Source organism: Eucalyptus grandis, chromosome 1, assembly GCF_016545825.1.
Source record: "Eucalyptus grandis isolate ANBG69807.140 chromosome 1, ASM1654582v1, whole genome shotgun sequence".
NCBI lineage: Eukaryota > Viridiplantae > Streptophyta > Magnoliopsida > Myrtales > Myrtaceae > Eucalyptus > Eucalyptus grandis.
Genome location: NC_052612.1, coordinates 25,154,359 through 25,226,447, shown reverse-complemented (window position 1 = coordinate 25,226,447; position 72,089 = coordinate 25,154,359). Strand labels below are relative to the sequence as shown.

Below are 72,089 nucleotides of genomic sequence, written 5' to 3'. Positions count from 1 at the left end.
CCAAAAATGGTTTTCGGACTGATAGATGCAGAGAACAGAGTATGGAAACAACAGCTAATTCTTCAATTGTATGATGAATCAATTGCAAATGAAATATTAGCAATCCCTATATGTCAGCAAGCAAAGCCAGATATGCTGATATGGACAGGCAACAAAACAGGGCAATACTCTGTCAAGAGCGGATATAATCGAGCTCGGGAAACAACAGATAAACCAGAACAGAACAGACCCTCTTGCTCTTATCAACCACCGCGTACCTTATGGACTCAAATTTGGAGTCTGCATGTGCCACCGAAAGTTCGATCTTTCCTCCGGAGTCTCTCGTCGAATGCCCTTCCTACGAGGGAAAACCTACATAAAAGAAAAATGGTTACTGATCCATTATGCCCCTTCTGTTGGTCGAATATTGAAACGACAGAACACATGTTATTCCTATGCAAGTGGACGAAGAGAGTATGGGAAGAACAAATTTTTGAGAAGATAAAACCAGATGGAAGTCTCAGGAGAACAGATCAGTGGATTGCCAACGCCTTCCATCGAAATCAGAGCTTACCCGACCGAGAACTCACGGGAATGGTTTTGTGGCACATCTGGAAGGCGCGAAACAACTGGATATTCCGATCCAAAGAACCTAGACCCGCATATCTGGTGAGCACAGCCCGGGAACAAAACGAGTTCTTCATCGAGGAAAAACAGAGAAAGCAAAAAATCAACGGATCTAGCAAAACCTGACCGATGGAGGCCTCCGGAAGGGGATGGGCTGAAAATAAATGTCGACGCGGCATGGTGCTCCGGTGAATTTCTCGGATCTGCGGCGGGTATTGTTCGTGATCGAGAAGGAAGACTGCTCGAGGGTTTCGCTGCAACGATTAGGGTTTCCTCGGCAAGTGAAGCGGAAGCCCAAGCAATCCTACATGGGATCTCCTATACACATGAACTCAAGTCGTCTCACGTGCAAGTCTTCGGAACAGGAACAAGAAAGTGGATTATTGAAACTGACAGTTCATCCATCCTGGACATGATCATGGGCCGGGCTCAACCAGCTTGGAATCTTAAGGAGATAGTGCAGAGGTGCCGAAATGGGCTCAGTAGAAATAAAGATATTTCGGTGACCTATTGCCCCCGCCAAATGAATGAAGCTGCGGACTGGATAGCAAGGAAACACCGCCATCGGTCTCTTCCACGTAATTGGCTGTTTTCCCCACCTTTACCGCTATGGAACATTTTATGTGCAGATCTTTCCACATCTGCTTTTTGTAAGTCTCCTCTATAATTAAGCAACATAATGCTATCTTTTGACCAAAAAAAAAAACTTGTCATGGGTCCTATTCGACGGCTTTATCCACACGCCGTGACAGCTTACTCGAAGAACGTCGTCTTACCGAATACCGCAATGGTCAGGTCTCCGATACATCATAAACTGGTCAGTTTTTACCTTTGAGTGCACGGCGCACACTCTCACCACGCCTCACCGGTCTGAAGATAGGCTCCTCTTGCGTTATACTTGGGTAATTTTGATGCGACATATTGATTGCATTTTGACTTTAAGAAAAAGAATCGATTAAGAGTCCTAAATGGACGAGATTTTACATATTGTTGCAGGAATTTGACCGGTGATTTGATCATATTGTCCCATGGGAAGTCGTTCAATCGCTTTAGAAAGATTGGTGCGTAAATGGTGAAGCAGTTTTCTCCGTCCTCGTGATTTTGGTGCGAAACCTTATTGGAAGCAATTCAGGAGTGGAATCGCTCAATGTATCAGTCGATGTGGAGTGCCACTAATCGAGGTCCACGAAAGCTAGTTCAAACACCACATGACTGCTTATGTTAAAAAAAAAAAAAAAAAAAAGTAAAGTTCAACAATAATAAGTAGTCAATATTAGTTATTTTCTTAGCATCGTGGATACATAATATCTATTCGTCTCGTCTTGCATAACAAGAAATACCTCTTTTCTAAAAAATGAACCAATCTCATAGATCATCAAGTAAAAATTAAGTCAAAGATTGGAAGCATGAGAAAATATGGAAATTTTTTGCACTTATGGTGTGAACAATCTAATCCATGCCGAACACCTAACTCCTCACACACACTTGTTCGTGTCTTAACTGTTGAAATAGTTTGTTATTATAAAAGAAGTATCTCTTGATTAAGAGAAAACGTGATTTTAGGTTAAGAGAATATGTGACTCCTGGTTATGAAAAGTGGTAACTCTTCATCCTAAAAGAGATTATCGATAGTCATGAAAGGAAATTATTCTTAACATGAAAAGTGGTGAGAGTTGGGGATAAAGTACTTATTCCCAATAGATGTGTTGATTGGTTGTCTGTGAATAAAGACAAATTCACATATTATTTTTAACAACCACAACTGTTCATAAATACTTTTTCTTCAAAACTCTCTCTTCCTCTCTTTTCATACACATAACTTTATCACATTCAAGATAAAATTCTAAGAGAGAATTGATTCTCTGTGACTTTGGTGTATATCTTGAGGCATATTTGTTCTAAACCCAGCAGTAACAATAATTGGGGCAAATAATACCTTAAGGACAGTAATCGTCATCATGCATCAAAGCATCAAAGATCAACTATTACTTCTCGATTTTCTTCACCAATCAAAATTCCCCAACAGTAACTTGTAACCTAGCCCAAATGGGTTTTCACATCTTCTAGAGATAATACGACACCTATATTATATAGGTTCTCTCATAAAATTGAGACGGTCCAAAAATCCTTTAAGAAGAAGTCGGTGAGGATGCACAGAACAAAACATATCACTAAGACCAATCAAAATGTCGGAGATCGCTCTCTCGAGGCGACTTTGCATCTTGGGGCAAATCTTCGTTTTCACAATGTGGACATGGGCATGTGTTGGTTGTCTTTCGTAGAACACCTTAAGGCCGACTGACGAGCATCACAACGAGGACTTACAGATTTGGACCATAATGAGACTCTTAGCAGATATATCCGTCGAGGCGTATCCTCTTCCTCTTGCAGCGAAAGACATGCATATTAGTAAGCGTTCAATAACATATCCGATCATGAAGGCTTCTGTTTAATAATGGATAATGGACCCTCCTAGGTCGGCTGGTCTGTGCACCTTTCTTCACAAAAATAAGATGACCTTATTTTGAAAATGGAGGTTTTATGTATACCTCACACGGCTGGTTATAAAAATTAGCTGGACAGGTTGGGTGAGGGAAACTATAAAAAAAACCCTTAAATCAGTATATGTGTTAGAAATTACTAACGGGATGTGTTACGTGACATAGCGGCACTGGCATAGATAGTATTTTCTTTTTTGAATTTTTTTTATTCTTCCTTGCTTTTTTCTTTTAATTGTGCTGGCAAGGACTGCCGACAACCTGTAGCTAAGGGCACGAAAGAGCTCTCACCATATCAAATAAAGAAAATTCCCAATTTTTTTTTTTTTTTCTTTTGTGACTCAAGAACCTCATAGAGCTGGCAACCGGTGAGTATACCTGGAGGGACACGTAAGCAGGAGGATCCACCACTCCCGGCGTCCCACTTAAGACCCCAAGTGACCGTGAGGAGATTTGAACTCCTCCCCTTTGTAAGGGGAAGAGAGCCCAAACCATAAAAAAAATTCCCAATTTCTTTGTAGTCTCTTTTGTTGAGAAAATAATTAATACAACGAAAAACTCCAAATCAATATATTTGTAAAAAATTTATCCCAAATTAATATTTTCACTACCAAAAAACCTCAAACTAGTACATTTGTGATAAATTTACTTTAGCTTCTAATATATTGGATTAATATCACAAAAAATCACAAATTAATATACTTTGTGAAACTCTAAATTGATATACTCGTCAACTATCACATATTATCTAATCAACAATTTGATGATAAAATTTAACGAAAATGAACAAATGCTAAATTTTTCATAGATGTACAATTTATAATTTTTTATTGTTAAAAAATTAATTCAAGGTAAATCTGTTATGGGTAAACAAATTTGAAATTTTTCGTCAAATTAACCCGCAAGAAAAACCCAGGTTTCAAACTCGATTGACGAATGGGGCGAAGTGGGCAGTCTAACTTGTCGTACCAATACCACGTGGACCAGCTCGTGGTTTGCCAAATCAACAAAAGAAACTTCGGAAGTCCCCAATTGTGCAACGAGTCATTTTTGCTTGACCGTGTCGTGTGCCTACCAATTTGAATTGACTATTGGACTTGGCATGCCTCACGTTAACAAAAAATGTACGACCTGTATTTATCGGATATAAACCCGATTCACATATATCAATAAGTTAGGTGAATCTAATATATAACTTATATTATTTTGTGTCCCACATTAATAAGATTGAGGTAAATTATCCAATCAATTATAAACTTATCATACATATATCAATTTAATTTTGAAATTTCTAATTTTATCCTAAAACCATTGTATGAAGAAAATTGACGAAAATAATTACATTGAAATTGTGGTGTAAATGTTTATGACTTAAATTGGTAAAATTGAAAAAAAAAATTGAATTAACATTCATATAATAGATTTAATATTAATTGGATAATTTTCCCAGTTAGTCTCACATGCGCTGGTTTGATATACAATTTTTTTTTCCCAATTTAACTTCCATTTACGCATGTAAAGTTTTTTTTTTTGATCAGAAAAGTAAATATTATTTACGTAATCGCAAAATTACAACCCAAATCTATTGCATCAGCAGCGACAATATCCTGTAACAGAGAAGGGGTAAAAATATTCCAGTTGCGGGCTAGGTCAGATCGTCCATGGGCCTTTGCGGCCCAATCAGCTGCTCCATTGGCCTCCCTTCGACAAAATTTCAATCGCAAGCTAGGGTAAAGAGGAAGCAGAGCCGTGATTTCGTGAACAGCATTCGTTCCTCCCATGGCGGCTTCTTCTGTCCGTTGATGATATCGATCAAGATCTTGCAATCAGACTCAATCACTATTTTTTTTGTATGGAGATCTTGGTGTCGCAGGTGATGCAGCGTAAAGGTTAGTGCTTGAACCTCCGATTGAAAAGCTGAAGCTGCAGGGAAGTGATCTGTGTAGATATCAGTAAGTATTCCCTGATGGTTACGAGTAATACACGCCATCGTTCCTTCTTGTTGACCAGGGAAATAAGAGCCATCGATATTGCATTTCAGAGAGTCGCAATCAGGAGGTTTCCATTGAGTTCCGGCTTCACCATCATCAGTACCTATGCTGTGGCGAGGCTTTGCAGAAGATGACTGGAGTCGATTATGTGCTAAGGCATCTGCTACCGCCCGATTGGGGTCTGGAAACTGGCAGCGAAAGATCCAGTTGTTGCGCAGTCGCCATATTTGCCACAAGAGTTGTGCTATTATCTCCAAACCAGGTACGAGCCGCTGATCTGTTACCCATTCTGTGATCCAATCATCTAGACGTTGTATTGTAGAAGGTGAAACAGAGATGTTGATCTTAGGGTGCTTCCATACACCTGTAGTCCAGGGACAAAAAAAGAACAAATGTTCAATAGTTTCCGGAGTTCGTTGAGTACAGAGATTGCATATAGGAGTAGGGGAAATATGTCAATGAAACAAATTAGCTTTAGTCGCAAGGGCATTGTGACAGACTGTCCAGAGGAAAGTACGGATCTTGGGCTCTGTTTGCATAGACCAGATTTTACGCCACAATTGTTTGGGGTGCTGATGTGATGTAGATGCTTGCTGATCATTCTCTTTCCATGCATTGCGAACTAGTGATCTGTAATTGCTCTTTACTGTATGATTGCCATCCTTGGTAGGTGTCCATACTAACTTATCAGTAGCATAGGTAGGTCGTATAGGGATTTTGACAATTTCAGTACTAATGGGAGTATCAAAAAGCTGATGAATTAGAGGGAATTTCCAGGTTAGGGTGAGAGGATCAATAAGATCAGCCACCCGCTCTGGCTCCTCTCGTGCTGGTGGGCCGGTTATAGGTCCCGTAGATAACCAACTATCTTCCCGAATCTTAATCTCCTTACCATTCCCTACCGACCATCGTACATTAGGTAGGATGGCCTCCCTGCCAAGAAGAAGACTCTGCCATCCCCATGAAGGGCGTGTACCTCTAGATGCCGTTTGGAAGTTAGCTGAATTGAAATACAACCCCTTAAAGATTCGACCCCATAAGGAGCAGGGTTTTTGAAGTAAGCGCCAAGCCTGTTTCCCAAGCATTGCTTTGTTGAATGCCATCAAATCTCGAAAGCCAAGTCCTCCGCTATCCTTGTCAGCTTTAAGTAACTCCCATTTCTGCCAATGCACTCCAACCCTACTAGAGTCATTCGTCCACCAAAATCTAGAAATTTTTTGTTCAATAAGTCTACACAAAGATGATGGGATCTTAAAAATGGACATCGCATATTGAGGGATTGCTTGTACAACAGATTTGATTAGGATCTCCTTTCCGCCTTTAGACAGAAATCTTTCTTTCCAACCGTCAAGCTTTGAATTGATTCTCCCTAATATCCACGCAAACATCTCCTTTTTAGATCTGCCCCACTCTGAAGGAATACCTAAATATTTTCCATACCGGCTTAACACTGGCATTCTAAATATTCCTGCTAAGTTTTCCTGTAAACTCAACGGACAATTCTTACTAAAAAAGAGGCCTGATTTGTTCCTATTTATAACCTGTCCCGTTGCCATACAGTATTGATTTAGAATATTAGCAAGATTCTGACATTCCATCATTGTGCCTTTGAGAAAGAAAACTGAATCATCAGCGAAAAAAAGATGCGATAGTGTTGGGCATGACCTGTTTAGCTTGATACCTGTGAGATGGCCAATGTTTATTGCTTGATTGATGAGGGTGGATAAAAGATTGGCCAGTAATATGAAAATGTAAGGGGAAATAGGATCGCCTTGTCGTATTCCTCTGGATGGCCGAAAATATGAAAGCTGTTCTCCATTAAAGCGAACACTTAAAGAGGTTGTTGAAATACATTGCATTATCAGCTGAACCCATCGTGGATCAAAACCCAATTGCAGTAGATAATCCTTTAGGAAATCCCATTCAACTTTGTCATAAGCTTTTTGCATATCTGTCTTGAGGAGTACATTGAAGTGTCTCTTCCTTTCCTTAATGCGAAATTGATGTAAAGCTTCCTGGACGATAAACACATTATCCTGTATTTGTCTCCCTTGCACGAAAGCAGCCTACTCTTCTGATATAATCTCACAAAGCCATGGTTTGAGGCGATTTGCCAATAGCTTAGATATAACCTTGTATGCAAAGTTACAGAGGCTGATGGGTCTAAATTGATCAAGAGTTTCAGGGTGGCTGGTTTTGGGTATTAGAGCAATGATCGTCTTGTTGAGGTCACGTGGCAACACCCCGGTATTAAAAAAGTTCCTCACTAAGTTTGTCAAATCATCCTGAATGATATCCCAGTGGCATTGATAAAACAGGCCATTTAAACCGTCTGGACCCGGCGATTTAATTTTCCCTAGCTGAAAAGCTGCTTGTTTCACCTCTAAAACAGTGATTGGACTCATTAACTGATCATTCATTTTAGCTGTTATAACCTGAGGGCATTGATCCAGAATTGGAGCATAATTGCGTGGACCACCTGTTGTATATAACTGTGAAAAATAGGCAGTAGTTAGATCCTTCAAAGCCTGAGTGTCCCGCACCCAGTTATGATTCTCATCTTGTAACATACCTATCCTGTTGCGCTACCGTCTCTGAATAGTAGTTGCATGAAAAAATTTTGTGTTCTTATCGCCCCATTGCAACCAATTAATTCGAGATCGCATAGCCCAGTACTTTTCCTCTTGCTGCCATATATTTCTGATCTCATCCCGAAGAGAATAAACTTGCTCTACTTCAGTTCCAGAACTAGATTGCTGGTTTATAATGATTTGAAGCTGTTGTTGTAACGCTTGCACCTTCAGGTGGCCATTAGAAAATTTGGAGCGGCTCCAACATTGTAAAGCTCGAGAAACCATTCTTATTTTATGTACAAGGTCTGAATGGCTTACCTTAACTGAGTTCCATGCTGTATATATGACGTCGCGACACTCGTGATCGTGGAGCCAATAAGCTTCAAAGAGGAAAGGCCGTCGACCCTTTTTATGTGTAGCTGAAGTGGATAAGAGGAGCGGGCAATGATCTGATCCCAAAGATGGCAAAGCAAATACCTCTGCAGCAGGATATTGAAGTCGCCAATCAACAGTAGACAAAACACGGTCCAGTCGTTCCTTAACTAATTTGTCGCCGGTGCGATTGTTCATCCAGGTAAAGGCACAGCCCTTACTCTCTAATTCCATCAAAGCACAGTCATTTATAACAGTCCGGAAAGAGTTTAAACGATACCATTCTGACTGGCGTTTACCTACTTTTTCCCAGGGATAGAGGATCTCATTGAAGTCCCCAGCACAAAGCCAAGGTAGAGTATTCGTGTTGCTAATACTTCTGAGTTCATCCCAAAATAACTGGCGATTGTGGTAGGAAGAGGGAGCATGAAGACAAGTCAACCGCGTCAGCCTATCATCCATGGAATCACGACAGAGCATATCAAAAAGGTACTCCGAATGCTGTTCAATCTCTAAAGAAATAGATTCATTCCAAAAAACTGCCAAACCCCCTGCTAGACCTGTTGGGTTGCGTACAAAAGATCTACTGAAATGTAATTTGCGCTGCAATCTATTAAGAACCAGTTCATGATTCTTGGTTTCCATCAAAAACAGTAAGTCAGGCTTTTCCTTGGCCGTCATGGCCTTGAGTGCTTGAACTGTTAGGGGATTGCCCAAACCCTAACAGTTCCAACATATTAACTTCATTTGTACGGCGGTGGCTGTTTAGGGCCAGCCACCTTCGCCCATTGTGACGCCTCATTCGCGTCCATAACTAGTGTATCCAAAAATGGAGAATCATCAAAATCAGTAAATGCTGAGTGTTTCATATCATATGGGGAGTACCTCTTCGGTTTTTTAGCTGAAACCAATTTTGGAATAGCCATAGGGCCTTTCTGTTTTTTCAAATTCTGGTTTCCCATTGATGGATTGAGGATGGTCTTCTGTTTTGCACTTGCAGGGATCATAGCTGTGGTGAGACTTTTCTCAATTAACAGCTGCTGCTGGGGAAAATGCTGATCAGTTACTACTATGTCAGATGTGGGTGGATCTTTCCTTAAAGGTAGAGTGATAACTAAATTTTGCTGAGTCAATACTGGCTCAGTCGGCTGTAACGTTGGAGGTGTCTCAGGAACGGATTCTTCATTCGAGTCAGCACTCTCCGGGGGATTATAAAAAGCTTGCCAGTAAGGACTATGCACGCCAACCTCTGCTTTTAGCCACGGACCGTAAGCTAGTTTATCTCTACCATCCATTTTCGCCTCTTCAAATGGATATACTGGACAATATGATGCAAAATGGCCTATCTTCCCGCAGGAATAGCAGAAATGAGACAGCCGTTCATAGCGGAAGTCAAGCCATAGTGTCCTCCCGTCCAGGCGAATCAGTGTGCCAGATTGTAGAGGCTCGGCCAGGTTAACGTCTACTCTGACCCGTCCAGCTTTTAAGGTAGAACCATCATGAAAAGATGCTTTAAACTCGGTAACTTCACCAACCTGTTTCAAAGCTTTCCGAATCACCTGCTCTGTGCTCCATTCTAAAGGGAGGCCGAAGACTTGAACCCAGAAGGCGCAATGGGTAAAGTCATAGAGATGGAAAGGTGTGTTAGGGATCCATGCTTTGAAAATTACTAAGTGGCTTGAAAATAGCCATGGGCCACCTTCCAATATCCGCTGTTTCGCAGTCTCTGACTGGAATTTTGCTGTATATAGGCCTTCCTCCTGCTGGGAAATTTCAACCTGGGTCATCCGCCAAATCCGCTTCAAGGTACTCTGGAATGCTTGAAAGTTTATAGCTGAATTAGAGAGTACTTTACCCACTAGTAATAAACGACATTCCTCTAATTGTACTGGTTGGGGTTCCTCTTCCAAAATTTCTACTTCCAGTGTAGGGCCAAGCCGCCCCAACCGTTTACACAATGCAGCCATTCGCAAGGAATCATCTTGATTATCCGAAGCCATAAGATGCAACACAAGCAGTACAAAGTTCAGCAAAGCCGTATGAACATGGAGATTAAAAGAAAGCAGACGTTGTGACCCAATCCGTGAAACAGAGGTAATCCGATTGAAAAAAAGGATTCCCGAAAATCCATTGCTTACAAAGGCGAATCGGACTTCCTGACCTTATACAAGTACAGAAGGTGTGACCACAAAGAAATAGTTCTTAAAATGAAAGCACATCTGAGTGAATCCACTGTCCAAGTTCAGAAACCAAAGACAGGTAGTTCAAGAGGGGTTACCGACGCAGGTCCAAAAACAAACCCACCGAGAGAAGCAGCGAAGTGAAGACGCCATTGTCGAAGACTTCAAAAGGGGAAGATCAAACAAAGAAAACCGAGCAGATCGGGTGAATGAGAAGGAGATTAGGGTTGCAATAGAGCAGTAAAACTACCATCGGTGGGTAGGCGGAGCTCTGCATGTCGAGAGAAACCCGAAGATGTTATTATTTGATTACGCATGTAAAGTTTGATCAGACTATTATGTAGTAAGGCTAGTTGTCAGTAATTGCCTCACAAGACCTTCTACTTTTACTTTTCTCAATAATTTCCTATTGGACTGTTTACATTGATCACGGAATTGAACGGCAAAAATATATAAATCAATATGTAAGGATGACAAGTTAGCTAGTAAAGTTAGATGTTAGTTTTTTTTTTTTTTAACCAAGTTAATAAAGTCAATAAGAAACACCCGTTCTCATACTCGGTGCTAAAATTGTACAAAGGTCCTATTGACACCAAAATTTGACATGGCTCCCATGAAGAAAGGCTAACATCTAAAAGAGTTACATGAGATTGGCGTGATAACGAAAGGATTAACGGTATGCCAATCTTAGTTTTGATTAGTATTAGGTTTGGTTACAAAAAACACATCACACTGTTTTAGTCTCAATGTGAATGTCTTTTAATTCACGTGATGTTGAGTTGACAAAAGTATATGTAATTCGATGTGTAAAAGCAATAAGTATAGGGAAACACTTGACCTGACCAAAGAAGAACGAAATATCAAACATGTAAAAAACGTAAGTGTATAAGAACGCATGAACGTTGACTTTCAGAAGAACACGATAAAGAGAGTAACCTTTCAATCATCCTATAATGATTTGAAGTAATCCATTTTATCAATTCCAGTCCAATGATCTAACCAGTCCAATTTTGTTCCTTTATAATTCAATCAAATAGAGATTTTAACTTTTGGAAGGCTAAAATAAACAAATTTTAATTGCATCCACGTTAAAAAAATGTATTACTATGTTCTAAACTTAACTTCTTTAAAATGCAGGCATGTGGATGTGGAAATTCCCATCATAGTAATAGATATATAGTCAGTTTCACCACGAAATTGACTCCACTGGGAAAATCATCGTATAATGGGAAAATGATAATGTTCAAATTTAACTTGTATATTCTGAATTGACTGTGTCCAGCTAAGATCTCTTTTGAATACATATTACGTAATATATGAATTGTGCATTCACATCATACTCTATATATGTTAATTTAACCTCATGCATGTTTGTTAACGTACGTGATACTTTCTGCTTTCATGGAGAATTGCAATATCAATGCTAAATCGATTGCACAGAGTTAAATAGTTCTCGATCTTTCAATCGAATCTAAGCTCGTCGAAGACTGGAATATAGCTGAATCTAAGCTTCAGGAGCTCACCTACCTATCCTTTACCCGTCCGTGGCGGCGGTGTGTTTGTGTTGTCACTTGCGATTTTAGAGCTGTGGGATGCATAGGAGTTGTTGGGGATAATTGTAAAATCACGTTGCACTGCCAAACCCTTGCCACCTCTCATTTGTTCGTCTCCCTCTCTTTATCTCTCTCCCTGAGATCTATTTTTTCAGATCGACCCTGAAGGAGGTACACAACCTTGGATCTGAGGTCACGAACCTCATTTTTGCCGATTTTGAGGTCTGCAACCTAGAATCCGAGGTTATGAACCTTCGTCGGCATAAGATTTCCAAGGTCGTAGACCTGAATTCAATGCTAAGTGACTACAATGGGGTTTTCCTGAAGTCCAAAGTTGGCGGAAGGATTTGATTGCACTTCTTTTCAAGAATTCATGACTATATTAGTTCAATTATAATGTTTATGATTGAATCTAAATCCGAATAATATATTTAACATTGATTTTGCAAGTCTACCCATATTTCATGGGAAGGCATTAAATTGATCTTAAAATGTGGATTCTTGTTATATCTAATATTCCATTTGATAATAATAAAACTGATCTTCCTTTTATGTTGAGTAAGTTTGCATCCTTGGTTTTAGGAAACACTATTTCAAGGTAGCACTCTTTCAAGGTATTAAAAACAGAGCGAAAGACGATTTGATTAATGCAATTTCCACTCTTTGATTGAACGGAAAAATACATCGCGATGGTCCATTCTCACTAACTAATAGAAGCCTAGGTGGAAAAAGGGTATGGATAGGAACTCTGAAATCCTATAGCTCCTCTTCGCCCTTGTTGAAAAATTATATTGGTACAAATAAATTTATAAGCCAAGAACTTTTCCCGTCTTGTCAAAGGCACGGGCCAATGACTAAGTATTCACGAAGCTGCTTCTGTTCAAGATGAATGCTAGAAATATATTCTAAGTTTCTAACATCAAAGCCCACATTTTCTGACTTTGTTTGTTGATTTGGTTTTCTTTAGATTCGTCATAATTTAGTAATTATTTGACTAGAAGACATAACTTGTTCAACCGACTAACGGTCAGGTTTTGTAGGTTTTGGTGTGCACACGACATGGTTGTCTCCGTTACAAAACACGCCAAGGATTATTGAGGACTACTAAGATCCAGAACGTTAAAGCACGTGCATCACATTTTCCAAAATCTTGAAGCATTCCTTTTTTTCTATATAACGTGTGATGTAATTCAAAGATCCCAGGACGTCGAAGACTCCAAAGAACGAAAAGATAGAGGGGAAATTATCTAATCAATTCCGAATCTATTGTACATATGTTAATTTAATCATAAATTTTCCAATTTTGTCAATTTAATTGGAGTGCCGGACATCTGGAGTGCCAAAACTTGATACATTTAAGTGCCAAAAGTTAGGAAAGTAACACTTAAGTGGTTGACTCAGAGCAAAATGGATCACTAAGTGCGGAGAAAATCCGATTAAAGTGCTAACGTGGCGATTTTCCAACAAGGTAAGTGCAAAACAACATCGTTTTGCACGCTGACATGACTAGACAAATGCAAAAATAACGTCATTTTGCCTCTAACGTGGTAAATAATTAATAGACAAATTAATTAAACTAAATTTAAAACTAAATTTATTTAAAACATTTAAAATTTAGAAAAAAAAAAAGTGGGGAGGGAGGAGGCACGCAGCTGAGGACTGAGCCCTCGTTGTTGCCCCCTCTTCCCTCTTTTTATTTTTAAAATTATTTATTTATTTTTAATTAATTTTTTTAATTTAATTTAATTAATTTTTATATTAAAATTCAAATCCCCACCAAAACAACGTCGTTTTTGTGTTTTTTTAATGAGTCAGCTTTCCGGCAAACCACGTAGGCAAGAAAAATAATAAAAAATTGTCACGTAGGATTTCTGATGAGATTTGCTTTGGAAATGGCACTTAAGTGTCACTTTCACTTAAGTGTCCATTCGTATCAAGTTTTGGCACTTTTAGTATACTTTTTCCAATTTAATCGTGTTAAATTTTATGCAAAATTCTAATGTAGTTCTTCTGACCAATTTTCTTTAGAGGTCATTAACGTAGTGGTGTGCTATAAAGGATTGCCGGCAATTACTAAACCGCCACATCAACATTTTCCAATGAAGATTGATTGCAATGACTACATTATAATTTCATGCAAAGATTTAGGACTAAATTAGCAAAATTGAAAAATTTAGAACCAAATTGATATCTATATAATAAATTTGTACATATTAGGTAATTATTTCAAAAGGTATATTATGCATGGTAAGGCGACATGTCATTATCGGCATAATATGAGTTTGATCATGTCAAGAGTCCCAGATGCCAACAATTAACAAAACTCCCTCCACAATTATTCTTAGATTTTCATCAAAATCATTTTAGATGGATCGCGTATTTTATCTATTAGAATGAGGTGTAACGGGTTAATAACAATATCAATGTGACTATATGTCGTCACCTTTCACAGCGACTGCCTCTTTTATCGATTATATTTTGTTATGTTTCACGAATTACTTGCGATATATGATGTCATGCAGATTAGTATTCAAACATGAGAGTTTGAAAACGCAAATCAAGGGAATGATGATGCCATGCAAATAAGAATTCAAACACGCGAGCTGAAAATGCAAAGTAGGGAAGCAATGTTATGCAAATATGAATTCGAGCAAGCGAGCTGAAGACGCAAAGTAAGCGAATGATACGGTGAGAGTAGGAGTTCAAACATGGGTGTAGAAAACGCAAAAGCAATCAAAGGATGCCATGCAATTACGAACCAAAACATGTGAGTTGAAGAGGCAAAGCAAGAGAAACATCTGGTGCAGAATTTGAACATGCGAATTGAAAACACAAACCAAGCGAATGATGCTACGCATATCAGAATTCAAACATGTGACGATGTCATGGTATAGTCGCTCCCACGATATAATTAACAAAGTAGGTACGTATGCATAGAGTTTTAAATGAGGAATCTCACTTTTATATGGTAAAAATTCCAAACTCGAAGAAAAAAAATTACGAACCGAGAAAGTCAACAGTGGCTTCTGCCCCCTAGGTCCAGAATTCTAAATTATAGTTTAAAATATTTGCCCAGAACATTACGTGGGATTAAAAAATAATGCCTTGCCCCTCCTAGCCTCGTTAACCACATCCGTGTGAAATATCCCATTATATATGTCAAGGTATATTTCAAATGAAAATCGGGATATATGACCTAACATTAGATTTGTTCGCACTTGGTGATATGAAGAATCGAATATGTGACATCCCAATAATCCACATATTAAGTACGCTCTTCAACTATTAAGCCAACTCCATATGATTTGCAATCATAGAGTTTTGAGTCGTCTATTGTTTATAATTTTGCAAAGTGGTCATTGGGGTAATGTTGGTTAATTGATATGGGACCATTTCATCTTTATTCCAATGAACAGTCATCATCTCACACACTAAATCCTAAATTTTGTGTCAACTTTAATTTACAAACTTTCACTCTCTTACGCGCTTTAGGCCTTAAATTTTACTTACCTAAGTTCTTCCCCTCTTACAAATTAAGTTCTAAACTTTAATTTCTTTACTCCCACTTCGGGGACTTAGATTGTTTTATTCATTAGCACTATCAACATTTTTCATTAAAACGTGAATGCCTAACCTAAAATTGTCAACTGCCATTTTGTTGAGATTTTAGCGTATAGAACCCCTCTTTGATTTAGTTCGCTCAAAATTCCTTGATTTAAATTTTTTAGTAAATATAGATTCAATTAAGTTGCGGATGGGCTCAAGTTATGCTCTCCCTCTTAAATTTCTAATATGGGCTCTTTACTTAAATGCATACATACATATGCTCTTTGTAATGAAAACTAAATTAAAGGAAAATTTATACTTGTCATTCTAATACTTTCATGCTTTTTCTTTTTTTCTTTTTATCAAGTCCATGTACTTTAGTTTGTCTAATTAGATTCTACTTTCTTAAAATTTTTAATCAATGTTTGCCTAGCAGTGGATGTGTCGAAACATCTTTACCATAAAAAATAAACCCCCTAAGTTTAGAGTGTCTTTATCGACTTCCTCTCTGTGTCCACTGATCATAAATATTGAAGGTGACAAATGAATTTGATCTCCATCTTTGTACACGCAATCATGCAAGTCTTGATTTTCTCCTAATAATGTAGATAATGACCTTTGTTAGGACATCGATGTCCAACTGCTTAGGACCACATAAGCTTAATTCAAAGTTCCACTTGGAGGGACCGTGTCATTTACACTAGTTGATGTACTTGGACTATTGCAATTGAAATGTCATGTCATGTGACATGACAACGATATTGAAGGTGACAAAGATAGTCTAATGTCCATCTACATCTCCTAGCAATTGCTTGTTCATGCAAATGTTGATCTTGTACAAATAATAAAGACATCGACCTTTTCTAGGACCTAAATGTCTAAGTACTTAGGACCACAAAGCTTAATCCGAAGTTTTACTGAGAGAGACCCAATTAGTTACACTAGTCGATTTGCTTGTCCCATCGCAAATAAAACATTCTGACATGACTAACATTAATGATTAATGATGTGATGACATTTCTTAGTTGAATAGTTGTGGCCATACTTGAATTTTAGACTATTTCAAGGACAAGATAAATATTGTTTCGTCTTTAGGGATAGTGTGGAAAGGCCTAGAACCTTAATTTAAATCTCAATTTCAGTGGCTAGAGTAATTGGAGATTTTATTCCAACGAATGACAAAGCGCATTCTTATTTAGATCTTACACACAATTTCCTTGTATATTTCACTAAACAAGTTTGATATTCAAAGGTTTGGTTATATATTACGAGAAAAGCCCATGCATCGAGAAAAGTCAGTTTCTTTATTTGATTGCATAAAAACATTTTGCACATACTCTTTAACAAAATACTTATTTTAGTTGCGGGACTTCTTAATATGCTTAAAATCAACTCATATACGACAGAAACAGTAGTCCTGTAATATATCCAGATCATGTCTTATGGCAACGGAGAAAAAAATGGCCACCGAATTAAATTCTACATTAGGATATGGATTCATTCATCCCTTATATGCATCCCTTATTTATGAATTTTATCCCTATATACTTTTCTTTCTCTTTTTTGGGATACGTAAGTTTTTTTAGGAAACTTTTTAAAAAAATGCAAGTAGGAAAAGGAAAATAATAGAAAATGCCATGTCATCATTTTTCATTAGCCATATTAATGAAAGAACTTAATTGTATCTAGGGAAAATTATAAATAAAGACTTGAAATATCTTCATTTTTTAAAAAGATGATCCAGAGTGAATCTTATTTTAAACAAGGGCTTCAAGTGATCATGACAATTTTAAATAAGGGTCTAATCTCGACGGTCGGTCAAATATCATTACTAGTCAAGGAAAGTTTCATCGAAAAACTTTTTTTTTTTTCTCTTTCTCGTCTTCCCTGCTCATCTTCTTCTTTGTCTAATAAGATGAATAGGGAAGAGTGCCCAAATACCAGCATCAAATTGGACCACTTCACCTGGGGACACATTTACAAAAGCCAAAAAAGAAAAGAACTCTCACGCCAAGGAACAAATAAACCCAAACGCAAAACCATGACATCAACAAAATCTCCCCCTTCGCCATGGAAAGTGAGCTCAAAGACCTCTCACCCATTGCCCCTCCCCAGAGCTGGAGGGCGACGAGGAGAAGGCACAGGACTGGAATAAGGAGGAGAAGGGTAATAGGTTATCACAAATTCATGGCAAGAACTTGTAACTGAGTTGTGTGGCTCGGGGGCTTTGTTAGTGGAAATATCGGCTAGTGATTTAGAAGCTATTTCCTCTATAGGAGGTAGGGGACGTTTATCCAAATCGATCCCTTTCTCTTTATCCATGTTCAAGTTTCCTCTGTTGAGAACAAGATGAAGATGAATAGAGAAGAAAAGAGAGAAATATAATTAAAAAAAAATTGGTTAAAAATGCCTTTGATCAACAAGAATATTTGACCGGACGAGGTTAGATTATTATTTCTGACTAACATAACCATTTCAAGCTTTTATTTAAAATAAAGTCTATTGTGAGCTCTTTCTAAGAAAATGAAGGCATTTTAGACTTTTAATTTTCCATTGTAATTTTAAGATTTGATTATAATTTTTGAAAGTTTCATAACTCAATCGCGCTTTTGAAATAAGTTTTAAAATTTATAATGCACTTATTATTTCCTGTTCATGAGTCAAATCACATAATGGGCAACAATTTATTTTTTATTGGTCATAAAATTTTTGTATCCACTTACTACTCAAAACCAAAATAGCCCATAAGAGGGGCACCATTACAAAGTAGAGCCCATAGGGCTTGAGGCGGGTAAGCAAGCCAATTCCGTGGGAGACGTTTTTTCGTTTGGGCTCGAGCTAGGCAGTCGGCCACACATAATAGGCAAGACTTAAGGAGTTCATGTTTGGGCAGGAGCAAAATTATTCAATTCGGTCACTCATTTTAGGCTTATGGGCCTAAACTATTAAACAGATTGACCAATTGATGAATTTGCGACTAGGCCCAGTTTATGATCCTCTTATTTTGCGCCCGTCTCTCTGTCGTCAGTTTTTCTTTTTCCCAATTATTCTATGAATCTGGATGATTGAAAATGCTGAGGACCGCTGTAATTCCCATCAAAATTATTTAAATTTACTCACAAAATTTTGATTTTCTCTTTTGTATAGCAGTTAGGTGCTATCTAAATCAGCTTTGGCCCATCGGATTAAATCCATCATGTCGATCCTATCAGAGGCAGGCCATCTTTGTAATTAAGAGAAATACACCAGTCTTGGCCTTATATACTCTTTCTTTCCTCCCTTTTCAGTGCATGTAATGTTAATACTTGTGTACAGACCCAAAAAAAAAAAAATGTTTATGTTTGCGTAAGTTCTGCTGTGAAGCAAATTGTGGAAAACATGAGTAAGAAAGATATGTAGATACAATCGGAATAAAATAAAGAAATTCAATAGTACAACGCAATCAAAATATTGAACTAGCAATAAAATTCTAATTGATAAACAATCAAATAATGGAAAATCATCTGCTATGCCAAAAAAAAAGGCATTGAAGACTTTTTCATCTCTGATAGGATCTTTTATATGGACCACATAAATGCAAATCAAACAAAGATAGTTAGCAAGTATACTTTAAATTTAAAATGAACCGGCAGAACTTCAAATTGTTCGACAATGATAGGATCTTGTATTTGGAGCTCAGTGGATTAGCGCGTTTGACTTCGGATCAAAAGGTCGTGGGTTCGACTCCCACTGTGGTCGGCTGTTTTAGTTTTTTCATATTTGCCTGTTGTGTTTTTTCTTTTTCATTTTTAATTATATGTCCCGATTAGCCTCTTTTTTTTTTAACGCACCGATCAAAACATGAATGGATTATGCATTGGTCCATTATCTAAATTAAAGTAAACCTTTACAAAATTACATATTTTTCTTTATACAAATGTTGAAGATAAGTGCTTGCACAATTTAAGAAAAACATTTAGAATATTATATCACCAACATTGCACATAGTTGGTATTAACATACAATAAATCTGAGGAAAATAAATAAACGATAATGTATGTGTGAGCTTAGTCGGCTTTGGGATTCTCTAATGTAGCGGGTCTGTTTTGTTTATGTTCTAATTTTACTGTTCTGAGCCTTTTTAGCCTTTACGTTTTGGCTTTGATGCCCTCGAGTCTTTAGCTTGATGGGTGCTGTTGGCTGGTGGGTGCTCTGTAGCTCTATGCGCTTGGGCCTCGATTAGCACATCAAGGCAACCATGCCGAGCTGGCCCGGCCCGCCATGGTGATGGGCTAAATCCAACTGCATCAGTAATTGTGAATTACTTGATAAAAAAGACCCGCTTCTACATTTCACTCCTGTTCCTAAAGAGGGAAAGTGACCAGGAGTGCTTTTGAGATCAAGTAATATGTTATGCAAATATGTTATGTTAGTGCCGTTTTCTTATAATACAAATATCCAAAGCTCTTGTACCTAAATAATTGTTATAAATATAAACAAATTGCCTTATTCACATGTATTGAATAAGGCTTTACTCACAAAGCAATATGGTTTGATTATTGCTTAGAACATGAGATAATGTATTTAGATAGAGAATCTACCGTGCATCCCAATTAAACGTATAACCCTTCGGTCAAGCCCTTGAATTTAATTTCATACAACGTTTCCAGACTATACCGATAATAATGTAAGATCCTTGAAACTCAATAAATACAAAAACTTATTTACAATTGTGGCACCATGAGCAAGGAAAATCCAAAAGTAGAGCTACGGGTAAGGCCAGCAACGTGACGAACACTGAACCCATGAAGGAGGACATGCAAGAACAAGCAAAAAAATGTCTTTAACGAAGAGAATTCCTCAAGAGTATCCAAGGAAAATAGTAACATTTTCACCACAAGCGTTGGCAAAATAGAACAAAATCGGGAACGGTTTCCCAGGATAAATGTAGATTGGTGATTGGGTGCGTTGAATGATGATTTACACAAAGCAATAAAAATTCAGACACGTCATAGATAATGGAGAAACACTCAGTAGAATCAAAAGCAACCCTCGGAAGCCACATTACACTTAGCAACACTATTGAAGTTCTCTTTTATGTTTCCTTCTAGAAACTCTTGTACTGGTTATCAAATGTGTATAATTTTCCTTCCAATAATTTCGCCGTTCCTCTAAGGTATTAATAATTACCTTGTAAGAGCATTTCATCATCGTTTAAGTATGTTTGAAGTTCTACTTGAGGGCAATGATGTTCAAGATATTGCATATAAAGGTCATGATTTCTGTCGTAACTAGAATGGCTCCTAATGTACTATTATATATAATAGGTATTCCATACATCCCTTAATTACAGTATAGTAATTAGAAATTGTATCGAATGGTCAAACTGATACACCTATGATAAATTGATGACAAAACTTTAAACTTGTACATCTATTAATTACTACTTATTATCCAATTCAATAATTTAATTAAAACTAATAGAAAGTAAATTTCTCATATATTTACAAGTTTTGGATAAATTTATCATAAATCTATTAATTTGAAGTTTTTGTGATATTGACTTCTAAATGAATTCTTCTTAGGGACTAGATTGAAAGGATTGAACAAAAATCTGGCTCTTCGTAAAAATGAAGCTGATGAGAAAAAGTTAAAAATGTATCTTCACTCACCAACCTCCTCCCCCAGGCAAAACAGCTTCACCAACTTCGTCTTCTTCTTCTTCTTCACTACGAAAATTCAATTCCACGCAATTCAACCCTCCGCACGCCCTTAATGCCTCCGCGATCCATCCCGACGTCCTCTTTCCGCCGGAGCTCCGATCGCTCCCGACCACCATGAAACAGCTGCACAAGCAATCGAGCATGAACGTCCGCCGCGACGAGGAGATCGCCGCCCCCAAGCCGTCCTCGTACTCCCCCAAGGCCCTGAAGCACCCCCGCTCCCTCCCGCGATCCATCCACTACCTCCTCCGGGAGCAGCGCCTCCTCTTCGTCCTCGTCGGCATCCTCATCGGCTCCACCTTCTTCATCCTCCAGCCCACGCTCTCCCGCCTCGGCCCCGGGGAGGCCCGCGCCTCGATCCCCCGCCTGTTCCGGGTCGCCCCGGGCTTGCCGGAGCGAGATCAGGTCTCGACCGCCACCGCCGTCCCCAAGCTCGTGCACGGGTACGGCCGCGTCCCCGCCTCGGTCGCGCGGCGGCGGCTGAGGATCGTCGTGACGGGCGGGGCGGGATTCGTGGGGAGCCACCTCGTGGATAAGCTCATCGCCAGGGGCGATGATGTGATCGTGATCGATAACTTCTTCACGGGGAGAAAGGAGAACGTCGTCCACCATTTCGCGAACCCGAGGTTTGAGCTCATTCGGCACGATGTCGTGGAGCCGATTCTGCTGGAGGTCGATCAGATCTACCACTTGGCTTGCCCTGCCTCTCCCGTTCACTACAAGTATAATCCCATCAAGACTATCATATCCTTGCCGACTTCTTGTTTTGGTGCATTTGGGGCTCTGTTACTTATGTGCTTTCCTTTTATCTTGAACTTTCATTTCTCTGTCTTCTTTTTAATTGTCATTCTCTTAGTTTGACCCTGCAGCTTGTGATTAGTTTGCTAAATTGGCAAGATTTATAGAGTTTAATATCCTTAACTGAGATCATACAAGACGAATGTGATGGGAACTCTCAATATGTTGGGTTTGGCCAAGAGAATTGGAGCGAGGTTCTTGCTGACTAGTACAAGTGAGGTCTATGGTGATCCTCTCGAGCATCCTCAGAAGGAAACCTACTGGGGAAATGTCAATCCAATCGGTACTGTGCTAGTTTGTATTTTCCTTCTTATTGTTCTGGTGCACTGCCCTTCCATGTCTATCTTATCCGCAAACCATTTTCAGGTGTTCGGAGCTGCTATGATGAAGGAAAAAGAACTGCTGAAACATTGGCGATGGATTATCATCGAGGTGCTGAAGTGGAGGTGACTGATTCTAACTCTGAATCTTATGTTAAAGACGCTATTACTTTCTTTAGTTTCAAATTTATTGGGCATGAAGTAGCTGTTGACTTTCACTAGTACAGGCAAGAATTTGTTCCCATACAAAGCCCCATATGGATTTAGCTAAGTTACCTTTACATGCTTTTTTTATAAACGGACCACATATCATTCTAATTCAAACAAGGCGATCTCTTGTTCTGAGCTGCTTCAAGTTCAAGTTACGCTTCCCTGTGAACTTTCTGGGAATGTCCTGAATTAGTGGGTTGCTTTTCCCGGTCATTGTCATAAATATAGTTACCTATCTCGCATGAACACATGAAGATAGTTTCTTCAATTTATCTGATTAAGTACCAACTGAGTGCAGACCCATTAAGGCTGTTACTGTATTATACTCAGGTGCATATCATTATAGCTGTACTGGAGTTTAGAGTAATTTCAGAACTCTGTAGATTTTCTGCATATCTGATCAGTGGCAGCGTGTTCCACCTGGATCTCCATGTTGTCTTACCCAAGTCCCGTTATCCACTACTTAATAAAAAATAATGAAAAAGTTCCTCTCTCATAGATTATTTGTGTTTGTATGGTGATTATTAGTAATATTTAATGTAGTTAATTTTTTTTCTGACATGCATAGCGGCAATAAATAAATACACGAAAAGGATAATTGAATGGAAAAATGCATGAACATTCAATAACTAGTGGGAGAAGTTAATGTGACTAGCCAAAGAAGCTAGAGGTATAACCCTCTCGTGGTCAAGCCCGAATAATTTCACTTTCCTTCATCTTGCAGATACACAGAGTATAAGCAAATAATGGAGAAATCCTTAAACTTGTCAACTACGCGCAAGAAAGTTTTAACTAAATTCCACTTGATGGCTCACTTCTATAATAAGAAAGACATGTCATGTCAACTTGTGCGGTGCAATTGAGATACACAGAAGCAACATGCCAAAGAAATTTTGCAAAGTCTCAAAGACAATAAATTAATGCAAAAGGTAAAGCCAAGGCAGGAGAAGATAATACTTGACTGACCACATAGAACAACCATGTGAGTGCATATCCATCGTTATATTTATTAATGTGATAAATTTTTGGACTTTCTTAGAAATATAACTCATTTTGAATGAGGATTATACTTTAGATGTCATTAATAGGAGAAACAGAATGGTCTGAACATTCAAGTAGAGAGTGTGAGAAGTTGAAATTGAATCTATGATCCAGATTCATGATATCTTCAGCATAGATAAAAGCATTATATTTTTTTTATTCTCATAAGTGGCTCTAATCATGTATTTCATCAATTTGCTTTCTATGTCACGTGCCTATGGGGAGATCCTCATCTTGTACATATAATTAGGCTAAAGGGCTAATGTGCATGCTTTGGTGACTGAATGCAAATAGACCGGTTTAGAACTTTTCTAGCAAATATTGTAGCTGGGAGGTTAATGCTTATATTTTGACCACGTTGGTTTCTCATGATAACTAGGCAGACCATTGTGCATTCAATGTATATCTTCAAGGTCAAATATGTAGAGCAGTTGTACCTCAATGCCACTTGGGCTTTTCACAGTGATGAGTTGCCTTTCATAAGAAGGATTTAATCTCTCCTGGCTGTGTCCCTCTACAACTTTTGGTATCATGGTAAGAAAGATATCTTTCAAAGGGAAGAGATTACCTTAAATACCATTGGGTATTCAAGATTGATATGTCTAGAATGAAACTTATTTTCATGAAAATCGGTTGAGCTCTAACTAATGGATCTTGAGCTCTTTCAATATCTAGAATGCTCTTTGTTCCCTCTGGTGGAATTTTTTTTTTTTCGCTCAAAGTTTGCTTAATTATCTAGTTAGAAGAATAATGGTGGACATAATATGCTACTGTAAAGGAAATAAGAGGTTTGGATCTTTGGGGTGTTCTGTTCTACACCTTAGAGACTTAAGGCTGATTACTCTACAGGGAGTCATCCACAAAGTTTTAGCTCAGGTGTTGGCCAGAAGACTTAATTATGGAGAATCACGTCAACAATCTTTGAGGACATATAAAAGGTGCCAAATAAAGATCTACTGATAGATGACAGTTACAATTATTTTCCTTATTAGATTAAGAATCTCAAATTACGTGTCACTTATGAAGTGAATACTATGTGTCAATTATGAAGTGAATACTATGTTTCCTATTTATTTTTATTTTTATTTTTATTTTTTTAAATTAGGACATCAGGTTTCCTAATCATGAGTTTTCCATTCAATTTGGAATAGGGTTTAGTGGAGTCCTTGAATAAAATGCGCATCCTATGGACTGTTTAAAAATGATTGAATTAATGAAATTTCAGTTTTCAGCAAGTGTTTGCTATTCAGTTGTATGGTGTGATTTTAATTGCAGATGTAATGCTTTGGTGGGTTCATTTGATAATACCTAATTCAATCTCATTACTTCCAATCAAACCTTTTCCTACAAATATTGATTCCTCCAGTACTAATGTCAAATTTCAGCCTAACCCCAATCCACTGTTCATATCTACTGTTCCCAAGACTGTTCATGAGCATTGTTCCTAGAACAGTATTTGGAGACTTGGTTAGCATCTGATCAGGTCCTACATCACTAAAGGGTGCAATGTTTGGGCCTTTTCAGTTTGCTTTTATAGAAATGAGACAAATCTTTAGTGCTACCTTGATTGCAAATGGAGTAGTTGATCCTATAATCAAGGATGGCTCCTATCCCGTAAGTGATCACAAATTCTTAATGTCACCATAAGTTGTGTATTTGTTGGCAAAAGATATGGAATGGGAGTGATCTGCAGATTCTAGAGGATCAATGCGTTCGTTTATGCAACTTTGATTGGAGTGTTGTAACAAATAGGAACAATTTTATGCTTTGATGGCTGTGTTTCGCTGGAAGTAGTCACGTGATTGAAGTAAATTTGATGTTCCATAAAAGAGGAAAGGCATATGATGGAAGGTCCAAGTCTTCTAGTGGTTGGAGCCAAGATGAAATTTTGTAGCCATGATGGCAGAAAACTTGGATAAGCTACTTTACAAGCTGATTCCATGGTGCTATGGGCTGTGTAAGATTCAGCTTCTTCAACCTTAGCAGGATTGATTTGGTTCGATTCTGCAGTGAGACCTGCATTCTTGGTTTTGCTTTCTTTTTTATAGAGTTCCTATGTTTAGGAGGACAGGCTGAGTTCAAATTGCTGCTCGCCGCCTCCAGATCACTATTTTGCTTCAATTTTCCTCATTTTCTGAGATCTATTGATGAAGATGTGATACAATAATAAGTGCAGATGCCCTTAGAGATGAGCTATCCAAATAAATGACAATGCTTTGACCTTGTTAAGCCTAAGTTATATTGATTCTTAAATCACTAGAACTGAGGCCAACATCTTGAGACCCGTTTTTACTGCAGATTGTTAAACAAATGGATTAAAATAGACTGATTGCGATTTAAGATTGACAGACCGTTTGTGTTCCAAGCTCAACTCTATGTCAATTTCCACATTGAGTGTGGTGCATTTGCTTTTTAGTAATAATCATAGAGCGGGTATATTTAGTCTTTCTTATCTCTTGACTGTCACATGCAATGTTCTGCTATTTATTAGATTCTTTCTTGCAGGTGCGCATTGCTCGAATTTTTAACACATATGGCCCTCGTATGTGTTTGGATGATGGGCGTGTTGTCAGCAATTTTGTTGCTCAGGTATCTGGTTCTGTTTTTCTCATACAAAATGTTTCTGATGATTAGAGGATTATATTTGGGATGTTCTGAGTTTTCTCATTTATTAAACCATGTAACTATGGTTCTTAGGCAATCCGCAAACAACCATTGACAGTTTATGGGGATGGAAAGCAAACACGGAGCTTCCAATATGTCTCTGATTTGGTATGGCCACTTAATTTTGTGCTTATTTATGCTTGGGTATGCACACTTCACATTCGAAATACTTTGGACACTATACAGTGTCTTCAAAATGTTATCGTGAGCAAATATGCATACTCTGATGAACTCATGGTCTAGAAGCTAGATTTGTGAAGTTTTGAGAGATTACATCATAGATGGGCGAAAGTGGATTGTTATAAGATCTCCATTGTAGAATAACCTTCCATGTTTTGGCTGTTTATGGTGAATTACGGAGTCCTGATGTCAGGTCGATGGACTGGTGGCATTAATGGAGGGTGAGCATGTGGGGCCCTTCAATCTTGGCAACCCTGGGGAGTTCACCATGCTTGAACTTGCTGAGGTTTGATTTCTTCAAGTTTTCATCTATATGTTTCAATCCTCATAGCTTGGAAAAAGCTCAACGTTGAATCACCTTGTGGGCACAAGCATGCATGTGCATGAACAGTTCTTTCAATCATGCTTATGTCTTCTACCACACTTTGGGCACAGGTGGTCAAAGAAACGATTGACCCTAGTGCCACAATAGAATTCAAACCAAATACTGCTGATGATCCGCACAAGAGGAAACCAGATATCGGCAGGGCAAAAGAGCTTCTCAACTGGGAACCAAAGATATCACTGAGAGATGGACTGCCTCGTATGGTGTCTGATTTCCGGAATCGCATCTTGAACGAGGATGAAGGGAAAGGTTTCTAATCAACATGTATCACCGAACAAGCTTGTATAGCGTTAAGAGCATTTTTGTATCGTGATGATTTTTTATATCGAATCATGCTTGTCATTTGCCAGTTTTGTAGCCATTTTTTTATTTTTATTTTTGTATCTGCGGTGTGCCTAGGCGTGCTCTATTATGCAAATCCTTACTCAGAATTCCCAGTTACAATTACTAATTAAATGTTCCATTCTTTTTGGGGGGTATACAATGTCCAAGACAAGTAGTAAATTGGCATTTTGTTTAGCTTAGCCTATATGCATTTCTTTTGTTTCTCTGCCTAATTTCCGTGGATGCTTAGGCGATTGTTGCTTTTTACGAATGCTTCCCTTATGTTCTTGAGAGGCTGTGGTTTTTATCCGAGGTTGTGATACTGTTTTCTTTCTATCTCTAACATTCTTACATTTCATGAGGGTTGCCTTAGCTCCCGGTCCTCTAAAGTAGAGCCCTCTCTCGAATGGCTAAAGAACTGTGGCACATGCCTTCTACAAGTTTTATCATGCCAGTCATCACCCATTTTTTATTCGAATGACTTTGTTTGTTTTGTAGTAAACGAATGGTTTGAAAAATATTTTTCTAAAAACGATTGCTTGGATTTCTTATAAATGTGATAGAATAAAAAATGTTTTCATCATTTATAAAAATGCTAAGATATAAATTGTTATCGATAATGAAAATATTTTCAATTGACTAATTATTTTAAACAATATAAGTGATTATTTTGAAAAGAAGTATTTTTTAAATTATTTATTTTCTATGAAATAAACGGAACTGATGTGATCATTAGCCTTGGGGGTACATATGATATGAAAAAAGAGAAAGACTTGATCTACTTTGATGCTCTGGTCCCAACTGGGTTCGCCATTAACAAAAGAAGTACAGGGGCACCTCTTCCAGATACTTTCATCTATGTACATATTATCTGACCAAGAATTTAATTACATGCTATGTGAAGGTTAAATTGGGAAGTATTGAATATGCGTTGGGGCTGTATGATGCGAATCAAATGGAGTTGGTATTGCTAAAGGATTTGATAAGGAGGACAAAATATCCAAAAAAAATAGAGTTTATGTATGCAATGTGAAAAGATAGGAAGAGAAATATTGAAAAAAGGGACCAGTGCATAAAAAGTCTTAAAATCTATTGTGAAAGTGTAATCAAATTCTAAAACTTTCACATAGTATAATTAATTTTAAAGTTGTCAATTTTTTTCAATTAAGTCCCTTCATTAATTCCATCTAATTTGATTAATGAAAAAAACTATTGTGATTTTTATTTAATTACTTTCTTAAAACACACGGCATTAACCAATTGCCACGTCAAGAAAATACTTGGAAATTTAAAGACGAAAAAAAAGGAAGCTTCGTGTGAATGGTTAGGTGTTTCAGCTTCACGGTCATGGCTGCTCCAGCTTTGTGCTTTGTCGAGCTTGGCCATGGCCATTCGAGTTTCTTCAAGGTTGTGGTCATGGCTGCTCTAGTTTTGTCAAATCCGATAATGGCAGCTCCAGCTTTTAGGCTTCTTCAAGCCCGCAGCCATAGCCACTTGGGCTTCATCGAGCTCAGACATACTCGAGTTTTCGAATTCACGGACGTCGCCCTTGAGGATGGCAACAAGGAGGATGCAGTGTTGGGCGAATCGGAGCTGGGGGAAGTCGAAGCATAGCCATCTTCACACTCGCAACGGTGGGCATAGCGGAGTTGGGGGATGCAGTGGTTGGTAGAGTAGTGCAAAATCGAGCGACGACGGTAGTGGACAGATTGGCGTGACAAAGGGCCAAGAAGAGGAAGATGCTTGAGTTGCGGATGCCGCACCGGCGCCTCTTTCTCCAAAAAGATGATAAAAAGTATCAAATCAACATTTTTCATTGGTTATCTTTACAGGATTAATGGATGTATTCGATTTTATCAATTTGACAAGTTTTAGGATATAGTTATATTATTTGAAAGTTTTAAGATTTGACTGTATTTTTGTAATAAATGTTGGAATTTTTAATGTAGTATCTTAGAGAAAAATGGAGAAAGACGAAGAAAGCTATAAAATCATATGATTTGATTAACAAGGATGGAGATTTCTAATTAGGAAACTGGAGATCACTTATTAAAGTCCCACAAACTGAAAATTAATTAACATTGCCTCGCTGTTTTTTCCAAACTAGTAAACTTTTGGCTGGCATTCTCCCTCTCTTTTTTCACTGTTCATTGTCCTTTTCAACCTTCAACCATGGGGAGAGTTTGAGTTAGTTTTACCCTATCCTCCCTCTTTTATCGATTTTATTTGTGTTTTCTTGTTATTCTTGTTTTTTTTTCTTCTCTTTCAATTTAGATATGAGAGCTTTCTTCTTCCAGTCTAGTTCTAGATTTGAAAATTTAAACTCTCCCAATCTAGTTCTAGTTTTAGGAGCTATCCTCTCCCCATTTAGATTTGGAAGTTTAATGGATTCAATACCCTCTGCTCTATCAGTGTACAAGTCCTCTGCCAACAACTTCAATGGTGATCGCATGAGATATGGCATTTCACCGAACCACAAAAATTTGCTCTTCCAAATATTAGATGTGTATTTGTTCAACTGTTATGATTGTCTCTATAAGACGATGGTGTAGAAGACGTTGAATCTAGGTGCGGACCGCCAGTTGACAACACCATTGTTATTGGAGAAGGAATTTCTGAAATGTGCTTGTTATTGACAATAATACGAGACCCAGTAATCAGTTTGATTATTTGCTTGACAGATTTATTATTATGGAATGAGTGTGTGTTTAACCTGCCAGTGCTCTGTTGATCATCTTTATTTTTTGGGTTTTGCTTTGTTTTTGTAATATTATGGGTTTTGCTCTATTTTGATTTATCTTGCTTTGAAACCTATGCATTTTTCATATATTCTTTTAAGCAATGAATATAATTTTTTTTGACAAAAAAAAGTCGCACTAATTACGTGCAGGTTAAGGCCACCTGCACGGACCTGAGCAGGTCCTTAAACTGCTCCTCCCTGAATAAACCATCCCGGGGGGACTCCTCCTTGCAAGCCATTTATAGGCAAGTGAGGGGAGAGTAGTATGGGATAACGGTCCCATTGGGTATCCCGGCCAAGCCCGAAAGGGTTAGGGACCCACCCTTGATCCCCGTGAAGCCCTTCTCTTAGCATACTAGGTTGGGTTCAGGGAAATGACAGGGCCTGGACAGTGGCAAGCTGCCCGGTCAAGGTGATATGTACAGGTCAAAAACTTGGATTTACTTAGTTGATGATCCTTAAACGATCTTTTATGTGCCTTCAAGTAATCGGCTTTCTCTCGTGCCTCTAGATTATCTAAATAAATAAATAAAAAAGGCTCATGTGTCTCATCAAATGCATCGGCAGTACAAAGTTTGGGTGGCCAGTGTATGTTCCGCAAGGAGTCAAAAATAATTGTCCTGAAAATCTCAAATCATGGGTGTCCCCTTGCCAGACTTTAAAGAGTAGGGCTCTGCAACTGCATGCACATGCAGCCTGTATCATTTTCTCTGTACGTTCATGTAGAGGTGGGGTCTGTGACTGCTATTTACTTCTGTGTAACGTTCATAAAGTGTGACACTGAACGGGGAATTCAGACAACAGTGGTCCCAATGCCCTCGGGCTCAGGTTAACGTCTCTACAACCACATCTTCCGCTAGCTGGGTTCTCATCTCATGTTCAGGTTCATAGGAAAGATGAAGCAGCAAGTCATCCTTAGCCATCGTAGACCGACACCATTGTAGCCATCGAACGTGAGCCTCGCATAGACCGAGTCGATATAATATTTTTCCCTCTACCCAAGTCGAACGTGATGGTGAACAACTCTAGCATTATTCCATGTCTCGGGTATCGTTAAACGTGACCTCTCTGAGCTGCTTGCCGCTGTCATCTCTTTTCTTTCCTTTGAAAATTTTCTTTTTAACGTTGCTCTCTGTCCCAGATTTAACAATATTTCTGCTGACAATCTTGTTTTTTTGGTTGAATCTTCGACAGCATCCTCTCAGTCTGTGCGAGGACAATTAGGAAACGCATTTATTCATGGCCCATGCCTGGCGTCTAAATAATAAAAAAAGGGTAAGTTCATTAGACTCCTAAAATTTATTATAAAAGTAAAATTGAGTTCTAAAATTTGTAACAAGTGCAATCAAGTCATAAACTTGTCAACTTGATCTAATTGAATCATTCCGTTAACTCCATCCAATTTAGCTTACAAAAAATATTGATGTGTCTTATTATTTTACTTTCTTAAGACATGTGGAGATAACTGGCGCCCATCAAGCACCACGTCAAAAAAATATTTAAAAAAAAAGAATACAATCAAAATTAGATTAAAAAAATAAAAGGCTCAAATTTATTTAAAAAAACAAAGAAGAACATATTCTCACCCATGGCTTAGCCAAGCTTGTGACATCCATGGTTCTGGGTCATGAGAAATGGCCATGGAATTGGTGTGCCAATAGTGGAGATCGGCCATGGATCTATCTAAGAATCAGCCATGGATCGATTGGCCCGATCAAAAGATCCATCTAAGAATCAGTTATGGATTGATTGGCCCAATCGGAAGGATGACTGAGGGATTAGCCATGGTCCGATCGAAGGATTGGCCGTGGATCGATCATGGGATTGGTAGTGAATTGGTCCTCTAATCACGCAAGTCGACCCCAGCTATTCGGCCATGGATTGACTGCTTGACCATAAGGGTTGGTCGTGGGGTGATCACGTACCGTCATGGATCAATCCCTCGCAATCATGCACTAGTTGCGGGTGTTTTTGCTTGGCCATGCATTGACCACGGGGGACCATGAATCGATCGCATGCGACTATGTGTCGGTTGTGAATCGATTGATTCCATGCAATCACATGACAACGAGGTCGATCACGAGTTGATTATGCTTGACTATGGATTATTCATGAATTGGTCATGGATCAAAAGTGATGGATCATATATTGGTCACAGATCGATAGTGGATTAGCTCAGCAACCCCGCCGCTTGGCCATGCGCCAGGCCATGAGCCCGGCCATGCACCAATTAGTCTAGTCATGCGCCAAGCCATAAGATTGGCCTTGTGCTAGGCTATGAGTCAACTTTGAGCTTGAGTAGCTCAGCCTTACACCTAGCCAATCCTAGCCATGCGTCAGCCAAGATAGGCCTTCGACCTCGCCATGTTGGTTAGGCTTGGCTATGAGTAGTCTCGCTCGGTTGTGAATTGGCCACAAACCTTGGCCTAAATGGTGTAGTCAATTGTGTATGAACATGAAAAACTCTCACTGATAATGTTCGCGCTTCCATCAGCTTCTTTCTCACGTTTGCAAAATGTTCTTTGGAAAGTAGTCCATCAATGAAGAAAATGACTTATCAACTTAGGTAGCAAAGAACTTAGGTGGCAATGAGAAGGATTTGGTCATGATTACATGTGACAACTTAAGCAAGATAGTTGAGTAGTAAGAAACATGTGACCAAAATCCAAAGCCAATGATGACCAAATCTTAGGTAACTTATTTATGAAGGATTCATCCTAGGTGGCAGGGAGGAGATCTGGCAATGATTGCTAGAAGATTTGAATTGGTGAACAAGAAAAGCCAAATCATGATTATAGGATGAGTCATAAGCTTAAAGGGACCAATGAGGAGGATGCCATATGTGTCTCTAGAACCTTCACTACCTTATGTGGCAAGGGGAAGATTTGGAAATGATTAAAAAAGATTTGGCTTGGAAAACAAGTAGGTCAAGTATGATTATGTGATAGCTCATGAGCTTAAGGGAACCAATGAGGAGCCTGATAAGTGTTCTTCATTATTTCCTCTAGAACTTAGGGTGCCATGCCATCAAGATAGGGTTGCCACTCAAAAGGAGCTCATTAGGCTTGTGAGGATCATTTAATGAGGTTTGACCTATAAATAGAGGACCGCCCCCTTTATTCTCAATACCTTTGGCTCATCTCTTCACTTCTTTCTCTATTGTGCCCTCTCTCTTTCTCTCGGCCTTACTTGCCACTCGCCCTCACCATTTAGCCATTCTTGGCCAACTGCCATTGCTTCGTCGACTGTAAGTAGAATTCTTAACGTTCAACTAGGGAGAAGTGCTACATTGTTGAATTTGGATGTGTGCTCACCCGTGCTTAGTTGTGCGCATGATGACAAGTGTTTTGTATGGTTTGCTCATATTTTTGCCTGCATAAGTATGTACATGCCCAGAGTCACAAACGGGTCTCGTGCAACCTTGTATCGACATTGAGGTGTGTTGGTTTGAAATTTGGGTGGCTTAGTCGTGTTCTCATTCAGGCTTGGTTATGTACATGTTAATTATTTTTGTATGGTTTGTACATGTCTTTGCATGCATAAGTATGTTCATGCCTTGAGTCACGAATGAGTCTTGCTTGGTTTTCGATTGATGTTAAGGCGTGACAGATCTGAACCTTACTTGGTCTTGGATCAACATTGAGATATGTCAATTTAAGTCTCGCTTGGCTTTGTATCACTATCTAGGCATGTCGATTCAAGCCACGAGTCACGAGCTGTGCTTGGCATATTAGTATAGTTATGATGTTATAGGTCATGGCATACCCACACTTATGTGAGTATGCCTTTAGGCCTTATTTGTGTAGGTTGATATGAAAGATAATGAACCAGTTTGTGTGATACATGATGTGTAGTTACATAAATGAAAGATAAAAAAGTCATCGATGCGTCTTGGTAGTAGTTTCCACTACACCAAGGACAAATCCTTGAGGGGGATGGTTTAAGAGCACGTCCTAAAGAGGATAATACCAATTTAAGATGAGGGATGGTTCAAGAGCATGCCTCTACCCCAAACGACGCATGACGTTGTCTTGTTCATGAGAACAAGATGTGCCCTTGTCAACACGATGCCTCAAGGAGAGTTTTTGCAATGCCGCTAGGAGTTGGGCGATGCCTCGCAAGGGAAATGAGAGGTTCCCTACGGAAGGGTTGTCAAGTGGGATGTCTCTCGGTGGCGATGCTTGGCTTGAGGAGGGATGCCTTGGCTAATGACAGGAAGCTTCTGAAAGTATGGGAAGAACTGTTTGAGACTGTTAATGAACCTTTTGTGCATGTTGATATGCATTGTTTGCTATGTTTGTTAATAAGCTAAAGGTAGGGCATACTTTGATTGTGAGTTAGAATTGATCACATGGATATAGTCTAGATGTAGTAATAGATTCGCTATTGATTTGCCATTGATGCATTAGAATGAATAATGTTCACATGTTAGGTTTGATGAGGATGACGAGTCATCCTTCTACTTGAGCATTAATGATTTTACTTATTGAATTTTTGACTCACCTTGTTGTTTTTCCTCAGATTCATAGATATGAAAGTCTCACCCCTTTGGAGCCGAGGCCATGTTAGAGGAGATAGGAATCCCCTAGCCTACAGCTAATAGAAGATTAATTTAAATAAGAAAGTGTATGTAGAAAATGACTTGTAAATATACTGACGTTGATTAGAAGTAGTGTGTTTCGTGCTGTGTTTTCCCGGTGGCTTGATTACTTCTTTGTCTGAGAGATGGTTGTTGTACATGCTTTTGCATGCTCATAAGAACAAGATAAAATCAAAAAGCAAGAAACGGGTCAGCAACGTGACTGGAATGTCACAATAATAACCCTTGTCAAGTCGTTACGAAGCCCTTATCAGTGGCCGCTGCCACAATTGCCAAAGAGGGCCAATGGAGGTCGCTTGGGCCTTCCCAAAGCCCGACAACCCTTGTTAGCCTGAATCTGGGGGAGGGCATAGGATTGGTGACAGTTGGTGGGCTTCGAAAAGGCCTGGACAACCTTTGCTAGCCCTTCTCGACGGCTGTGGTGATGGCCACCAGTGAGGGCTTGGCCAAGCCGTGGGCTAAGAAGCACCAACACTCTTCGGAAGCCTTCGTATCATGTCCGACACTTCGACACGTGTCTGACATGCTTCGACACGTGTCTGACATGCTTCTACACACTTTGACACATTCCAACACGCGGTCAACAAGTGTCGGAAAATCCGACACGTGGTCAACTCTTTTCGACATGCTCCGACATGCGAGTTCGAAATTTCAAGACGTGATTCCAACATGCACGGGGTCAATTTTAAAAATTTTCAATACTTGATGAGTCAAAATGTAAATATATGAAAAAAATAATGAAAATAACAAAAATAAAAGGGAAAGAAGAAAATTCTTACTCTCAAGCTTCTCACTTAAAAGTCCTGATCTTCCCATGAGTGATGATAGAACGACCCTCTTCTCGTCGGCATCGTTCCGTTGCCCCTGCATACTTAAAGTTATAATTCTTTTTGCTTCTTTCCGATGCTTGAGAGTTATTTCTTTTGATCTATGTTATTGGCTTGTGAGTTATCTCTCACATTTTCCGTGGCGAATTTAGTGATTTCCTTTTCTTTTGGTCATACTTTGAGAGTTCTTGTTTTGGATTTTGATTTTTCTCAAAACTTGTTTTGTAGAGGAGATCCAAGCTAGTCTATATCATAAACTCTGAATTCTGTCTAAGACTATAAGAAATCTCACTAATCTCCGACAAGTATAAGAAAACAGGACATGTTCATTCAAGTTTACTCTTTCATGTTTGCAATTTTTGAATTTCTCTTTCAATCTTTGTCAAATTAAAACAATGAATGATATTAACAAATGTTTGATTAATATTTTTAGTATAAATTAATTCTATGCTCTTTTTATTATTATTTATTTATTTTTGCATATATATAAATATATATTTAATATATAACGTGTTGGAATGTATCGGAAATCTCTATTTTTGAGAAATAACGTGTTGACGTGTCGTGTCGTGTCATGTCGCTTGTCGCGTGTCCGTGTCGGTGCTACATAAGCCATGGGTGAGTTTGTGTGTGTGTGTTTTCACTTTTAGTTTTTTTATTTATTTTTAATCTAATTTTATTTGTATTTTTAATATTTTTCTAACATGGCACTTGGCATGTGTCACATCATTGCCACGTGTATTAAGAAAGTAATAAAATAAGATACGTCAACATTTTCCGTTAATTAAATTGGACGGAGTTAACGGAAAGACTTGATTAAACCAATTTGACAAATTTTAGGAGTTGATTGCACTTATTATAAGTTTTAGAATTCAATTGCACTTTCATGATAAATTTTAGGATGTCTAGTGCACATATCAAAAAAAGAAAAAAGAAAAGAAAAGAAGCAATTCAATATTATGTGCGAAGTAGCACTAGTTGCTCTTTACCAAAAAAAAAAAAAAAAAAAGTAGCACTAGCCGGAAATCACCCTTCGGGGATCACACGACCCTCTAGTGCGTGGTGACAGCGTCGAGCCTTGCTGCAAGCTGTTATTTAGACGTAAACCTCAGGGGAGGCTAGCTCAGGACCCCACCACTAGGACCTCCCACTTAAGACACTTTAGTAACGAGAGGGTTCTCGCCCTTGATCTCGGCAATGAGGAAGATAATGCACTAGTTGCTATATATATATATTTGGTAAAAGTAAGTAAAACACTAGTTGCTATATTCATAACCCACAAGTCGGTAAACAGGAAATATGTCAATACTGGCATGACGACAAGAATGCTCCAGAAAATCTTGAGTACTTACATCATTATGATGAGAATAGGGACTTCACTGAGATGTGCTTATAAGCAGAAAATGCAACTCGTTTTTATTTATTTATTTATGTAAAACGACTCTAGGTTAATATTCATGATAAAAAGTAAGGTTGGCGAGATCGACGATGGGTCAGATGACCATACAAGAATTTTTCCTCTAAAACTTAACATAAGGCTTTCTAATTTTAGTCGCACAAGGGAAAACGTGCGTTGTATAACTTGTACAAATTGTGCTTCCTAATGACAGCGATTTGAAGCGAAATTAAATATTTTATGATAGGCTGTCGAGGTGAATTAAGATAAAAATAAATTTGGAGAAAGGCAAAGTACGGCCATTTCCTTTACCGAGCAGGATCAGCAAATGAAATGATAGGTCTTTTGTATATTAAATCAGATTGGTAGCTTTCTTTGGAAATTAATCAAATTGGAGAATAAATCCTTGCAAAGGAGGTCAAAAGTGCTGGCTAGGGTTTTCATTTTATTTTAGCAGGGTTTTAATTCTATTTTTCTCTTTTTCTCTTTCTAACTTAGAAATTAAGAATGGCAGCTCATATGGCCACTTAAGCAGCCACCCATTTTAGTATGCCGGAGTGAACAAACTAAGTCTAGCATTGCTCGTCGACAGATGCTGCGTGGGATAGAAAGTTCATCTTTACATATTAAGTACTAGATACTCGATCACCTAGTCCCAACGTAGTCAATATTGAATCTAACTGGGAAGTAAATATGATTTGGTGCAAAACAAAGGTCCACTAAAGTAAAGTTATTAGTGCGAGAAATGCATCATATTCCTTTCATCCATCCATCCATCCCTGAACTTATGAACCCTGGTTTCAAGGTTTACCGGGAAAATTATTCAAATAATCCTAAACCTATTGTACGACAACTAATTTAGTTTAAATTTTTTTGATGATTTGTTAATGAAGTAATTCTAGCCAATTTTGGCCAATAATTGCTGACATGGCGATCCGGTTACCATTGGCTATCTTTTGTGGCATGATTGGTACTAATGTGGATGACTTTTACTTTTTTTGTGTGTGTATTTTCTCTTATTTTTTTTTCTTTTCCTTTTTTCATTTCCCTTCATCAGACTTCTGCTTGATGGAGGTTGCCACGGACTAGCGAAGGGAAATAAGAAGAATATCGTGAGTTGCAAACGAGTCAAGTTGATGCAATTTAATACTCATACGTTATATATGACTCTAACTCAACTTTCTTGAGTTTGGGAACTTGATTTGACATTTCAACAAACTCAAGCTTGAATTCAACTTAATAAATTAATAAATCAAATTCTAAATAGAAATTAAGCTCAAACTAAAGCCAATATGAGCGCCAATTCTAAAAGAAAACTTGGAAATATTTAAAAAAACACCATATATTCAATTAGGTTTGTGAATTACTCAAGTTAAAAGTATTTGTGAGGTTTTGTGAGACCATTGAGACTACTGTCAACTATTCTAAAATTTAAAGCAAGCTTAATCTGCTCCTTTTGTCTACTAAGCGTATAAATATGTAATTGGAGAGGCAAATTGGGGCCTCAAATGATTTGAACTTAGGATCTCTTGCTCTAATATCACGCGAGATTTTATGGCCTAATTACCAGCTTTTTAAGTGTTTAAGTTGTTAGATGAATGTGTGGTTTAATATTTAATTATTATAACATTCCCCCTCACACTTAATCTAGTCCTTTTGTCTAATACTAAGCATGTAAATATGTAAATAGGGGCTTGCAATGATTCGAACTTAGGATCTCGAACTCTAATATTATGTGAGATTTTGTGGGATTATCACCAACTATTCTAAAAGTCAAAGCTGTTAGATGAATGCGTGATTTAATATTTAATTATTCTAACACTCTTCCTCATGCTTAATTTGATCTTTTTGTCAAGTATTAAGTGTGGAAATATGTAATTGGAGAGGCAAATAGGGGCTAGAACAATTCGAACTCAGGATATACAGCTCTAATATCCTATACGAATTTGTGGGATATTGCCAACTGTTCTGAAAGTTTAAGTTATTAGATGAATACATGGTATAATATCTAATTATTCTAACAGAATTACCAAGCTTAGACTCAACTTGATTTAGGTACGAGAGAGAGAGAGAGAGAGAGAGAGAGAGAGAGAGAGAGAGAGAGAGAGAGAGAGAGAGAGAGAGAGAGCATAAACTGTCTCTAAAAGTCCAAAAACTTGATCCCTAAAAACCTCAACTCAAGTCAAGCATTTTCAAGCTTAGTCCCAACAGGCTTAAGTACATGAGTTCTGTGAACATAAATGTGGTCCGAGTCTAGTTGGATGGACCATGGTCCCCTAAAAGTCCAAAAACTTGATCCCTAAAAATCTCAACTCAAGTCAAGCATTTTCAAGCTTAGTCCCAACAGGCTTAAGTACATGAGTTATGTGAACATACATGTGGTCCGAGTCTAGTTGGATGGACCATGGTCCCCTAAGAATTCTTTCCATATATGCAAGGAATAAATCTTGCATGCTCGAGATGCATGTGAACTTAAGATATGTACTGTTGGATGAGATGAGATTCTCATGATTCGCACCTAATATAACGGTAGATGTGCCGTTGGGCTCACTGCGCTCGGAGCACGCAAGTTTATCTCCTGCGCAAGCGGGGGAACACACTTACCTGGCCAAGCTTTAAATGCAGAAGCAGACAACCTCACCTTCTGTATCTAAACACCAGCCACCTCAATCATCACCGCATCCTATCCAGCATGAGACGAATAGACATCTCATGTGCATCCCAAGCCTCAACGGCCGTATGCTCGAGCATGGAGAACAGGGCCAACCCTTCATCCTCATTACACTCCGACCGTCATCTGGGCGACCGAGCCATCGATCGCCACAATCCCATCATCAGAGACGCGAGGCGGTCCGTCCGGTCGTCCCTCCCCATCACTCCCCCTTGCAGCTCTTCTCACCACCCTCCCATCGACCCCATCCCGTACCGCCTACTTCACCAGAAAGCCAAACCAAACTCTCTCTCTCCTCCAAAATCAAGCGTCGACGACCCGAACAAGAACCAGTCAAGAACTGACGAAACGAAGAACAAGAGCAAGAAGAAGAAGAGGGGTGTGCATAGCATTTTGACCAGGAGCTTCTCTAGCACGACGGAGACTGCGTCGACCGTGCGGAAGAGCGTCAGCCATAAGCCCGAGCTCGGGGATGCGAGAACAACTCCTGCTGGGTCGACCCGGTATCTCTTGGGTGGTACCGGTTCTGTTGACGGGCTTCCAGATCACGATCCGGCTTTGGCACCTGCTTCGGCTCACAATTGGACTAACGATAGTCAAGATCATCATCAACAAATTGTTGCTTCCAAGCGCAATTCGTCTTCTTTGTCATCTCGCTCTGTGTCTGATTCGAACCAGGTAAGTCTTTTTTCTGCTGGTTCACTTGCTTGTGAGTAAGCTTCTACAAATCGATAGGCTTTGGCCAGTAATTACATTTACATCATTTTAGTAAGAGCAATTTTTACGGCTGCCGGTGGAAATTTTTTAAAGAAAATTATCTACGTGCAAATTCAGATGCTCTAATTTCATAAATATATTTGAACCAGGATAGAAAATATATGTTCAAATGTCTAATTCGGTTTATAAATTCGTGTTAGTTGGTTTATTCGCAGCCCACTATATATCATGCCCGATTTTGAATACTTCAATTAGAAGTGCATCGATAGCTTTAAATTTTTTGTTTTTTAATTGTTCACTTAAACAGTCGTTGGAGCACTCTTTGGAAAGTCCTGTCATTTAACATGCTAATTAAAAACTGATTAACTTTCAATTCACGTACTTTTTGAGTCTGCTCAAATCCACGTCATAACATTGCTAATTTTAATTATATATACAATTAGCTCTAGGACATTTCTTTTATGGGCTTCATCGACTAAAGAAAAAAAAATTGTAAAGAAAACTACATCGTTCTTGTTATTTAAAGACGTCGGAGTGAAGGTGGCGGCCGTCGCGCAGGTGGTCGTCTTGAGGGTGTCACTGCACTGCAAAGGCTGCGAAGGGAAAGTGAGAAAACACTTATCAAGAATGGAAGGTATGCATTGCCATTACTTGGCCAGGCCAGTTTTTTTCTATTGTATTTCATTTTATTTTTCTGGCACAATTTTTATAATTGTATCAGTTTCACTACAACCCAAAATACCCGAGCAGCCAAAATTAATCTCTCATTTATAAGGCTTACTGTATAATATCTAGCTTATTTTAAGGCTATATAAATCAAATGAATATGTTTCACGAAATGGTGAAATTCACGCAAAATTTTACTTAGAATGCACAACTTAACTTGTGTTTTTACTCACGGTGGGCTAAACTATTATATGATTAGTGATGACTTTACACAATATCTATAATCGGTTCTGCATGACGTGTTTTCACAGTTCAATTAGTCTCGTGGCTAACAAAACCCTAGAGATTTAAATTGCAGGCGTGACGTCATTCAACATAGACTTTGCAGCTAAGAAGGTGACCGTTGTGGGAGACGTAACGCCGGCCGGTGTTCTAGCCAGCGTCGCAAAAGTTAAGAATGCTCAATTTTGGACATCATCAACGGAATAGCATCTAATTTTCACTGATCTTCCGCAAAGCTTGCAATGAAAAATCTTTTGTGTCCTCATAATATGTTGGGGTCTTAGTCTCTTAGGAGTAGCTAGCAAATGGATAATTTTATTTTATTTTATTGCTGCTTTGTTTTGTTTTAATTTCTTTAACTTTTTTTTTTTTTGGTTGAAGAAAATAATGGGGTTGAGCAGTTCAGGAAATTTCTTTTTTTGTGTGTGTTTTGGGAATCTCTATTGCTTTGGAAGATGGGAGTGTTTTGATTCTTTTTTCGGCTATATTCTCGGATGCTATTTGTTGTCATTTGTTTTTTTATTCATGAGAAAAGGACATGCTATTAAATAATGATTTTATCCTGCCTGGAAAAGTGAACTTCAAGCCCGTTCTTCCAGATGACCAGGTATGGTTGGGCTACAATTTACATAGCCACGCCTTTGATCTTCCCGATAATGATCTTTCCGTAATCAGCCCAATGTCTAATATTCCCTATGTGTGATTTTACTTTGGGAAGTTGCAAGAATTAGCTTTAATTATTGGCTCAAGGCCATGGAGCATTTAAAGAAAGAGAAATTTCGACCAGTTCCACTACGCTTATAGGAGCAAGGGCCTATAGAACATGTGTATCGATATCATTTGAAACATTAATTGTATGATGTTTGCACCAAAAAATGTCCAAATTCTTTATATGGATAAGCAAGTGACTAAAGTGTAAATGTTATCAAGCACGTGACTCATTATTGACAACCATAAGGAGATTTTGATATTGACACATATCAATGATTGTTGACTAGTTATTGATATACGACAATGTATGGTTAACGATAGTTGACATAGATATTAATGAATGAGATTGGCAAGCAGTCAGGGCATTAAGAGAAAGTTAAACGCATAAAGTATCACGTTGCAATTACAGGAGGGAAGTTATTTGAAAAACAAAGTGATTGAGGTTGTGGAGCAATGGGCAAATGTTTTCAAAGGAACAACCATCCAAGGAAAAGAACATGACATCGTGAGAGTATAGACATAGAACTTTTGGAGATGAAGGAACATAGATACAACCGTTAGAAAACCACTTACAATTAGTTATGACACAACCAATACAAATACCATCAATCATCTACTGGAAAGCCCACACAAATCAAACGAACTTACCATCCCGCAGTTGTCTTTACTTTCCAGCATTGTGCTTTTATTTCTAGACTCACTTCGTCGATTAAATTCTAGTGTATATCTTTATCTTGGGTGTTATATTGTTGATTAAATTCTAGTATACCATCTCTACGTGATTAGGCTTTGTTATTAATTAAATTCTGACATAATTTGTTTACACTTGGTTTTGTCATAGTCTTTATTTTCTAGGCCTTGTTGTCAATTAATTCTGGCATAATTTGTGTTTGTACAGTCCCATTTGAATTCAAGTTGTTGATTTCCTTTTCATCTATGATATTTCTTATTGGGAGTTGCCACAAAACTTATCTCATTCAATTAAGAAATCAAATAACGATTTTTGATAAAAGATATTTTGTTTTGCGAGAAATTTGAATGAAACATCATTTTGGCACATCCAATGAGACCAGCGTCCTTAAATTGAGAAATGGAGATGTGGGGGCGAAGAAGGTAGGCAATTTCTAACCCTTTGTCATCATTGAATCTTTGACAATTGTTAGACACTTATCTTTTCTAGCATGTCATCTAATAAATTTTAACTCTATTTAATAGATAAGATATCAATAAATTCTTTAAATTTGAAAGTTCGAAGAATAGCCCGATCATATCATATCAACTTAAACTTGATTCGTTTTACATGAAGTTATTGGCATGTGAGGCCAGCCCTTTTAATTAGTTCAACCAACCATTTTAGTTCATTTAAATCACAAAAATAAAATAAACTATGAAATCACATTCATAATCACTAGCTAGGTTCTTCCTTCATATCTTCCACACATTTCCAATTCCGTCTCAAATCAATTATCAATTTTTTACTGACTTGTAAAATTTTGATTTTCAGTAGCCAAATAAAAAACAAAACTATGCTTATACTTTAGAGTAAAAGCCACCAAAAACCCCAAACTTCGCTCACCATAATATATTTATTCCATTTTTTTTTGTGATACAAAAAACCCAAAGCTTATACTCTGACACGCTGATCCCAAATATATGACATATTTATCATAAACTTATTTTTTGTGACACCAAAAACTCTAAAAATCTTTTTGGTGATATAAAAAAAAACCCCAAGCTTTTACCCGTGTCATACATTTACCCCAAAAAATTGTGTCATAGAGAAAAATTTGTATATGTAGAAGTTTAGGGTTTTTGGCGTCATAGGAAAAAGTTTGGGATAAATATGTTATAGTGAGCAAAGTTTAGGGTTTTTGGCATCACAAAAAATAGCTCAATGTAAATGTGTCACTGTGAATAAAGTTTGGGGTTTTTTTTGTGGCTTTTTTCCCTATACTTAAAGGAAATTTTTTAAAATAAGAGCATGAAGTGGGGCCATTTTTTTCAAAAGAGGACATGAATTGACATGTTTGAAATAATGGCCTAAAGTGATCAAATTAATCTCAAATAATCGCCCAAGCTTACCAGCTAGCCAAATCTTCATTGGTCAAATTGCAATGTGACTCTCATGCTTATTTCGATAGTTGAAATAAGGGAAATTTTGTCCAAAATTGTTTGTTTTGACTAAATTTGAAGAAGCCCCAAATTGAAAAAGCCCCAAATTGAAGCTAGAGGGCCATCAAATGGGTGGGTTAGGTTGGATTTGGGTTGGATTGAAAATAGTCCAATCCATATTGACGTATTTAGCCTGTTTTGACTCATTTTCATGTAATGTAAATTTGATGACTCATACCCGACCAAATCCATAGATGATTTGACTCATATTATTGAGATACGTTAATATTTAACTCAATTCTGAAAAATCCACTCCACCCATTTAATTCACTTTAACCTCTTCACACATTAGTTGAATAGAAACTTCACATCAAATTAAAAAAGTAAATAAAAAAAATAAAAGAACTAGTAAATAAAATAAAAAGTGAAAAACCTTAAATTGAAATACTTTTGGAAATTTCTTAATAAGAAAAAGCTTGAATAGTTAATGATTGACATGAAAATAAGATTTGTTTATAATAAATCTTCTTGGATACAAGAATGCATAACTTCTCAATTGTGATTTACCAGATTAAAAAATTACATTATAATGTTAGAATTTCTATTTCAATATCGATTGAGTTTCGATCTAGACAACATCAAGCTTCCTCTAAAAGTACTTCTTCGATAAGTATATGGATATCCATCTACCAAAAATATATATAAAAAAATCAAAATTTTAATAATTTTTTTAAAATTTGAATTTATTATTTATTTATTTTCTTTTTTTTTTTCCTTTAATTTTCTTTTCTCTTTTCTTTCTTCTTCTTCCCCCTTGTTCCTTTACTGGCAATGACCAAGCCAAGCTCACTGGCCCGAGCCCCGAGCTCGCGACTTGTTAGATCTAAGCAAGCCCTAGCTTAGTTAAGGCCAGCAAGCTTGTGGCTCGCCAGATCCAGGTAAGCTCGAGCTCCCTCGCAACTAGCAAGCTTGCAACTCACCAGATCTAGGTGAGCTCTAGCTTCGCCAAGGCCGGCGAGCTCTGACTCCGTCGAGATTGGCGAGCTCATTGTTCACTTGATCTCGGTGAGCTGAAGCTTGCTTATGGCAGTCACCAACCTTCCCATCGCCATCTCCACTACCACACACCCAAGCACCTAGACGTCTAAGGGCGAGCTTGGAAAACTGCGAGGGGTCGAGGTCGGCCATCCTGCCAAGGAATATATAAACCATGGGGTAAGGCGGATGGTGGTGGAGCCAGGCCTACGTGGAGGTGGTGGTCGAGGGGAAGAGGTTGATGCTGTAAGCAGTATCGTCGAGGAGGAGTTCATCTAGGTAAGGGGGAAGAAAGAGAGAGAGTGTTGATATCGGTGACCCATATCTGACCCAAATAAGACCCATTTTGTTTGGGCTTCTCTTTTTTAAACCAATCTTTAACCCATATCTCAATTTTAAGATGAGTCATATATGACTAAATGTGGTTTAAAATACGAGTCTCTGACCCAATTTGACAGCTTTGTGCTTAACCAAAAAGCCTCATTGTCTTCAAGAAAGAATTATTGCCTTTAGAGGGAGAATAGTGTTGCGACCTACCCTCGGGGGGAGGGAACAAGTTTAGGGGTATTGTCTAAATGACGGGCTTATGGCCATTGATTAGGCACGGGCTCTCCTAAGCTCATACCCCGCATGACATTGGAATATTTTTAGGAATTTCGCGAAAAGGAGTCGCTACTAGCCTATTGGGGTTGGTTAGAAACCAAATGAGGTATGGGAGTATACCGTACTTCCTACGCAACTAGAGAATCTATGATCGGAGACTTGATTATACTAATTAACCAATTAATGCCCTTTCGGTACCTAATTTTGTTCATTTTAAAAGAAAGGATTTTTGTCAAGTAGTTTGGATTGATTTTATACTTATCAACTAACATATGAGTTAATCATGCAGGTGCGCAATCATTAAATTAACAATCATAGCTACCAATATCCTAATTGCAGTAAAATTAAACACATGCAATTAAACATACACAAACATAATTGAATATGCGAATTAAACATGCAATATAATCAAGATGCAAGAAAATAAAGGCCTAATTATGCTAAAAAGACAAGACATGGAAATTCCTAACCAAACCCTACACTTTTTTTAATTTTCGAAGTTTTTAATTTTAATTTTTTAATTTATTTTTAGTAAAATAAAAATAAAAATAAAAATCAATTTAAAAAAAATACAGAAAAAGGTCGATTTTTTTATGCTTTCCTAGTTTTTGAATTTTAGGAAATATTTTTGAATTTTTCATACTTTCGAAATTTTTGAATTTTTTTTTAAATTTTTGAATTTTTAATATTTAATATTTAATATTATTATATTCAAGAAAATGGGTTTGGACCGGGTAAACCCAATTCGACCCGTTAGCCCGATCCAACAACCCGAACATAACCTAATACGGACAAAACCTATTTCATAAAACCCCTTTTTTGTTTTCTTTTTTGTTTTTATATCAATATTAAATTTTTTTAGTTATTTTTTTTTCATTTTTCTTGTTCCTTTAATCTTTTCTTTTCTTCTTCTGGCCTTCTTCTTCTTCATGGGTTCTCTGCACGCTCGAAGCCCCTTCTTTCACCGAGATCTTGTTCCTCACCGAAGCTCGTCCAAACGGCAACACCAACCAAAGCAACTGGCATTCCATCGCCGAACCACCACCATCTACCAGTCGTCCATTCCAACTGACACAAACCATCGTCGCCACAAACTCCGGCGACCATAAACCCATTTTTCGGAACAAAGAAACATGACCACTCAACGATATATGATTCTTTCACGATAAACGTACAAAAAAAATCAATGGACACAAGCAAAACAAATATAATTCTGTGGATATAGGAGCAAGAATGAACCGATCCCATGTCAAAACGTGAAATATTCTTTCGGTTCTCTTTTGAGCATTTTATCAAACACTCGGGATGCACCAGCCAATAGACTCATTCGAGGCAAACATCAACACAACATGCGAGAGCAACGTTCAAGATCAACTCATAGGCTAGTTGGTCGCATTTAGAATAGATACGAGGGAAGGACAAACAGTTTCGGCCACAACCCAAGGATCGACGAAATCGGAACTCGCGTGAACTGGTCGGACATGAGCTCTGGCCTGACGCCTAAAAAATGAATAGATGTAGCTCAGGAAGGCCTACCTGGTTTGGATGAGACACGTAGCGACGGACGGTGATTGACGGCTGGGCCTATAGCAACGGCTAGGGACTTTTCAATCTCACGCTCTCTCTAGCTCGCTCTTGACTCTCTCTATGCTGTTGGGCTCCGAGGACTACAGCGGCGTTCGGCAGCTCATTGGCGGCAGCTGGACGTTTCGCGGGCTCCTCGGCTCCTTCTCTGGCCTACTCCCTCTCAGTTCTCTTGGTCTCTCTCTCCCCTGGTTTCTCTCTGTGTTCTTTCGGCTTCTGTTTTGTAGTATTTTATTATTATTACGTCCATGATGGGGTGCGATTAGAATGCACCATTTCACCTTGATACGCTAGGATGGAAAGACACCATTCGAAGGGGTGTCATAGAGTCATATAAAAGACTCCAGAAGACAACTATTGGAATGGTTGGAATAACGTACGTTCAGAAAGTTTTCTTCATTTCTCTCCCCTTTCCATCAAGGCGTTCCATTTATTCTTTATGAGAACAGTTTGCATTTATGCCGTGGAAATCGAATGCTTTCCTTGTGATTGCATTCAGACCAACGCGAAGTAATTTTATTCATGTTTCATTGGCAATTCAATGTTCGTTCCAAGGCTAATTGTTGTTTGCGTATCGGATAAAGGTAAGTCGTCTTCCGCCAACTTGAACTCCAATATTAGTATCAGAGCCCGGTCGTGATTTTTGCCTTATTTTCATCGAATTTACTTGTTTACCATATGATATCGAGATCAAGAGATTGAATTCTACATTGTTTTGGACGTTTATCGCTCGAAATTATAATATGAATCCTTGAAATCGAACTAAGGCGAAGAATGGGTTTGGGATCGCGCGCACACCCATACGGATTTGGCCATTTTTTGGAATATTTTTTCGGCCAAAATTAGTTTTCAAATATACAAGGTGAAAGTACTTGTCGAGACGAGTCTAACGGTGGGTCGAACGCTGTCGAAAGATGCCGGACGTGCCCACATGCGCGGCCATAGGCCTCTGCGTGTGAGCCTTACATGCTTGAAGCGTTGGGAAAGTCCGTGGTGCTGCGCACGCATTGGTCGGCAAACCAGTGCGTGATGACGTCACTGTGATGTCAACGCATGAGCGGCACGCGAGCGTTGGCGAAACGGCGCGTGTTGACGTGACGGATGACGTCATCGATGATGTTGTCATCGGCGGCGGTTGGCCGGCTGGTCGCCAGTCGACGACTCGACCTGCGACCTAACTCGAGGCCGACCCGTGACTCGACCCAGAATCGACCTGACCATTGACCAGTCAACGAGTCCAACTGGTCAACTGGTCCGGTGGTCAAACTGGTTGGACCGGTCATCGGTTGGACCGGTTGGACTGGTCGGACTGACTAGGAGTCGTTTGGCTCGGTGTGGCGCATGCACACTTAGGCGGCGCGTGTGGGTGCGTGGGAGCTCTGATTGAAGCATGGTCAACGGTGTTTGGTTCGTATGAGTGTCTTCTACATTATGGTATATTTATTTTGGATATTTTAATTTTATAAATGTATGAAATTGTGTACGGAGCCCTATGTACGCGAATTTTAAGGTACAAATTCATAGTTTATTTATTTTTTAGCTTGATTTTCTTAAGTTTTAGAAAATACCGTGGCTGGCCTATATAAAAATGATGTCGTATATGTTGTGTAGAGCTTGTTTCGATGGTAGCATGTATGTAGTTTAATATACTTGCAATTTTCTAGTTCCAAGAAAATTCGAACAATGGTAGGAAATCCTTGTTTTTCCATTACATGTTGAATTGCGGTTTAGATTGTAGTTGCGGCATGATTGTTTTTTGTACATTGGTTCAAATTATGCTATGCTTTTATGTTAATGGAAAAATGTAGAGATTACATGAGGTCATATAATTATTTTTCCAAGTGGGAGTTTGTAGGTTGGTAGATTTCGAATGAGTTCTCACTTAGAATTTATAATTTGTGCAAATTAAACTAATTAATGATAATAGAACAATCGTACATAGAAATTGATTGGGAACATAATGAACTTTTGCTTCTGTGTCTTTTGTTGAATTATCATTAATTTAGTTTGTTTTTGCTACAAATTAAATATGTGTTACTTTAAAAAAATGTGCTAATATTGATTCTGCGTTTATTATGTCAATGTGTTATGGCGATTGATTATGGCTTCGGCATCCAAGACCATTGTGGCTGACCTCAATAATGGTGAGAAGCTGAACGGTGACAATTATGATATTTGGCACCGAAATGTTCAGTACATCCTTGAGGAGTAAGAGATTTTAGAAACCCTCAACCATACCATGGATGAATCTGAGCATGGAACTTCAGCTTAACACATGAGAGATCTAGAAGCTTATCAAGCTTGGAAAAAGAAAAATAGCATTGCTTGCATCACGTTACTAAGTTGTATGCAAGATAATCTCATGTGTGAGTTTGAAAGTTATGATAAAGCTCAAGCTATGTGGATTGCCTTGAAAGATAAGTTTGGGGATACATCTGTCACTAAGCTGAGGAGACTCATCATCAAGTTTGACACATTCCGAAAGCGTCCAAATGTAATGATGAGGCAACATTTTCGGGAGATGTCAAATATGATTCGTGAGCTTAAGTCGGCAAGTCACTCCCTTATTGATGAACAGCAAGTTCAGGCTGTTATAAGGTCTCTTCCTAACAATTGGGAGCATATGAAAATCAATATGACACATAATGAAAATATTGTCACTTTTGATGATATATCGTGTCATTTGGAATTAGAGGATGAGCGCCTAGAGGCTGCGAGATCCTCTACTCATTCTTATGTTGTTGAATCGAGTTCGCGCAAAGTTTCGGGTTTCAAGCGCAAAAGGAATTCTCAATTCAACAACAAAGGGAAGAAGACTAATCAGGCACCTAAGAGGACTAAGACCTTCCAACGTAAGAAGCGTGGTGGGGAGAAGGACAAGGCTAAGATGAAGTGCTACAATTGTGGTAAGATGGGTCACTTTGCTCGTGAATGCACTGAGTCGAAAGAGGTACCCTACTACTCCATTATTTTAAGTAATGCTTTTGTTTCTAGCACTGTAATGCTTGCTAAATCTCATCCAATGTGGACTGTAGACTCAGGACCAACAGACCATGTAGTTAGAGACCGAGAAACATTTGTGGAGTATTGTCGGATTCAGCTTGGAAGAAGATAAATATAGGTTGAGAATAATTCAAGAATTGAAGTGAAGGGTATCAGCACATGTAAATTAATTTTACGTGGTGGTCGAAACCTATTCCTACATGATGTCCTTTATGGTCAAGATATTCGACGAAACTTGGTCTCTGTAGTTGTTCTTCATAGCTTAGGTTATGTATTGAATTTTCATGGTGATTGTGTTGACATTTTATTTGAAACAATTTATTATGGTTCAGGTCATGTATCGAATGGTTTTATGGTGTTAGACATTGAATATGATCAGTACAATATTAATATCGATGGTTATTTTTCTTTAATTGCATTTTCTAATAATGTTGAGATTGATGAAAGTATTTGGCATGCTAGATTAGGTCACATTGGGTTACAAAGAATGCAAAGATTAGCTAGAGAAGGCCTTTTAGGGCCACTCACTAATGTTGATTTGCCGATATGTAAATATTATTTAGCGGGAAAAGCAATTAGAAAACCATTCGGTAAATGGATTAGAGCCGAATTTCTATTGTAACTCATACATATTGACATTTATGATTCTTTGAATGTGAGGGCGAGGCATGGAGTCTCATATTTCATCACTTTCATAGATGATTTCATGCGATTCAGTTATGTCTTTTTGATCTTCCATAAGTTAGAAGCATTAGACTGCTTTAGACGATATGTAGCGATGGTATAGAATTAGTTGAACCAAACAATAAATGCATTGAGAACCGATCGCGGACGTGAGTATTCAAGGCTCTTTGTGATAAAAATGAGATTGTAAAAATGAGATTGTACAACAATAGACTATTCCTGGTACTCCACAACAAAATAGGGTGGTTGAGAGAAAGAATAGAACCCTATTGGAAATGGTTAGGTCTATGATGACACAAGCAAATTTATCTATCTCCTATTGGGAAGATGCGTTATTGACTGCTGCCTATGTACTTAACCAAGTGCCTTCAAAATCGGTCACTTCCACCCCTTATGAATTATGGACTGGTAGAAAACCAGACTTAAGTACTCTACGTCCATGGGGATGTGCAGCTTATGTTTATAATTTTTCCAATAAATATGGCAAATTAGGCCATAAAGGGAAAAAATGTATATTTATAAGATATTCTGAACACTCCAAAGGGTACGTGTTCATAGGTGAACAAGCTGATGGAAGTGTGACCGAAATGGAGTCACGAGATGTCACGTTCTTAGAGAACGATTTTCCTAATAGATGTGAGATTGATAATGACTTCCAATTATATGAGATGGAAGATCCTAATAACACACCCACTGATGTTGTAGAGGGAAATGCAAATTTACCTTAACATGCAAGATCTAGTGGGAGTGTTGCATTGCCTGACGAATTGAATTCAAGAGAAATTTAATTGCATAAAAATAATCGTAAAAGTATTTCCTGTCGTCGTTTTGAAATTGAAGGGGAAGCATTTATGATTGCTCAAAAGGATGTTGCCGAGCCTAAGATTATTCAAGAGGCTCTCTCATCATCTGATAAGGAAGAAAGGATAAAATTTTTAGAAGATGAAATGGAGTCAATGAGGGCAAATCATGTCTGAGACTTGGTTGATCTACCACCCAACCGTAAGGCCATTGGAAACAAATGGGTCTTTAAGATTAAGCGAAGTGCAGATGGATCCATTGGGCCATAACCACTTTTAGTTTCACAATGATTGAAGAAGATCACTGTGTATATGTCAAGCGGTCCGAAAGTAAACTTGTGATTTTATCATTTTATGTGGACGATATTCTATTGGCTGGAAATGATAAGGTTTTGGTTATCACCATAAAAGAATAGTTGTCCTCCAATTTTGAAATGAAGGGCATGGGATTAGCTTCTTATATATTAGGAGTTAAGATCAAAAGAGATCGATCAAGGAAACTCCTTACTTTATCACAAGAGTTTTATATAATGAAGATTCTTGAGCGTTTCAATATGCAGCATTGTAATCCCATTGATATCCCTATCATGCAAGGTGAAGGCCTAAGTACTGAGATGTGTCCTAAGACTCTAGAAGAAATTAAAGTGATTGAAACTGTTCCTTACACTAGTGCGGTCGAAAGTTTGATGTATGCTATGATGTGTACTAGACCTGACATATGTTATGCCGTGGGATTGGTAAGCCGATATCAATCAAATCCCAGTCAAGCACATTGGAAAGTAGTGAAGAGGATCTTGAGATACTTGAAGGACACTTTGGACTATCGACTTTGTTATCAAGGGAATGATTTACGCCTATTGGGTTATTCAGATGCCGATTGGGGTGGAGACCTGGATGAACGTAAATTGACTTCTGGATATGCGTTCTTGCTCAATAGATGTGCGATTTCTTGGAATAGTAAAAAAAGACACGCACGGCCTTATCTATGATGGAGGCGTAATTTATTGCATGCTCTGCCGTAGTGCAAGAAGCAGTATGGCTAAAACGTTTCTTAGAAAATTTAGCCACTGTCATTGAGGTTCCAAGACTAGTGATAGTTTATTGCGATAGTTAAGCAGCCATTGCCTATGTGAAGAATCCCAAGTATCATGGAAAGACAAAGCACATTGACATAAAAAACAACTTCATAAGAGATATAATAGCACATAAAGAAGTGATCTTACAATACGTTTCAACCAATAGAATGGTTGCTGATCCATTTACGAAAGCTGTTCTTAGAGACATATTCTTGACCCACAGGATGTCACTAGGATTGCGTAGAATGTAATATATGTTATTGTAGATGATTATTAATTTATGTAATTGTGAACATATGTATTGTACTTGTTTGTTTATTAGTGACTTGATGTTTTATCAATAAGTACAAATACAGTATGAGACTAGCACTACACATATATATTATTGAAAAGTATGTCAGCAGGTAATGATTGGCTCACTCACACAAGCAATCGCCTCAAGTGTTGTAGTTAGCATGTTGAGATGAGACGTTATGTACAAATAAATGATAAAGAGCAAGTTTAGTACATAAAATATGTCGCCTTGATTGGAGTCAAGATGAGGTTTGTGATTTGTTTATAGTAAAACCGAACATGATAGTCCCATAATCATGTATGCCTGTAAGATACCGGATGCGAATATTTAATTAGACGCCATAGAAAGTGAGCTGATATAACACTCGAGCTAAACATGAGTACGTGAGAAGCACATGACTATGTTTAGGTTAAGATCCATATAGTGGATATATTTGATAAATGACATACGCTCTTATAGAAAAAGAAATCCACTATAGCATGTAATTCATACTACATGTGCATTGTACGACCGATAAGGGAAGGTGAGTAAAATTATCCATATTTACTCATCGTGTGAGCCCTTGAGGTAATTTATAATTTACCTCATTTTGTGCCCTATGTTACTTCTGACTATGTTCTCAAAGTGAAAGATCAATGTTGCTTCTTTAGCATGTTACCGGCGGTCGTGAATAGATATGGCTTTATGGGACGTGTCTAAGAAAGCAATTGTTCTAAAATGAAGAGAGACATGAGTGCGAAGGAAGACTATTGTTGTTTTACATCTACCACATGTATCTACCGGTTGACCAATTATATTGCCTTATGTGGTTGTGGATATAATTGTAAATACATGGTGTTGTGAGAATAGTCAAGTATAGCCTTTAAGGGATAGGTATACTTGGACTGATGTAACAAAATATGTCTGGGCACTGTGAGACATCGATTGTTTATTTCTTTTCGGGATTGTAGCCATTATGTTATCCTTAACATGTGCATAATTTGAGCTCCCAAGTGCAGGTGTACTCACTGGTTGCACGGCTTACTTGCCAGTATGAATTGTTTTGTAAAGTTGATGAATGTTGAACATCTTATATTTTTGAAAGAGTGCTATCAAGTCTATCATGTCCAAGTGGAAGATGTAGTATTTTATTATTATTATGTCTATGATGGAGTGCGATTGGAACGCACCGTTTCATTTTGATACGCTACGATGGAAAGACACCATTCGAAGGGGTGTGATGGAGTCATATAAAAGACTCCAGAAGACAACCGTTGGAATGGTTGAAATAACGTACGTTCAGAAAGTTTTCTTCCTTTCTGTCCCCTTTCCATCAAGGTGTTCAATTTCTTCTTTACGAGAACAGTTTGCATTTACGCCGTTGAAATTAGATGCTTTCCTTGTGATTGCATTTAGACCAACATGAAGTAATTTTGTTCGTGTTTCATTGGCAATTCAACATTCATTTTGGGGCTAATTGTTATTTGCGTATCGGATAAAGGTAAGTTGTCTTCCGCCGACTTGAACTCTAACATGTTCTGTTTTTGTTTTTTTGTTTTTTTTTTGTTTTTTATAAAACTGCCGTTGGTTCCTTTCCCTTCGTGTCCGACCAAAATGCCTTTTGCTAGTCAACAAAGCCAGCTCTCTTTCTTTTCCATCTTCAGCTCGATTTTTCCTCAGTCAATCCAACCTCCCTGCCTCTATATATGCATGTAGCCGGTCTTCTCCTTGGGACCGAGTTCGGTCTGTTTTCAGCTACAACTGCTGTAGTTTTTCTTGGGCTTTGTCAACTACAGGCACTGCCACGCTGCGGCCAAGCTTTCATTACTTCCATTTTTCTGAAATCACTGTTGCTGATCCTCTGTAGATCCTTCTTCGGCTTCCTCCTGCTCTGTCTTTTGTAGGTCCTACGCGAAGACTGGAGGAGGGAGAAGGATGGGGCGTAGGCCGGGCCGACAAAGGGGAAAGGAGGCTGGGCCACGGGGGGAAAAGAAAGAAGAAAAAACAAAAAAAGGAGGCGGGTTGGGCCAAGGCCATATTCAGCCCGACCCAACCATTTTTTTAAATAAAAATAAAAATAATTAATTTTTTTGATTTTTGTCACCAACTTCTTAATTTTTTTTGTAACTAAATAAAAACGTAAAATTTAGGTGTCAACAAATAGCAAGTAACATCAAGTAACAATTGAAATGCTCCAAAAAGAAGTTGGTGACTGGAAACATACTTGAGCAAGTAAGAGAATAGCCTGGGTAAGAATAGCAGATGTTGTTTCATGGCGGGCGATGAGCATAGTCACAAGGTCGTTCCTTCAAATGTTAAGATGAGTTGTTCCGAAAAATTTAAAGGCGCATAACTGAACAAAATCGGTGATTAATGCTATGAATATAGAAGCATAGGTGCAACTACTATGATGAATATCTACAAGCATATGATCTAGTGTAGGGACGAGCAACGCCATCCACTACGTGTGAGCAGACTTCTCTAGCCAGGGATGTATACAGTATTAATATCTTTAGCTTCCTGACTTGCAAAGAAAACGCCAATGAAGTTCAAAGTTTCCCTTAATCATAGGAGGCTTTTTGGTTAAGTACGTACCTAACTTTCATTTGAGGAATTTTTTGGACAAAATTACTGAGCTCTAGCCGCTGAAATAAGCCATGCAAGTTGCCTAGCGAAATTTGGCCGGCTGGTAAGCTTAAGCCGTCATTTGAGACTAGTTTGGTTATCCCATTCCGTTATTTGAGACAATTTTTTCTTTGAACTCTTTTAAGAAATTAGTCTCATTTCAGATTTTCATGTGAAATTCTTTCATTTTTAAATGAACTCAAGATGCTTTAGACAGCTAGTTTTTTATAGCCCAATTAAGAAAGTGGCATACTCGTCATGAGTGGACCAGGCCAACAAGTTTGCCTTCACTAGAGGGTGAGGTCCAAAAGAATACAGGGCAAAGCTAAAAGCATCTACAACTGCTCCTAGTCAATCAATTATAATCAATTACAATTTCAAGTCAATTTAATCTTGCTTGGTAAACGATTAGATGTTCATACTTGTTCATAGAGACTGGTTCGTAGAGACTGGTTATCAATTGCCCCACAGAAAAGCTTCTTTGGTTTCAACTTTCCCCCTTACGTTACAATGGACAAAGTGCGGAGTCATACCAAAGCAAACAAAGGGATGCACTGTTTCGTTTCAGAGCGGTTTTTTTATTTTTTATGGCGGTTCTGTCATGACAATTCTTCTCTATATACTTGCATTCAATCTTCTCAAGAAGAAGAAAAAGAGTGTAGAGAAAGGCAGCACTAAGCGAGCCTATATCCGTCGTTCATCTTTTCGATATCCAGAGGTGTAGGTAGCGGTCATTACAACATATTCTTGAGCACTAAAGGCTTGGATACCCGCCAGGGGTTCACCAACTGCCTCTATAGCAGGTTGGTCAATGCTGGGACTGTACCAATTTCATGTTCAGGGACGATAATAGTATCCCATTCAGCGGGGAACTTGGTTCACAGCTTCTCTATGCCATCATACTATCTAAGATTTTTGATCCCATCATTCCTAAAATTATGGGTCGATCAAATGGTGCCTCACCAAGCTCATTCATATCATGGACTGCAAGAAGAGCATGACACACCCAGTATTGCCCATTTTTAATGGGATGTGTGGAATCTAAAAGGAAATTTTGGGAAGGCCTTCCTCTTAAGCAAGAAGCATTTTGATGAGGAGGATATGTTGGAAAGGAAACGATCACTTACAAAAGTGGATTACTTAAATGCATGGAAATTTGAGAAAATTACTTACGGGTACCTTACTATCACCCAAACCTTTTTCTTTTGATATGTCTTTTTTCATATTCACGGAAAACTGATGAAATTTCAATAACTCTTTCCCGTACAAGATCACAAAACATCCCCAAATGTCACAGTGAACGACCATAATGCCCCTAAAAGAACAAACACAAGAACTCCTCAAGGTGTCCCTAAAAACTAAGCCACCAAGAACTAAAAGCAACGTATCCCATGGTGTCCAAGAATTTTACAATTTTCTCCAGTACGGAACATAAACAAAGAAACAACCCCTCCAGCCAATCATATCAATTACTAAACAATATGCTTATAAAGATTTTCAAATGCTCAAGTTGTGCAAAGCTCGATCATCACCAGATGAAATCTACCTCCTATTGCCAAATAGGATATGAGTAGGGGTGTCAGAACCAAATTGAAATATAAACCAAATCGAATCGAACCGAATTTTTGCGCAATTTCGATTTGGTTCGGGTTTCGGTTTGGATAATGAAAAAATTATTTTTTTTATTGGTTCGGTTTTCGGTTTGGATAATTTAATTTTTTTATTGGTTCAGTTTTCGGTTTGGATAATGAAAAAAATTAATTTTTTTTTTGGTTCGGTTTGGTTAATTGAACCTTCTGGGAGCCCTAAAAAGTAAAAAGCAAAATGCTTTCTATCATGGTCTCCTTAAATCACGATCTCTCTGCTCCACCGAAGGAAAAGCCCCCCAAAACTCATAATGAATTTCTTCAAATCCGTCTAGTCTGACGACCCAGATTCCCCAAAACCCGCCCAACCTGAACTGCCATCCAAAGATGATCCGTCGCGAGAAGAGGAAGAAGCCGCTCCAGAACCAGACCGCCCGTCCAATTCCCGACGGGGCAGCCGGGGCAGCCTCGTGAAGACCCTCACGACCAAGTCCGAGTTCGTGCTCGAGACATACTGCCGCGACCTTTAGGAGTTTAGACTGGGCCTGAGGAAGGAGATCCAGGGGGTGCACGGGTGAAGAACGTCGGCCAGGCCAACGATGAGCTCGGGTGGTTGGTTCTCAAGGCACGGGCTCTCTAAAATATGTTGTTCGTGATTCGTGATTGAGTTTTTGGCTTTGTGGAATCGGCTTCGGTTTTGGCTTCGGTGCTTGCGTGGGGTGGATTGGTTGCCACATTTCGATTGGATTCCTAATTGAGTTTTCGGGTTTCTGTGTACTAATGCATTTTGTTTGGCAAATTAGGTTCTTGGGAAGGAATCTCCACACTAGAGGTGGCAAAAAGGGTCATTTATACCCATATTTTTCACAAATGGGTTGAATGTGGGTTATGAAGTTATAATGGGCTATAACCCACATTCGACCCATTTTAAGTTCAGTTTTATATGGGTCGAAAATGGGTCACACGTTCTAACTTATTTTCGGCCCATTTTTAAAACCTAAAAAACATTAACTTCCTTAGCAACAGCCCTTCGACCTTCACCTTCGTCATTGACTCAGTGACCCATTTTCGACCCACCTCTGCCGCTCGCCTCCACCACTTGCCGCTGCGGCTCGCCTCTGAGTTGCCTCCGCCGCCTGCCTCTAAGGCTCACCTTCGCCGCTCCCTTGAAGGTTGCTGACGATTGAGCCTCGTTGGATCTCTCGGCCTCGTCGATGATTGGCGAGGCTCGAGCTCACCGGTGTTAGGCGGGGCCTCAGCCGGCATCGAGCGAGGCTCGATCTCGCCGATCTGGCGAGGTTGAGGCCCTGCCCGACGCCGGCAAGCTCGAGCCTTGCCAGATCTGGCGAGGCTCCGACGATTGGCGAGGCTCCGACGATTGGTGAGGCTCGAACTCACCGGCGGCGGGCGGGACCTCGGCCTCGCCAAATCGGCGAGATCGAGCCTCACCCGACGCTGGTGAGCTTGAGTCTCACTAGATCCAGCGAGGCTTGACCTCGTCGACGACTAGCAAGGCTCGAGACTCACCGAATATGGTGAGGCTCGAGCTCGCTGGCATTGGGCGGGGCCTTGGTGTCGTCGGATCGGTGAGATCGAGCCCCGCCCGATGCCGGTGAGCTCAATCTCGCCTATGGCCGGTCACCGGCTGTCGTCGTGGCCAACGGCCGGCGAAGAAGAAAAAAAAAAAGAAAAGAGAAAAAGAAAAAATAATTATTAAAATTAAAAATGATATTTTAAAAAATAATAATTAAAAATTATATTTTTAAAAATAAAAATAATTAAAAATATATTTAAAAAATTAAAAATTCGATTTTAAAAAATATTTTAAAAAGAATTATAAAAATTTCCATTAAATTTGTATTGCATAAAAATTGTTAAAGAATTTGTATTGCATAAAAAATATTTTAACAATAACTAGGTTTTAGCAATACGGGTCTAGTACGGGTCGGGTCGAGTATGGGTCACTAGATTTACACTACAAAAATATAGATCAAAATGGGTTAAATAGGTCAAATATGAGTCGACTCATTTTCGACTCGATCCACCCATTTGCCACCCCTACTCTGCACTACGAGAGCGAAAGGAAGCAGGATTTTCAGAACGAGCCATGGAGAAGCAATTTTGGAACTCCAGGCCTGAGGGGTTTCTTCAAAGAGCAGCATTAGCAATAATGGGCGTGCCCAGTAAGCAAGCAAGATTAAGTGATGGCCGACAAATTAGGGAATGCAGCAATCAGGGGAAGCGTACCGACGTGACATGGGCAACAAGGAGTTAAAGAAGAGTGGGGAAGGAAGTGACTTACAGGAGGGTTTGGGAATGGGATTGTGAGAGGAGGAAGACCAAGAATTTGAATTGAAAAACTGTGCTTCTAGGTTTTTGGAAAGGGATTCTTCTCATCTTCATTTTCCTCATATCCTAGACCATATTTATTGTAGCTAGAAATTTGAATTGAAAAAATGTGCTTCACGGTTTTTGAACCTAGTGAAAATTTGATGCTAACGTTTGAAAACTCTCCTTTTTCAAATCTTCAATAAGAACTTTGCAAGAAAGATTTTTAGTGGTGAGATCATAAACTTCCTTTTCAAAATAGAAATTCTTTTTGTAGCCTTTGCGTGTTCTTCAAACATTTCCCTAAAAAAATCCTGTAGTTCTTAAGTCAGTTCAAAATTATTTACCTCATTGTCTTCATCATGATTCGAATCGGCTATTAGACAAGAATTTGTTTCCTCTTCATCATTTGATTCTCACTCGGTGTTGCTCCACAATTCAAACTTCAATGCCTTCTTATATATATATATATATTTTTTTTTTAAGAGAGATGGGCATTTGACTTTGTGTGACCTGATTTCCTGCATTCATGACAAACGATGTTCTTACCTTTGATTATTCTTTGTTTCTATAAGGCTTTCTGTCATCCAAGGACTTCATTTGTCTTTTTCCTTTGTGGTTTCTTCCTTTCCTCATGAAGCTTTTCAATCTTTTAGTCAAGAGCGCCATATTTTCATCACTATATTCTCATTCTAAAGATATTTGTTAAACTGCATCATCCTGGTCAGCTTTAAAAGCAATAGCTTTCGTACCTTTTGAGTTATTTTCCTTGTTCAAGTGTCCAACTTCATAGAACATGAATGTTCCTATTAGCTCATCCATTATGAAAGGTTGAATCCTTATTGTTTTTCATAGATTTTCGTAGAGATGTCTTTATCGTGCTCCATTCCTTAGGCAAAGCTCTTAAAAGCTTATCCACTTTTTTAGCGTCAATGAACATTTTTCCTTGATATACAAGACCATTCACTATTTTAGTGAACTGAGTGAACATCTATGTCACCATTTCATCAGGTTTCATTTTGAACAGCTTGTGATTTTTGAGGAGGATGTTCATCTTTGTTTCCTTCACCTTATTTGTTCCATCGAGTGTTAGTAGGAGCCAATCCCAAATGTTCTTGATTGTAAAACAAGAAGAAACTCTATTAAATTCAGATGGTGACAAAGCGCAATATAACAAGTGTTTAGCTTTGGCATTGAGAGCAGCTCTTCTTCATGATTCTTCTATGTTATCAATAGCAGCTACTGTAGCTTGACCTTCCTATCAAGTAGGAGCTAGAGCAGGGGTTGGTACGTCTACACCACTTTCAACCACACTCCACATTTCAAGATCTGTGGCTTCAATGTATTTGCATTCTTTACTTCCAATATTTATAGTTGCTTCCATCAAAATAAATTGGCTTGTTAGGAGCTTGAGCATCATTGGTAAAGTAGTTGCCAAAATTTAGCCATAAGAGAAGATCTTTATATTTAGAAGAAATACACTTCAAATGATGAGCAACAGGGCTCTAATACCAATTGTTAGGAGCTAACAGTACAATTTAGAAGGGAGTGAATATGTTGTTTTAAAAAACTTGACAATCTTTTGCAAAAAATAGTTGATGCTAAGTAAAGATCAGGTTAGGGTGATGTTTCAAAACTTGTGATGGTAATGTGTGCTTGTGAGAGTAAATAGAGTAAAACAATAGCACACAATGATATATAATATTTCAACTTTATCCCCAAGTCTATGTCTACTTTTTAAACTAACAGCCATAAGTCGGGTTGGATTCTACAGTAATCTACTCTGAAAGTTACAATCGGCAAGCGCTAATCCTATTACAAGATAGATCACACTATTAGGACTCAGCTGTTGCTACTCTTACTCTTTCACACTTAATCTAGAACACAATCACTCAAACAACATGAATGCGATACTCAGTGAAACAATCGAAAGATAGCTTATCGTTGAAAACCGTTTAAAAGCAAATTTCTAGATCTTGATATATGCGACTCTTTCTCTAACATTTGACATCTATGATTTTTTTATTTTATTTTATAACCATCTTCAATTTTTTTGTTGGAGGTGGATTAGAGAAGTAAAGAGCTATAAGAGTTATTGTTGAGCTGTTGTCCAGAGTTAGAACTGCCTATATAGTCTTGTCTTGACTTTTGCAGGTTATCAAAAAATAGCGTTGGCCACTGTCTCTTTATTGTAGTCTTTGATAGACCTGTCGGACTAGCAAGCTACTCGATTATTATTTCTTATTGAATTCTACTGTTAAGTGAATTCACAGCCACAATAGCTATATTAACTAAATCAACGAACATTATCAAAATGTATGTTATTACCATAGCACCAATGACCTGGTAAGTACAACATCAACATGGATATTGACATCAACTTATATTTTAAATCCGTTGGTACTGTTTATGGAAAATCCGTATTAGGACATAATGCAATCTTTTGTCCACTGGATCATACCATGAATTTTGTTGGTCCTTTGTAACAAACATCTGCATAAATCATAATAAATATTATACTAAGGATAGTTTGGAGATCATCAAAATCACTTGGAAATGTTTTTCCAATAGATCTCATCTTGCTTTTGGTTGAACCATTTTCTCGTTTAATTTTTTGTTTGGATGGATTTATTCTCTAGAGGTCAATCATGTCATGTTTGCATAATATTTAAAATGGCGATTTCATCCCGTCTTGAATCTCAAGTTCACTTTATTAATATATGTGAGTAACAACGAGCAGTACCAATGCACCTGAAATTAATCGAGCCTAGTTAGAAGCTGCACGGGCAGCCACATTTCGGTATTAATTCCCCTAATAAGAAACACCTCAGGGAGTTCATTTTTTTTTTTTTTTGGTAAAACCTCAGGGAGTTCATTTAATACCAAGTAAACACAATTTTCTCCACAGCAGTGGATAGAACCATGAAAAATGTCCTAAACGATTAGGCAGCTCCAATTTTTGTATAAAGAAATATAGCAACTATCTTCAGCTGTAGATTGCACAAGGACTTGGGTGGGTAAAACAGTAAAAGTAAAATCCTGTGTGAATTCTGATTAAGTATAGAATGGTGCACATCTCCACTTACATAGAAAGAGCCAATACTCAATAATGTCCCCCGAGTTTCATCTTTCTACTCATCATCTGCTTAACTTATTGTTCCTCTATAGACCTAATTATGGATAATACCATTGTGGATCCAATCGCCAGACAAGAAACATCCGTCCTCAGGAATCTGATGTCTTGTATTTTCTCTATACGAGTAAGCCAATTTGTAACTTGATAAATTTACGGGCTGGGTGCAGCAATATCAAATTAGACTATTGCTAAGAGACTTGGCAAAAGTTCCCTGGTTTCTTCTCATTCTCCTCTTCTGCCCATTTTTCAAGTTTCTTTGCCTGGCAGATGATGTTTCCGCGTTTGGTCAATCTTCCACCATAGATTATATTAATTTTCCTTCTCTAAATTTTCTACCTTGGCTGATGCCTGCCCCCTTTGCCTGCATCCTACTATGCTTGACATTTTAGCTATTTGAAGTCAATGAACCATATTCAGAAGGATGTAAATCGTCTGATATCTGCATCTTCATTTTCATATTCTATATTTATTGTCACTATCACCATAACCCCTAAAGCTAATGTGTCTTGAGGATGCATCATCATGTTTCATGCTCCATTTGTTTAAGTTTTTCCAGTCATTCAACTTAACATCTGCTGAAAAGCAGCCTTTTTAGCAGTAAAAAACCAGTATTTCTCTAATATGCCATATAAAAGACCAATCATGTTGCCCTCCGGTACATTTCTTCAGAAAATGGATATGTGAGCATCTGTTAGTTTAGCTTATCCTCAGGGAATTAGGTCCCTGTTGCTCCAGGTGAATCCTTAACAATGTACTCCTGCATTTGTTCCTTCTCCACAAAAATTGACATACACAACTTGATATCTTAATGTCTTAGCAGCATTTTTTCAGATAAGACTTTTCATTTAAGTCATAATGCAACTCAATACCTTAGTAAATGGCATCTGGTACCAAGTTGCTCCCTTTGTGTCACGCTTTGATGTATGTCTTCATTTACTATTCACATCAGCTGCTGAAAAAAGGATAAGTACAAAACACAAACAATAATACAATCATGACAAAAGCCAGAGATGAGATTATCTTACCTTTTAGACCATAACATCATTAGCATCCATACCTTATGGGCCAAAAAAAGTGCATCCGTATCTAACTGGCCAAAAAAATGCACCAATATTTTTCAAATATCTTCACCGATTTAACTGCCAAAAACTTTACAAATATAATGCTTGTGAGTACAACATCAAATTATTTGCTGCCTCCTGTGTCCTTTTGCATGGTCCCACATTTATTTTATATGATTCTGAAGGATTACAATTGATGGACATCTGCTTTGAATTGTTCAATGTTATTGGTGCCCTGGAGCTTTTGACCAGATAACGGAGATTATTGATTGAATGGGAACATAACAGGTTTTGTCCTGATCAGAGGCGCCGCCTTTCGTGAATGAAAACTAAGTTGATCAAATCTTGTATTAGGTAAATCTGCAATTTGCAGCAATCTTTGTGCACCGGCTTGATGCATTTCAATTTAGTCAATCAATGATCTTTGCCCCTTGATAGGGATTAGACTGATCTGAAACAAATGTTAGCCCTTGATCTTGCAGGCTCAACATTTTGCCTTTGCCTTTGACGCTCCTTCCTAGCAATACTTACCTACAATTCTTCCATGTGGAACCAATAGTCTCAGCAAGAGGAAAGTCCAACCTACAAGTCATATATGTATGTTCTATGGTCCTTTTCCTGGAGAAGCAAAAATAGTAACTGCAATGAGACTCATTTATTATTCTATAAAGGTTGATGAACGTGCAACAAAGCAATAAAATAATGTCCACCGTAGTAAGAGTCCGGCCAAAATCTTGAGGTTGATTTAAGCAGACACGCTTAAAAGTTTGAATATGAAGAATGGATGGGCTATAAATACCCAATCCTTTTTGAAGAAAACACAACCAACAACTTTAGAAATTCTCATTATCTCCCCATTCTCAAAAAAATCAGCTTTATCCTTAAAAAGCTTTTCGTGTGTCTCTCTCCCATTGCTAGCTCTGCGCTTCTTTGACTAGATAGCCTCATTTAGTGTAATGGAAGAAACCAGCGTACAGCTTCAACCTCCAGCTTATGGAAACTTTATCACGATTCTCAGCATTGATGGTGGAGGAATAAGAGGGATTGTTCCAGCTACTATTCTAAGTTTCCTAGAGTCCGAACTTCAGGTACTGAACTAATGCTAATGCTGCATGCATGGTTGGCATTTGTTTTGCATATAATTCAATTTCCGATATGCCTGAATCTATTTTGTAGAAGCTGGATGGTAAAGATGCAAGACTTGCGGATTATTTCGATGTGATAGCAGGAACAAGCACAGGGGGTCTTCTGACTGCCATGTTGACCAGCCCTAATGAAAAGAATCGACCCATGTTCGCTGCCGAAGACATCAAGGACTTCTACCTTCAAAATGGCCCTAAAATCTTTCCTCAGGACAGGTTTAAATTCAGTTTCTTGACTTTTCCTCATCATCATGTCAGAAGCTTCAATGAATGATTAGTATTTCCTCATGTGCTTGAGATTCTAACGTGTCCTGTCAATGCTTAATACAAATGTGCTGCAGTTGTCCCCTTGCTCCCGTTGCAAAGATGATGAAGACTCTAACAGGACCAAAGTATGATGGTAACTACCTTCATAGCCTCGTAAGGGAAAAGCTAGGGGACATAAGGTTGCACCAGACGTTAACCCATGTTGTGATCCCAACGTTTGACATCAAGCGTCTCCAGCCAACCATCTTTTCCACCTACCAGGTGTGCATCCTGGCCCCGCATTATGACACACTCCCTCACCAATTATATATACTTGATTGCCTCTTTCTCTATTCGATTTTTTTTGGTATCATCTAACATATGCAAGTCGCTTATCGTTTGTCTTGGACAGGTGAAGAACAAACCAACCATAGATGCGTTGCTCTCTGATATATGCATAGCAACTTCGGCTGCACCAACTTATTTCCCTGCCCACTATTTCAAAACTGAAGATCACTCAGGAGCAGTGAGAGAGTTCAATCTGATTGATGGTGGGGTGGCTGCAAATAATCCGGTCAGTACAAAAAGAGAAAGAAACTCCACTATGATGATAAATAAATGGTGCAGGCAGCAGCTTGCAGGTTAATATGTACTCCAACTAAAACTTATTGTTATTGCAATGGATGATATGCAGACTTTAGTTGCTATTAGTGAAGTGACGAAAGAGATAATCAAGGGAAGCCCAGACTTTTTCCCCATAAAGCCGATGGACTACGGGCGTTTTCTGGTGATATCCTTGGGAACGGGTTCGGCAAAATCCGAAGAGCGGTATGATGCACATGAAGCAGCAAAGTGGGGGATCATCGGTTGGTTAACAAGCGGAGGGTCCACGCCTCTAGTTAATGTTGTCAACCAAGCAACTGCAGATATGGTTGATCTCCATCTCTCTGTTGTTTTCCAGGCTCTTCATTCTGGAAAGAGTTATCTCCGCATCCAGGTGTCTATCAACACTAGAATACATAAGGAATACGTATGCAGAAACGCTTATGTGTGCATATATATGTTCGCTTATTGTTCTTTTGCCTATTTACATATGATGTTGTATAAAATTCGATCATTTTTGCAGGATGATAAGTTGAGTGGGCTCACATCTTCCGTGGACGTAGCCACAAAGAAGAACATGAATGATCTGGTCAAAGTAGGGGAAGGACTATTGAAGAAGCTGGTGTCTTGGGTTAATCTGGACACCGGAATCTTTGAGCCACTGAATCAAGAGACTAACGAAGAAGCTCTCAAGAGGTTTGCAAAGCTACTTTCTGAAGAGAAGAGGCTTCGCCATGCTCGGTCTCCCCACGGACGTGCTCACTTTGCAAGTCCCCCCGCTTCTTCAACTGCATGATCTATACGTCTCTAGCTTTCTAATTTCTGATAGCACCGAACTCATGCAACAGCTTATACCAGTCAAAGTTACGACATAATCGATCAGGCTTCATTATTCATTATTCTTCTTTTGCACTTCAATAAGAATCCGAACGGGATTGTGTGGCTGTCAAATTAAGATACCCTTTAGATTCTTTTCTTGCCATAGATGTTTTGATGATGCTATTTTGCATGGTTGAATAGAAGGTCGTCCCTGCATGACGGCCAGTCAAGTCAGCGATACTTATCCCATTTTTATTATTCTGAAATCCTCCATGTAATGGAACGAAGACTTTGAAGTTGTGTTGTTTCTTTCTGGTCTCCCCCAAGTTGATTGTGGTACTACTGATTAATTTACCGTAATTCGCATATAGACAATCTCATTCTGCTAAATGAATCTTTGATGATTGGTTTTTTTATTTTTTGGCCAACAATACACGTTTCTTTCTTTCCTTACTCAAGAGATGCATAAAGATGATTGATCCACACCGCATCGGAAGAGCTCATAAATTAGTATCAATTATATAGATGGTGACTAATCAAAAATATAAATAATGAAGAAACCGGAAACCCTAAAATAAAATATCATGTAACATTTTCCTATATCCAATATACCAGTTACCCTTGCAAAAAAAATAAAAATTCACTAACGAAACTCCTCGTTCATCTAATTAGCATTTAAATTATCATACTCTCATGGGCACCCCTGTATTAAATATTATGACACCAAAACAAATAATATGGGAAATTATAGGTGTATGTGTTTCAACAAATTGGCCTTATTTAATTCCCAACAAAAACAAGTCACATCACTTTAGAAACCGATTTTAATAACTAATCCTGGTATGCCTAGTACTATCCACGAAACTTAATGTGTTTGTGCATCCAATCCCTTATGTATTAATTCAATTTGCAATACGTGGTTCATTATTTATTTAATTTCCATCCGTTTAAGGGTAATTTGTTAGAAAAAAAAATTAAGAAGACTATATTATACATGATGTGATGGATGGTGTCAATTATAGTGCATGAAGTGTGTGGGAACTTGGGTTTTCTAATTAGATCTATTATGGAATCATTATTTCTTGATAAGTGGTTGACATGGTCTAGCAAACTGTTAAACTTACATTCTAAAATCTCATTTCCATCGTTTGACAAAGCTCATAGTTCACAACCAACCATAAAGATGGCTATTCCATTAATTTCTCGCACTTTCCTCTTACATTTTTTTTTTAATAGTACTATTCGATAGGCCAGCTTGAAAGTTGATCGAAAAGATACCATAAAAGATTGACAAATTTAGAATGCTGGACACTCAAAGAGCCAAAACTTAGTACAATAAGACACTTAAGTGCTAAAAGTTTGTAAAAGTACACTTAAGTACCAAAATCAAGTAAAATGGATTAGTTAAATATCAACGGTGAGAAAATATGACCAAATTGCATATGTGGCATTTTCTAGCGACATACTTTATTGAGGTGGATATTAAAAAAAAAAAAAATGCATGTGGACCAGTTAAACGATGTCGCCCTGCTGGCTTGGCCACGCTAAACAACGCCATTTTTCTTTGATGATAAATGACATTGTTTAGCTTATTTTCCTCAAAAACTTCACTGTCTCTCGATTGACCGTCTCTTGTGCTCGAGTCTCATGCTCTTCTCTCCATTGCCATCCACAATTGCCATTCTTGCTTATTGAGGGTTGATCATCGCTCGCTACTTTCGTTCGCTCGAGTTTGTCCACTTTTTCCTCTACGGTGTGAAATTTGGGCTTAGTTATTAGGGCTCTAATGAAACATTTGGGCTCAGATAAGAAATGTAGGGCTCAAATGGCACTATGATATGAAATTTCGGGCTCAGATGTGGTGCTAGAGCAATTGAAGGGTTTGAATTGGCAATTTAGGATTTGGCCTCAAAATGTAGGGCTTGGCCATGAAAAAATGAGGGCTCGTATGCTACTGTGATGTGTGAGTTAAGGCTTGAATGTGGTATTGTGGTGTGCAAAGACGATTTTTAGGACTCGGATGTGATATTGTGATGTGTGAGGGTGATTTTTGGGCTCGGAATGGTTGTCATGCGAACCTCTGGTCATTTTTTTTAATTGAAATGTTGAAATGGGTGTCATGAGAACCTATGCTTGTCATGGGGACCTCTGTTTATTGGTTAATAATTTAACAAATTCTTGTAATCGAAGTGGTTATTGTGGGGACATCTTGTGTCATTTCTTTCAACTAAACTAAATTATAGATGATCTTCCCTTTTCTTTAATAAAGTCTATGAGAGTGTGGGAGAAGCTTAAAAGATGATAATAGTTTTAGGAATGTCCTGGACCATTGTCTTCATGGCCAAGAAGTAAAAGTATATGTTGAGTACAATAGTGATTCTAAGGATGAAGATGATGACAGAGAGAGCACCCAAATAGATAAAAGGGGAGATGGTATTCAAATTAGTATTGAGGTTAGGGATGAAGGATGGCAAGTAGACAGGATGGGGAGGAGAGGGACATGGATGCAATTCAGCAAAGTGTTAATAACCTAAGTGATGTCACAATTATCAGATTAGATTATGAAGTAGCTAAATCTAGTGATGATGATGATGAAGGGTTGTCTTTTGAAAATTTCTTAAGTGATGATGACGACGAGAAGGAGTTTGCACAATCAAGGAAAAAGTAAAGGGAGTTTTTGTTAAATAAGTCTGTACCTTTACAAGTAACTAAGGAAGTTCCAAACAAGGTCGAAGAAGTTGTAGATGCTGATGTTGCTGGTGATGAGAATGATTATGAAAAAAGCGTCGAGAATGTTACTTTTCAAGACGAGCTTGAAGAAAATCAAGAAACTATACCTAGAAGGAAAAGTAAGTTTCTTTTCCATGATCCATCTATTGCCTCTCTGAAGTCTCCTTCCTATGATCTATCTGTTGCCTCTCTTCCTTTGTGAGTGGGTGTGAAATTCCAAGATGCGAATCAATTTAGGGATGCTAAACTAAAGAACTCCATTGTTGTACAAAAGAATATTAACTTTATTAGAAACACTAATGCTTTTGTAAGAGTTAGGTGTTCACAAAAGAATTATCCATAGAAGATCTACAGTGCATTCATTAGGAGAAATGGGTCCTTCTAGATTAGAGCATTCCAAAAAAAACATGCTTTTTTCATTAATTTTGAAAACAAAAGGGCAATAAGTGTATAATTATCCAAGCATTTCTTCAATTTGATTAAGGTGGTACCCAAGGTAAACAATATTGAACTTAAGTAGCTGGTAAAGGAGTGTGTAGGCATCAATGTGTATAGGAATCAGTGTAAAAGAACGAAGCAAAATATGATAGGATACTCATTGGTTAGTATGACAAAAAATATGGGTAGGTGTGGGATTAAGCTTAGGAATGCAATTTTCAAAACTCTTCAATTAGAGTGTATGTAAAGGTTGTAGAGAGGCTACTTGATAATGGGACCAAGTTCGATATAGCTTTATGTGTGCTTCCATACATGCAGACATGTATTTTTATTTGGTTGTAGATGGATTATAGGATTAAATGGTTGTTTCTGAAGGGCTTATGTAAGGTAGAATTGCTGGCCGTAATTGGAAGAAATATAAACAAATGTTTCCATTGGCTTGGGCTATTGTGAAGATAGAGAACAAGGATAATGGGTCATAATTCCTGAAAAATTTCATAGCTGACCTAGAGATACTAAATAGGAAAAGGGTGGGCGTTCATGAGCAACCAACAAAAAATAATGTCATGGTTAATTTTTTGCTTTTCATATTAACATATTCTTTGCTTACATTTCTTGATTTGAATTTTTGCAGGAACTGATTTTGGCATTAGCCAAGTTGATGTCCTATGTTGAATATTGAATGTATGTGTGACATATATATGCAAATTGGACAAAGACCTAGAAATGGGATAAGCTGTAGTTACAATTTTGGCAGCTAGCAAAGAGCACAAAGATGGTTGATTTAGGATGGCCAAAGAAGGATTGCTTGAGTTAATAAAGGCAGGCTCTGTTGCACTATTTCAAACAAAACCAAAGCATTGGTGCAACTGAATTAGTTCCTGCTTCGGTTTTGCTTGAAATAGTGCAACAGAGCCTACTTCGGTTTCAAACAAAGCCAAAGCAGGTCTGATTCAGCAAAGGGTGAGTGGGATAGGTGCAAAGATGATGTGCTCTTATTACCATGTAGTGAGGCACAATACTAAAGGTTGTTGATTGATGAAGCATAAAAAATAGTTAGGTGAGAAGCTAGCCAAAAAGCTTAGCAAAGGGATAGTTACAAGGCTAGCTAAAGGCCAAATAGAAGGGTCAGCTAAGTCGACTGTTCTTCAATCGACGATAAGAAATCCGATAAGTTATGACATTTGTGATTATGTTTTTTTTTTTTTGGTTATTACATATTTGTACATAACCTCAATTGTCTTGTATTTAATATCTTTATCAAGTGACGAGAATGACACCTAAAGGATTGGCTAAAGCTTGTCACAAACCCAACTCCATCTCTAGCGTCTTTAGCGGCAAGAGTTATTTTTGCAATGTCCCAGGCTTGTCGTTGTCCCTAGTCTTTTTATTTTATTATCATGTACATGTGGAAACATGAATAAACAACTCTTCGAACAAATAACAGTTAGAAGATTGGGACATACAACACACATAACACATTAGCTTATATTATAATAGTATTTTTACAAGTCCTTTCTCTACAGGCCCTCTTACCTTTTTACATCACACCATAAGCTTCCATATAGGCCAGGGGAAATTCTTATCTCCTCTAGCGTGACTATAGCTCCCAAAACTTGCTTGAGACTTTCATGTCTACAAGACTAAAAGTGAGGGAGAGAGTGAATCTTAGGAATTCAATAAGTAAAATTCATAGTTCTCCTAATTCTCTACTAATAAAGCATCTTATTATCAAAGTCTAGCAAGTACAACACTCGCAAACAATGTCAATGACAAATCAATAGGAAATTACTTGACATGCCTTGATTCTACACATAATGTCAATGTATGATACCTTCGGCTTAAGAATGAACACATCCATTTATCATGTTTATGTATAACCAACACTCATGCAAATTCATTTATTTTCATCCTGGCTAGACTAGGCTTTCCCAACTTAACCAAGGCTTCCAGCTTCTTGTTGAGCTTTTTGTCTCAATTAAGGCATCTTAGCTCAACCGAGGCTTCTCAAGGCTAGTTTCCCGAGGCTTCTGGGTTCAAGACCTAGGCATCCTAGCTCAACCAGGGTATCTCAACTCAACCGAGACATCCCGTTCAATAAAAAAAGGCATCGACGCCAACGCTGTGTGGCGATCGGTCCTTTTTCTTTTTTAAGTGCACACATATGCATCATATAAGTTGGTTCTTATCTTTTATCTTAGTTGACACATATATGGTTCGAAAGCATGCTCATCCATTCGTGTATGTCATGAGTTCTTGCACCACACTGATAAACAAGTCGTGAACAAACATTGGTCTGTGACTTGCACCAATCACTTAGTGCCGATCCCTGAACCGGAAAAAGCTCGAAAACAACATGCCTTAATACTGATCTAAGACCTTAAGGCTTGGATACATCTCGCTTAGTGAAAATCCTAAGCTTGACGGACTTCGATTCCGACCCTATGTGAATACACTTATGCCATGAATGACCTTTAGCTCATGGTTTGATTCAACGCCAAGTGCAAAGTCCCTGCATCAATTTGAACTATAGAATCGGCATGCTTTGGTGCCTTTCTAAGATCTCATGGATTTGGGTGATTCATGTACCGATCAAGGTATAGAATTGACATGCCTCAATGTGGATTTAGGACCTCATGGTCTTGGGCAAT

General features: G+C 38.3%; 3 protein-coding genes across 3 annotated transcripts; all 3 read left to right on the top strand.

Moving 5' to 3' along the window:
• The first annotated feature begins 20,981 nt into the window (after nucleotides 1–20,981).
• Nucleotides 20,982–27,115, top strand: LOC104436256 (UDP-glucuronic acid decarboxylase 1). Its single transcript, XM_010048983.3, has 7 exons — nucleotides 20,982–21,765; nucleotides 21,955–22,102; nucleotides 22,186–22,265; nucleotides 25,896–25,979; nucleotides 26,088–26,162; nucleotides 26,428–26,520; nucleotides 26,670–27,115. The coding sequence occupies exons 1-7, from the start codon at nucleotides 21,136–21,138 to the stop codon at nucleotides 26,874–26,876; spliced, it is 1,317 nt and encodes a 438-aa protein (XP_010047285.1). The 5' UTR covers nucleotides 20,982–21,135; the 3' UTR covers nucleotides 26,877–27,115.
• An 11,997-nt stretch (nucleotides 27,116–39,112) lies between these two features.
• On the top strand, nucleotides 39,113–41,405 carry LOC104436265 (protein SODIUM POTASSIUM ROOT DEFECTIVE 2). The gene is made up of 3 exons (XM_010048993.3): nucleotides 39,113–39,855; nucleotides 40,453–40,528; nucleotides 40,919–41,405. The coding sequence occupies exons 1-3, from the start codon at nucleotides 39,199–39,201 to the stop codon at nucleotides 41,047–41,049; spliced, it is 864 nt and encodes a 287-aa protein (XP_010047295.2). The 5' UTR covers nucleotides 39,113–39,198; the 3' UTR covers nucleotides 41,050–41,405.
• A 23,011-nt stretch (nucleotides 41,406–64,416) lies between these two features.
• LOC104455056 (patatin-like protein 2) lies at nucleotides 64,417–66,247 on the top strand. Its single transcript, XM_010069917.3, has 6 exons — nucleotides 64,417–64,548; nucleotides 64,637–64,818; nucleotides 64,944–65,130; nucleotides 65,261–65,422; nucleotides 65,543–65,845; nucleotides 65,975–66,247. The coding sequence occupies exons 1-6, from the start codon at nucleotides 64,417–64,419 to the stop codon at nucleotides 66,245–66,247; spliced, it is 1,239 nt and encodes a 412-aa protein (XP_010068219.2).
• The last annotated feature ends 5,842 nt before the right edge of the window (nucleotides 66,248–72,089 follow it).

Bases quoted from the DNA above. Each gene is read 5' to 3' on its own strand.
- LOC104436256 (XM_010048983.3), top strand. From the start codon at position 21,136: ATGAAACAGCTGCACAAGCAATCGAGCATGAACGTCCGCCGCGACGAG. The intron at 22,266-25,895 runs GTGACTGATTCT...TCTTTCTTGCAG, and splicing joins ATCGAGGTGCTGAAGTGGAG to GTGCGCATTGCTCGAATTTT. The intron at 26,163-26,427 runs GTATGGCCACTT...TCCTGATGTCAG, and splicing joins TCCAATATGTCTCTGATTTG to GTCGATGGACTGGTGGCATT.
- LOC104436265 (XM_010048993.3), top strand. From the start codon at position 39,199: ATGAGACGAATAGACATCTCATGTGCATCCCAAGCCTCAACGGCCGTA. The intron at 39,856-40,452 runs GTAAGTCTTTTT...GCCGTCGCGCAG, and splicing joins CTGTGTCTGATTCGAACCAG to GTGGTCGTCTTGAGGGTGTC. The intron at 40,529-40,918 runs GTATGCATTGCC...TTTAAATTGCAG, and splicing joins ACACTTATCAAGAATGGAAG to GCGTGACGTCATTCAACATA.
- LOC104455056 (XM_010069917.3), top strand. From the start codon at position 64,417: ATGGAAGAAACCAGCGTACAGCTTCAACCTCCAGCTTATGGAAACTTT. The intron at 65,131-65,260 runs GTGTGCATCCTG...TGTCTTGGACAG, and splicing joins CCATCTTTTCCACCTACCAG to GTGAAGAACAAACCAACCAT. The intron at 65,423-65,542 runs GTCAGTACAAAA...GATGATATGCAG, and splicing joins GGGTGGCTGCAAATAATCCG to ACTTTAGTTGCTATTAGTGA.